This window comes from Plecotus auritus (assembly GCF_963455305.1).
Source record: "Plecotus auritus genome assembly, chromosome: 4".
Taxonomy (NCBI): Eukaryota; Metazoa; Chordata; class Mammalia; order Chiroptera; family Vespertilionidae; genus Plecotus; species Plecotus auritus.
This window is the reverse complement of record NC_137775.1, coordinates 49,769,222-49,841,310: the sequence shown is the minus strand read 5'-3', so window position 1 is coordinate 49,841,310 and position 72,089 is coordinate 49,769,222. Positions and strand designations below refer to the sequence as shown.

Below are 72,089 nucleotides of genomic sequence, written 5' to 3'. Positions count from 1 at the left end.
AAGGTCATTAAAAATATTTAAGCTTATGTACCTGGAGTTCAGGGTTCATACGCATATTGTTTATCATTTTATTTCTGTGCTTCATATTTCCTCTTTGCCACATCTCTATCTGCCATCCCATAAGATAAAACAAACATCCTAGAATTCTCTGCGTCTGGGTTACTCTTAACTCAGCAAATCATAAAGTTTCTGCACTTTGGTTACTTGATATGTAAAATTAGGATGTTGTGACAAATAACCAGTATTCTCTTTAAATGTAATAACTAAATGTTGTCACTGTAGTTTTAGTGTAGGCCTTCTTGTGGAAGACATGTCCTGAATACCTTCCCATATGTTCCTTCCACAAACCCCATTACAGTAACTGCATATTTAAAAAAGAGGAGGCTGAAGAGTTAAGACAGAGTAAAGAGCCCTAACTATAGGCAGAATAAGTAGCTTCGAACCCCCTGAAAGTTGATTGCATAGCCCACCTGTCCTCTGATCCCACTGGGCTCACAGAGACTCCAGCAGCCTGGCACACACTGTCCAGGCAGAGAATTTGACCTTTCCCAAAGGAAAGAATTCTCTATCACCATCTGGTTTGGGGTTGATTATTAGCAGTGACATAATTACTTTACAGAATAAGACAAATAGTTGATTAGAAAGCAGGTGACTCAGATGTCCAAAATGTGTAGAAATGACCAGAGAGGATGTTTAAAAGGTCGAATATAGTTGTCAGTTACAAAAATTAAAAACAGATATTTACTCAGGGTCCATCATATGTGAGTTTCTAGGCTATATTTGAGAATGTTGGGGAAATAAACTAAAAACCACATCTTCCAGCCCAGAAATGTCTCCACAAAGTAAACAAAGAAAACACTATCCAGAAAATAAATCTTTACATCAGAGTGTAGTTTTGCAACTTGAGGCAAGGTGCCTGCTGAAGTGTGGCTCCCACCCTCTCACAGAGACTGAGGAGGAGCCATCTCCCGCGATGTTACATTTTATGGAGGAATGGCTCTTGGAGCTTGACAGTCATTCTTGGGTAACAGCTGAAGAAAAGCCTGTCTAGTCTTCAAAGGACATATATTCATTTCAAAGAGAGGAACAAGTTTAAATGTCCTAGTTTATTGTGCAATTACAATTTTCTAAGGTAAATGTTCTAAGAAAAAAATAGGAAGGAGAAGTTTCTTTCCCTATTTTCAATAGAATTATGCTTATTGTTTTTAATTTTATTTGTCCTTAAAAGAGCAGTTCTCAAACTCCAACTGCTTCCAGAGTCTTCTTATTGTCACATAAATCTAAATTTTGTTCTCAAAGTCACATGTCTTCAGCCCTTCCCGTTCAAATATGTGCACTGTCATTGCCTTGGGGCCTTTATGCTGCCTGGCAAAACCCAGCAGTTGGCAGCTGCCAATGGGAAGGAGGATAACATTCTCATTTACTCAGAGACTGGGCAAAAGATTGGTTGTTGGAATGCCTCACATGCAGTTGGAGCCATGGAGTACTACTCTAAGTGTTGGGGAAATATAATTAAAATGTCTTCCCAACTCACAATACCTCTCCACAAAAAAAGAAAAGAATGTTATTACTGAAGCTTTAACTTGCATGTCACGCTCATCACAGGCAATCCACGAAAGGGATTGCAGAGATGGAAAACAACCTCAGTATTTTATATAGCTAAATGGATGCCACCCGTGACCTTCATGTTTTCAAGATAAAATTGCCAACTTTCCTCTGTCTTTATGACTGGAGGTAGAGTTTGCAATTTAGAATCAGGTGACAGCTGAAGTTAGGCTCATAACCTCCCAGGAGACTGGGAGATAGGATGTAAACTTCCTTGATAATTACATTTCATGGAGATGGCTTTCAGGTCCTTGAAGGAACATCCCTAACCTGTGAGATTGGAAGGAGGCTTATTTAGTGTTGTACCTTCCACAAGAAGGTGAAGCAACTGGGGAGGGAGGAGGCTGTGTTGTACATCTAGGGATGCTGGGCCTGAGATTCCACAAAGAACCCCATGCCCACGTTTGCCAAAGAAGTCGAGTACTCTCATGCCTTTGAAGGATTTGGAGAGCTTGGAAAATGAGCGTATCAAACGTGACCAGTGAAGACTGGAGAGTGTTGTGCTCCTTTCTAAACGTTTGGTATAATTTTAACATTCTTACTATCATTGAATGACTGTAGATAAAAGGGGAGAAACTGTTCATTCATGACTCAGATTAAATTTCTTGTGCACCAAGAATGGAAAGAAACTCAAAGCAGAGTTATTTTTCTTTTTTTTAAATAATGAAATGTAATAGTCCCACACAATCTGTGGTACTATTCAGACCTGCCACATTTACTTACGGCCTATTGTATACCTGTCACTGTCCCATGTAAACAAGACCGTGGCAATTGCTATTGTCATGAAAATTACAATGTATTAGGAAAATCACACAAGAAAGCAGATGATCACCCTGGTCTGGGAAAATAGAGAACAAAGACCCAATTAATGCCATTTGTGCCAGGTAACCCAAGGGCAGATAAAGTCTGGGGGACAAATAACAAAAACCCCAAAAGCATTCACATGGTATCACTTGAAGGGGGAATGTTAGACAAGATAGATAGCTGCTAGGGCAGGAGGAGGGAAAGGGAGGAAAAAGGGAAGTTTATCTCACCCACTGAACAAAGAAGTTAGCAGTCTTGGGACTTGCCAAGATAAAATCACCAGATGTTCTCATAAATTTTGGGAAAAGCCACAACAAAGTAAAAGCGGAACCTTGAAATCTATAGGGGGAAAAGTATAACACCCTTGAAACCCCACCAGGTGGGGAGCTCAGACTAGCTGAGTTGCCTGTTTGTGCTTTATGCCAAGTGTATCCTTAATAAATTTGCTTGCTTTGCTTCAACACTTCTTTCTGTCACTCATCTGAACTCTTTCATGCCAGTGTGACAAGAGCCGAGGAGGAGAGAACCCCTTCTAACTGGGGTGGATCTCTGGTAACAGATGCAATAGACATTTCCAGCAGAAGAAACTCCGTGGAAGGAGAATAATATATTTTTCCACTTAGAAGAATGATAAATTCAACTAAAATGTATTTAGTTTATTGGCTAGAAGTTATGTAAAGTAAGTATTCTTTCATTCCAGGTCACTGTAAATAGATGCTAAGTGGCAGATAATGGTAAATTGGAAGTTATTTAGTGGAGCTTTTAAAGTTAAATATTAGTATGTGCTGACATTACACATTACATGGAAATTAATCCTTAAGTTGGAAATTTAGGTATAATTGCAACTAATCATTTTAATTCTGTAATTGCCTAATCTAAATAGGCTGCCTGCTATATCAGGGTTGTCAGTAACTTTGTAATTAGATATATATGTTGAGGAACAAAATAATTCAACACCAGGTTATCCACCAACAGAACTCTTAAGCAATGAAATCAGAAGGAATTTAAGTCCATGCAAATATACTAAAATAGCCCTAGCTGGTTTGGCTCAGTGGATAAAATGGAGGCCTGCAGACTGAAGGGTCCTGGGTTTGATACCAGTCAAGGGCACATGCCTGGGTTGTGGCTCGATCCCCAGTGTGAGGCAAGCAGGAGGCAGCCAATCAATAGTATATATATATACATTCAGTTTATCATATGTCATTTATACCCAATAAGGCAAGTAAAAGAAATGATTTGGCCCTAACCGGTTTGGCTCAGTGGATAGAGCATCGGCCTGCGGACTCAAGGGTCCCAGGTTCTATTCTGGTCAGGGGCATGTACCTTGGTTGTGGGCACATCCCCAGTGGGGAGTGTGCAAGAGGCAGCTGATTGATATTTCTAACTCTCTCTCCCTCTCTTTTCCTCTCTGTAAAAAAATCAATAAAATATATTTTTTTAAAAATGATTTGTTTTTACATTTCTTAGACTATTAGAGAAGTCAAATATATTTTAAGTGCTCACTGGCCATTAAGCAACATCAGCCTACAAAAGGAGTCATATTTCTTAGAGGCTAATAAGTGGTCTGTCTAAATGCAAATTGTATACTTTGAGAGTCATTCATTAAATTTAACAAATATTTACTGAGGGCCTGGGCACTGGGATACAGCAGTAAACAAACTAAAGTTCTTGCTCACATGGAGGGCATATTCTGGTGGGATTCTAGCTTAACTGTGCTATTATATTGTACTAGAGGCCCGGTGCACGAAATTCGTGCACGGAGGGGTGGGGGGGGGGGTTGTCCTTCAGCCCAGCCTGCACCCTCTCCAATCTGGGATCCCTCTCACAATCCAGGACTGCTGGCTCCCAACTGCTCACCTGCCTGCCTTCCTGATTGCCCCTAACCACTTCTGCCTGCCAGCCTGATCACCCCCTAACCACTCCCCTGCCAGCCTGATTGATGCCTAACTGCTCCCCTGCCAGCCTGATTGACCCCAACTGCCCTCCCCTGCAGGCCTGGTCGCCCCCAACTTCCCTCCTCTGCCAGCCTGGTCACTCCTAACTGCCCTCCCCTGCAGGCTTGATCACCCCCAACTGCCCTCCCCTGCTGGCCTGATCCCTCCCTACTGCCCTCCCCTGCTGGCCATCTTGTGTCCACATGGGGACAGCCATCTTTGACCACATGGGGGCAGCCATCTTGTGTGTTGGAGTGACGGTCAATTTGCATATTACTCTTTTATTAGATAGGATCCTAGCTAAACACTCCTCTCCCTTCCACCTGGCAATAGCTGTTGATCCGTATTTTCACTGGAGGCACCAAGAACTGGGTGGTTTAGCTGCATGCACACTAGACCTCCATGGACCAATTTAGGTTTTGTCTTGATTCTGGATATCTCTCAAGTTTGTGATTAACTTTCCTTAGTTTGGATCAAAGGGCAAAACTGATATTAGTTTGTATAATAAGGCTTTTCCTCCACAGAAAATTATTGTGTGTTTTTTTCTTCCCTTTGAAAAATAGAAGCCCAGACTATACTAGTATTTTTTTTTAAATATATTTTATTGATTTTTTACAGAGAGGAAGGGAGAGAGATAGAGAGTTAGAAACATCAATGAGAGAGAAATATCGATCAGCTGCCTCCTGCACACCTCCTACTGGGGATGTGCCCACAACCAAGGTACGTGCCCTCTACTGGAATCGAACCTGGAACCTTTCAGTCCGCAGGCTGACGCTCTATCCACTGAGCCAAACCGGTTTCGGCTATACTAGTATTCAGGGTTGATAATACATTTTGGTTCAAAATGTATCATGAATCAGAGATAATTTTTAAACTATTCAAAATGTCCTGGCAAAGAAATGTTTTGGTTTTTACTATTGCTAAACTTATCTTGAAGTTAGATTGACATAGTGGAGCCAAACATCATTGCACCCTCATTCTTCCAACTGGATGTGGAGGAAGAACTAAATCAATAAAGAGTAATCACTCATTCCTCATATATTGTCATATAAATGCTCAGGGGGACAGTTGCTCAGTGGAGTGCTGTGCAGGACGGCAGAATTTTGAAACTCAATTTCTGACTGCCCCAAGAATAAGCGAATTAACTAAAAATGGGGCCCAAGAAAGCAAGTGGTGGCCTGCAGGAGCCATTGGCACCTTGCCCACCTCCGGCACTGTTCATCCAGGGAAAGAAAGTCCAGATCAAAAAGTCTTCAGCATGAGGAGCCAGCAAGCGGAGGTCTTTTTTTCTCTCTTCTGGGGTCTGAAGTTCAAAGAGCATAATTATTGAAACATATACTTGGATAAGTGGAATAGGCTATCTGCACATTGAACTAGCTCTGGGCCATTCTGCAATATCTCAAAAATATGAACACCCCTCCCATTTAACTCACAAGTGTATTGTAAAAATTTAATGAAATAATTTAGTTTGAAATGTCTAGCAGAATATGTTACATAATACAAATTCTCATTAAATGTTTTAAGAAAATATCAGTTACGTTTATTTAATATACTAAATGGGAATGCTGGGCATACATAGCATGGGTGACATATGTAGACAATGCTTGACCATCACTCAAATGCCACCTGTCAAAGGGATGAAAGGGGGAAAGTAATACAAAGATCCCTAATCCACACTCTGAATATCTGATTTCTCAATTATAAAGATTAGCTAAACTTGGAAAAAAAAAACAAGATGATTGAGTGGGAAGAATTGCCTTTTACACAGGTAAAAAATATCACTTCTTGATGAAATAACCACAAACTCATTTCCTGTATATTAATTAATTACCCACCACAATTCTTTAACTCTAGTGTAACTATTTCTCAGAGAATAAATACAAGAACAAATTACAGTGATTATATCCATAATGCAATCACAGTAGTCATTATGCTCAATTTATTTGGGAATATGAAAAGCAATTTTGAAAGAAAACATTTCAAATTCACTTCTGAAAATGAATCAAATGTTTTAGAAGGCATCAATTGAGCAAGGGAGATCAAATGGCTCCAACACAATAGTTTTATTTTTTTTAAATATGTTTTTATTTATTTCAGAGAGGAAGGGGTGGGGGAACATCAATGATGAGAGAGAATCACTGATCACTGCCTCCTGCGTGCCCCTTACTGGGGACTGAGCCTGTAACCCGGGCTTGTGGCCAGACCACATGCACTGGCCAGGAATCGAACCATGATTCATAGGTTGATGCTCAACCACTGAGCCACACCCAACCAGGCACAACAGTGTTCTTTAAAACGATTTTTACCCATCCAAGGATTTGTTTCTTATTGTTTCATTTAATCCTATCCATGATCTCAATAGCTACTTTTGCTGTTCACCTGGTTTATTGCCACAGCAATAAGATACACTCCTCTCATTTTTACATCATACAATTACTTTTCTTTAGAGAGAGAAAGGGGGAGAGAGAAATTTGATATGAAAGAGAAACATCAGTTGGTTGCCTCCACATGCCTCAAGTGGGGATTAAACCAGCAACCTGGGTATGTGCCCTGACTGGGAATCGAATCCTTCAATCACTCTTCAATTACAAGTCACAGATCATCTATCTATATATATAAAACCCTAATATGCAAATAGACCGAACAGCAGACCAACCGAACAACAAGTCGTTATTACATGTGCTGACCACCAGGGGGCACGTGCAGAACATGTGGGCGTCGGCAGCAGGCGGTAGAGCATGGAACATGGTGGGCATCGGCCACAGCGGGATGGTGGAGCAGGTGAGTGGGGGCACCAGACCAGGGCGGGGCACTGGTCGCTGTCATTGGGGCGAGCCTCTGGTGGTTACTGAAAATCCTTTGCTCCTGTGCGCCAAGGTCCTGCCCGGCGCTTGCACCTGCTGCCGGCGCCAGCCCCACACACACCCGCTGCCAGTGCCAGAGCTGCCACTTGCACCCGCTACCGGCACCCAGCGCCAGTCCTGATCTCTCGGCGCTGTCAGTAGGTGCAAGTGGCGGCTGCCAGCCCCGATCACCCCTGCAGGCTTCTTCACCTCCCCCTGCTCCTGAGGGGCAATCAGGGCAGCAGCCACCACTCGCACCCACTGACGGTACCAGCCCCACTCGCACCCGCTGCTGGCGCCAGCCCCTTTCACTCAACACTGTCAGCGGGTGCGAGCGGGGCCAGAACCCTCAGCATGTGGGAGCAGTGTGGTGGAAGTGGGACTCCGGCAGACAGGGGACTGGGGGCCGTGGTGGGAGGGGCCAGGCAGGGGCGTGGAGGATGGGCCGAGACCTGCCCCTGTGCCCACCACAGCCTCGTGGCCCACAGTTCCTTTCAAGGTGCATGAGTTTGTGCACTGGGCCCCTAGTCTTATATAATAAAAGCCTAATATGCAAATTGACCGAAAGGCAGAACAACTGGTCACTATGACATGCACTGACCACCAGGGGGCAGACACTCAATGCAGGAGCTGGCGAGCACAGCGGCAATGGCGGGAGCCTCTCCTGTCTCCAATGCAGGCGGGCAGTAAGGAGCGAGGGGTTCCAGACTGCAGGCCAGGCTGAGGGTCCCCCCCGCCACAGTGTTCGAACCTCGTGCACTGGGCCTCTAGTACCAATATAAATTGCTGTACGGGACAATGCTCCAACCAACTGAGCAATACCAGCCAGGGCTACATCATACATTTTTAATTTATCCAGGGAAGTCACCTGTAATGATTTAACTATGATAAAATCTGCTTTATTTGAGGGCATTTTGGAGAGAAGATTTAGTAAAAAAAAAAAAAGCAAATACACTAAAATGAAAATTGCCAGTGAATGAGCAAACTTTAAAATAGTGTTTAGATGAAGTGTAAAAATGTAACAAAGCAGTGTACTGTGTTTGGATATGTTATGAGTTCACAATTCTTCTCAGGAACCCTCAGTATCCCTCTCTTCGTGTTTAGCTCACTGTATGCTCAGGCAGCTGCTCTATAACTGTAAAGGGGCATATACACTTAAGTTAACTTCCAGGTTTCCTGAGGAAGCTTATTCACATAGAATATCAACCTTTGGTGTAGATCAAGGATTGTTGCAGATATTCCTTCAATAATTTCAATGCTAATAGTTTACAAAAATTGCATTGCTCTGTTATACACATTCTTATGTACAATGACTTTTACTTGGAAGTATTAAATATGTGGATATTACAAAGCTCCAAAGTCATAACCATCACTCTTATTCACATGGCTTCTGGGAAATTTTCAACAGACTTCTAGAAAGAGTTTGAATAAGTTAAGGATTTCACACAGTTGTTGGTTTTCTAGGCTGTGGATTCTCAGCTCCAGCCAAATCCCCAGCCTGTTCATTTCTGAAAATGTCCCTTGCTCACCCAAGCTTTCCAAACACGCTGTTCATAGCTGCAGGTGTCCCTCTGGCTTACAGGTTAATTTACTGCAGGGTGTTCTGTCTTGGTTCTCTTTGGTGTTATTTAGCTGATAAATACTGCCTGGAAATATTGTGACTACCTGTGTCATGCCCTTATTATATTGTCAGATTAGGTTCATATCATCCTCTCTCTCTCTCCTCTCTCTCTCTCTCTCTCTCTCTCTCTCTCTCTCTCTCTCTCTCTCTCTCTCTCTCTCTCCTCTCTCTCTCCCTCTCTCTCTGAAATCAGGTTTTGTTGTTGTCAAGTATGAATTGTTCCTTGGGGAAAAGTCCTGATTGTGTGCCACCTTGAGGATAAGTGTGACAGGTAATTTTAGATTTCCCTCAGTTTAAAAACACTGTTTTCTCTTCTTCCATATCTTCAAAGGGAGGTGGGGAGACTTCATTATAAAGTCATTTACTACTCACTTCCAACTATAGCGTATCTACTAACAAGACATTAAACTCTCAACCAGCAAGAATTAATGTTTAATAGAGCTATTAAAAAATAAAATGTTACTGATGAAAAATAAATTAATATGGCAAAGAGTTAAATTTTCATATCAAAGGAAGAACACAAGTCATTATTTGCTGGTTTATGGTTAAAATTTTAAATCTTTTGGGTTTTCATCGAGTTTCTTGATCCCTCATAAGACCATTACTTCATTATTTGCTGCTGAAAAGTCTCCCTCGAGCTGTTCCCCAGGTGTGGTTTCTTGCAAAGGGCACAGAGAAAGAATGTCCAGTTATTATAGTAAGGAAAAAAAAAGGACTGCCTGCTTTTAAAAACAGGAAAAAAAATCAAATTTCAAAAATAGTAAACTGAACACCGTAATGCTTGTGAAGTTTACATATCCTTCACATTATCTAAGTCACTCCATCAACCACTGTTTTCTTCTAATGCTTCAAATTTGGAGACATAATTCAAGTAGTACAGACAAAGAGGAAATAGTTAAAGGCTCAGTTAAGGTTAAAAACAAGAATTGGAATAAAACTCCATGAGAAACATTAAGCAGAACAAAGATGCAATCATGGTGTTCAGTTATTAAGAAAAATGAGTTATGTCTATGTAGACTGGCCCGTAAAAACAGCTGTGATCTATTAAGAGAATAAATATATTGCACAATAATGTCTACAGAATAACCCTGTTTTTGTAAAATGAATAAATAAGCAAACAAAACTAAACACCATAGAAGGTTATGAGCTTCTATAAGCACAGAGGAAAATGCATCAGTTACACGTAGCCAGCTGCTAAGATTGGCCACCTCAGGAAGGTGTCATTAGAAAGAAGTCTCCTACGGTATTTATATTTGGGACTGGGACCCTGTGCCTCCCACAAAGCCTCCCTACTAAGACTTGAGAGGAAAAGAGGTAAGGTTCAGAGAGCACTATTTGCTGTGGCCTTCTCTAAGGTCCTGCAAAGAAAAAGATTCCCTTAGGTTAAAATCGGCCCAACTGAAAGCAGAAAGGGATGACAATTATGAATGTGCTCATGGAAACCATTTCTGCCTGTGGCCTGCAAGCTGAGGTGGCTAAAAATACAATGAAATGAAACCAGGAGTTTGAAAATGGAATGTTTTGCTGTCAGTTAAGGTTCATGCCAGGACAGGCAGGGAGGAGACAAAATTGGAATATATTCCCACTCAACTATCTGCTGCTATGCACGCTAGGAGCGGCTGACAAAGGGAGCGACTAACCCAATTGCAAAGAAGAAACTGGGATGCAGGCTAGGAGCAAGAGGCACATTTCTGATGACTCCTACCACAGCTATTGTTTACCTTTACCCCCGGCAGAGACCAAAACGGAAGCCATTCAGTTTAGAGTCAAGTACATGAGCTAATGTTTGAGACTAAGGCAAGGCCAGCAGCTAAGAGACTGAAATCCTCATGCCCAATTTCACAAGTCAAAAACTACATCTTGATATGATGTATAACTTTGGGTTATTATCCCATGGAACCCAAGGAATGAAAATGAGGGTGGGGATGGAAAGCCTCATAAACTGTTAAGGGAGTTTCTTTTTTGAGCTAAATTAACTCCCAGGATCCTGAAATTTTACTAACCACAAGCAGACTACTCCAAGACAATGCTATTCAATAGCTTATTCTCCCCGATACGCATCTGAGTTGTCACCACAGAATGCAGTGAACAAGAGAGAACCTCTTAAAAAACAGAATAAGGATCAAACTGTTTATACATCATTCTTATGCAGTAGGTTTTGGTTGGTGCTCTGCAGCTTTTTAAAAAATATGTATTTTTTATTGATTTCCGAGAGTAAGGGAGAGGGAGAGAGAAATAGAAACATCAATGATGAGAGAGAATCATTGATCAGCTGCCTCCTTCATGCCCCCTACTGGGGATCGAGCCTGCAACCCGGGCATGTACCCTTGACCAGAATCAAACCTGGGACCCTCAGTCCACAGGCTGACACCCTATCCAGCTAGGCTGGGGCTCTGTAGCTTTAATAAACCAAAAGGGCTTATTACACACACACATATGGAATACATGTACAGTAGTTTAGGGGCAAGGGATCCGAGTCATAAGTAACTTCGGGCGTTGAACTTCATCATGGGTTTGTCCCATCCGTTCAGATAGTCTCTTCTGACCACTCCAGTCCTGAGGCCCAGGAAGCCCCTGAGGAGAGCTGCAGATGAAGGCCCAGGTGAGCCACGGGAATCTGGGGGAAATTTTTTGAGCAGGTGAAATGTTTTCCCAAGAAAGCTCATAGCCAAGATTCTAGGCCCTAGAATCTAGGGGCATAATTTGAATCCTAATCAAACAGATGCAACAGAAATTTATAGGCAAGCATCAGATGCTGAGGGTAAAGTGAACTCATAAATGGAAGAATTAAGAAATGAAGTCAGAAGGTAGGAGAATCTCACTCGTGAGTCATCACAAATGCTAAAGACATGAAACACATGAAGATGTTTAAGATCCATTTTTATATGGAATGTCTGTATGTCCTTTGGTTGACCTCCAGCATCAGTCATCCCATGTCTTCCATCCAGACGTCCATGGGTTGTGAGCCTTCTCCCAGGGTCCAATCACCAGTGGTAACCAGTGGTAATTACTTACAGTTGAACAAATCTGGGGCAGCTTGGCAGCTGGGCCTATGCACCAGGACCCAGAGAACAGGAATTTCTATAACTACCATCCTATTGGTTTGCACCTAGCCATCTCAGCCCCATGAGCATGAAAAGTCGGCTGGTTTACTGGAATAAATAAAAGGGGGGAGAGAGAGAAAGGAACCAAAGGGAGAGGAGAGAAAAAACCAGCAGTTGCACTTACTAGAGCAGGCAGCACACTTTCCATCATTGGTAAATGGGCACATTCTGAGAACAGCACCCTATTAGGGGATTAGTCTCAATCCTGCCCTCTGGTGGAAAGGGATTAGTCTGAATAGCATCCTCTAGTGGACATTCTGAGAACAGCACCATAGTAGGGGATTATGCTCATTGACAATGCCCACCAGAGGGAGTTTTAGAGCCTAATCCATTATTAGGGTGCTGTTCTACAAATGCCCACAAGACAGCGTTACTGAGCATAATACCCTCTAGTGGACATTAGGAAAACATCACCCTAGAAAGGGATTAGTCTCAATAGCACCCACTGGTTGGAAGTTAGAGAACAGCACCCTCATTAGGGACTAGGCTCATCGGTGCCCTCATGTGGGCATTTAGAGAACAGCACCCTAGTAAGAAATTTTGCGAGTCTGAAAAAAAATTCCATGTCTCACAGCTCTCTTAAGCTGTACTCCTGTTTTTTCATTGCTTTTACTTTTTGGTTCTTTGATTGAGTGATTTTCTTTTCAACCCTGTCTTCCAATTCATTGATCCAATCCTCAGCTTCCCCTAATATGCTGTGTATTCCTTCCAATGTGCTCTTTATTAGTGCTATGTCAGCTTTTATTTCTTTTTCATAGTTACTATAACTTTTCTCATGCTGTTGAGCATCTTTACCATCATTATTATGAACTCTATATCAGGTAAATGTCTTATCTCCATGTCATTTAACTCTTCTTCTGGACAATTCTCTTGTTCTTTCACTTGGGGGTTGTTTTTCTCTCCCCATTTTGGCTGCCTTTTTGGATTTGTGAATATGTATTAGGTAGATCTGCTACACCTCTCAGTCTCTAGTGCAGGAGAGTGTCAAATGCTGTTTCTAACTAATGAGATCAGGCAAAGACTTAAAGCCTCCAGAGACCTGCCTCTGCCTTCAGACTGCTTGGATTAACTCTTGAGTAACCCTCAGCCAATCATCCACAGGTCTGGAGAGAGGTTTTCCAACAGGTTGGGGCAATTGCTTCTGCCCGGAGGCTAATTGTCATTCTCAGTATCTTAATGGGCCTCAGAAACTCCACAAGGTGGGGCAAGGTGTTTTCCAGTAGGGTGGGAAAACTGTCTTCCCCCCAGGCAAAAACCACCTTGATAGCAAAAGTCTTCCCCTGAAAGATGACCTCCCCAGCGTGAGGGAATGACTCAGCACAACTGAGCTCTAACCCCAGAGCCCACAACCCTGGCTTCTGCATACACAGCTCCAGTCCATTCTGCCCTCCCTCTGCCACAGTACAAGGTGAGTTATTGCACACGAAATTTTGTGTGTTGGCCCTTTAAGGGGGTGGGGGGCGCTGCATTTCCAGCCCTCTCTTCCTGACAGACAGCAACCCTGCTGTTTTTCACAGTCAGATGTTATGTGGGCACCTCTCTCAGTTATATTGCTCTCTGCTGGGGTGCCCAGCTGGGCGACTGAAACCCAGAGTTCTCAGTGGGAACCCTCCACAGCTAAGATATCTCTCTGAAACTGCAGCTGCTGTCGTCGGTGGAACCCTGCCAGCCCTTCTGCAATTCTGCCCTTCCTTCCAGTCTCTATGTGGTCTCCATTGTCTGTCCTTGGTTGTCAGTGTTAGCTCCAGCTAGTCTTCAGGGATTATTCAGGATGTCTTTTTTATTTTAGTTGAACTTCCAGTTTGATCTAGGGCAGTAGTCGGCAAGCCGCGGCTCGCGGGTTTGCCGCTCTGTTGACTAATGAGTTTGCCGACCACTGATCTAGGGAGTACGTCTGTGTACCATCCAGTTACATTGTGGCCATTTTAATCTGCCTTCTTTTGGACATTCTGAGAACAGAACCCTAGTAAGGTATTATGCTCAATAGCGCTGTCTTGTGGGCATTCATGGAACACCATCCTAGTAAGTTATTAGGCTCAATAGCACCATCTTGTGGGCATTCAGAGAATAGCAACCTAGAAAGGGATTAGGCTCAATAGCGCACTGTTCTGGACATTTAGAGAGTAGCACCCTTTCAAGGGATTGGGTTCAATAGTGCCCTTTTGTGGGCATTGTCCAAACAGCACCCTAGCAAGAGATTATGCTCAATAGCACCATCTTGTGAGCATTCGTGGAACAGCACCCGAGTAACAGATTAGGCTCAATAGCGCCTTCTTGTGGGCATTCTAAGGACAGCACCCTATTAGGGATTCCTCTCAACAGTGCCCTCTTGTGGAAATTGTGAGAACAGCACCCTAATAAGTGATTAGTCTCAATAGTGCCTTCTAGTGGACATTAGGAGAGCAGCACCCTTGAAAGGGATTAGTCTCAATAGCACCCTCTTGTGGACATTCTGAGAACAGCACCCTAGTAGATTAGTGTCAATAGTGCCCTCATGTGGGCATTGTCAGAACAGCATCCTAGTAAGGGATTAGGCTCAATGGCGCCCTCTTGTGGGTATTTTGAGAACAACACCCTAGCAAGGGATAATGCTTAATAGTGCCATCTTGTGGGCATTCTGAGAACAGCACCCTAGTAAGGGATTGGGCTCAATAGCACCCTCTTCTGGGCATTGTCCGAACAGCACACTCGTAAGGGATCAGCCTTGGGCAAACTACGGCCCGCGGGCCGAATCCGGCTGTTCTATCCGGTTCTCTTGCTCTCCCCTCCGCTCCTTTACTTTGAATTTATATTAGTTTACACAAACACTCCATCCATGCTTTTGTTCCGGCCCTCCGGTCCAGTTTAAGAACCCACTGTGGCCCTCGAGTCAAAAAGTTTGCCCACCCCTGGATTAGACTCAGTAGTGCCAATCCTGCATGGTGCTCCAGGAGGAATCTGAAGGGGAATAATTACAGAAGTACCAGGCTTCCTGGGATACACCTGCGAATGTACCCACTGACCACTTTTATATGGCAGTAACATGCTTCCTCCACTCACATAGCTCATCTCCTCCTTGGCCATTGAAATGATACAGTTAGCTTGCCAGCTGACCTTCTATGTGCAGACAACTCATTCTGTGGTCTAGACAAATAAATTATGTAAGTGCCCAGAAAGCCTTCCTGGTATCAGACACTGGTTCTCACTGTTCCTGAATAAAACCTGTGCTAGCAACCAGAACTCCAAAACACAGCAACACACTGACTGACACCCCAGCAGAGGTGACAAATGGTGGTGGAGGCACTTGTTGCCAGACCGGATGACCTGACAAGGCCTGAAACACTCCCAGAAACTCTGCATGGTGCTCCAGGGGAGTTTGACTGGTTAGAAGAGTGGGATTGTTGATCTATTTGTCTCTTTTCTCTGCCAGGATACCAAGACTGTTACTCATTCTGCTTCCTTATAAATTTCACAGCCTGGGTACAGAGTTCATCAGTGGCAAAGGAAATGGAGGCACTAGTCAGAAACAAAGGGGTCACTACCAGCTCTACTGCAGCAGAAAACAGTTTCCACCAAACTCACTCCTTCATCTGAGACACACAACTAGACCACATTTCTGATCTCTATTGTAGAAAATTCTATCCAGGGGAATATGAGGGAAAAGTGATGAATGCCACTTCCAGGCTTGGACTATAAAAATCTCTGAGATGTCCAGCCATGGTACCTCTTTAATCCAGTCTGCTGGCTGAATATTGGCTGGAATCCACATATTGAACCTAGAGCTTCCATCATCCTGGATTCCTAAACAATTACTTGGGAGCCAACTAGAAACATCTATCAGAATTGCATTGTTATATGTAAGAGAAATTAATGACTCTTGTGTTGAGTCACTCATTTGAGGGGTTTGTTGTCACAAAAGCTAGCACCACTTTAATGAATACACAGATTGATGTTCATGTCACATTTGGGTGGCCAGGGTAATGCTACCCAGAGTTATGGTTGGACCATAGGAGATGATTACCCAGGGTTGCCTGAAGAAGCATGGCTAGAGAATTCTGCTTGTAGTGTGTGAAGGAATAAAAACCAACTGCTAGAAAAGCATCCCGAAAGTGAGGATGAAGGGAGGAAGCTGCTCACAAGAGAGTAAGTAATGGAATGGAGCTAGAAGGCCAGTGAGCGAGTTGGGTGGCAGAGCATGAAGACAATCACAGCACAAGGTGTAGCCAAGATCCATTTTCCTCAGCTGTCAATAGAGGGGTGTGGGAAAGAACAGTGCAAATCTAGATGTTTGCCTGCCTCCTTGATAGCCTGCCGTGCATCTCATTAGCTTCCAGAGCCTCTGCCCACTGGCCTCATTCCTGCAACTCTCACTCCTCAGGGTTTGTTCATTTCCACTTTTCTTTCATTTAACCTTACTCTGCACCTGTCAGACACTGACAGGGTTGTCACACTTCACTTCCATGTTCTCACCATATCCATGCCTAGATTTGACTTTTCTCATAAGCTGATGGTTGCCGTGTTATGTTACTGTGGGAAACTGGCCCTTATCCAGAAGAGGAAAGAACTGTTGTTTTTGCTCTAATGTTATTTCTAGCCCGAGATTTCATAATACTACTGTTTATCAGCCTCTTCTAAGATTAAACTGAAAGCACCCAGATGAGCACTCAGCCTGCAAAAGGGGGCAAATTCCCACAAGGTAGGTCCTGCTTCTAAGAATTCAGGACGTTGTGACAAGAGTCATAAGCATTTAGGATTTCATGATCTCTTGGCCAAGCTAGCATTCCTGGGGAAAAAGGTATATGGCTTTTGGTTAAAGGTCTGAATAGGAACTTTTTCAACCTGAGTCCCCCTCTACTACCAAAATCTTGCCTCCCTTTCTAGTGGTCACCATGTCTGAACATCTTCCTCGGAAGAACCCCAACACAAAGAAAATACCATCATTTGGACTGTTTAGATCTCACGTCTTCTGTTGGTCCTGGCCCCAGGAGTGGTGTCCCTGCCTGGCCTCCAGGATTTCTGCCCTATATTCAGAAGTTCTCTCAGGATACAAGTGCCAATAGTGTTTAATAAGGATCCTTGGTTCATTTCCTGTGCTTCATTTCCAAGCCACAATGAGGGTACTCATGTTTTATCTCCTGTAATAGCATCTGTGCAAGCTATCAGTGCTGGGAAGTGTTCAGCAATGCTGAGCCTAGTCTTATACCAAGATGAAGACGTGGTGAATAACGTAAAGCCCCGGGTGAGGAGGCATAGAAGAGCAGAGGACAAGCTGAGTGCAGGACCGGAGGCAATGGGGTAAATCACAAAGTCCAAGCTAGGTTGAGCGGGACAGTCAGATTCTAAAGGAAAATCCTTCATGAATGGAGAAAAAAATAAGGTGAAGGAAACAAGCAAGGAGAGGTAAGAAGTTGGACAGATGATACTAAAATTTGAAAAAAGCCTGAGTTTCAGTGTCCACTCAGATATAGGCTTGAATTCTTTTATCTCCACTCTGTGAGTCCTGTGGCCTCTTAAAATTCAATTAACCACTTGGAGCCTTGGAGGATTTGTAAAATAGATGATCTACCTCCTAGAGTTATTATAAGAATTAGAGATTATATATTTATATAGGTATAATAGTTGCATCACCTAGCAAGCATCAAATAAAAGATGACGGCCATTAATATGATTATTGGTTGTGAACTTCCTATAGGTAATAACAGTCTTAGCCAGGAACTGATGATTGAAATAATCGTTCATAGCACCTTGCTTCAGCCAACAATGAATCTTTATTTAGTATTTAAAGCTTACTATTCATTCACTGAACAAAGTAAACTCCTTTAATATGTAAAAGTCTGAGCTAGCTGCCAAAAACACGGTACCCCATGCATACACTATAACATTATGTGTTTTTATGTGATTATCCATCTTTATTTTAAACTGCCAGTATTTTAAAGATTTGTTACTAAATATAAGTTTGATTCACTTCTATACAATACTACACTAATTTGGCTGCCTTTTTTGCTCTCCAAAGTTTTCTCTTTTTATTGACTCACCCCTTTGTTCTGGCACCATGTTAATATACCTTTCGGTCTATTTATATGTGTGACATCTGGGATTGGCTTTTTATTTCAAGTTTCTTCCTGGCAAAGACAATGAGCACAGCGAGCATGCTTAATAAATGTTACATAATAATAATTATTAAATGTGCTTTTAAAATCTCAAGCAGCTTTTTATCTTTAGCTTCTACTTTGAGATAATTATATACTTCCCCCAAGCTATTTATAGGCCCCATCAGGAAGCACAGCTGAAAAAAAAATGTGTTCCCAGTCCTGCCAACACCATGGTGAGAGTGATTTAAACTCTGAATTGCTGTTGCAAGTGTTCAAATGACATTCAACATATGGATATCTAATTCCAGTGTCAGAAAAGTTTTCCCATCCAAAATCTCCCCAATGGGAAGAGGTGTTTATTGAATATGCTTCATCCATATCACCATTCTCATTCATCAACAAAACTGAGATTATACAAAATGATTACAAAAACACACCTTTTATTTGCTGTTATCTGTCCATCTGTATCTGAGTCATCTCCTTCCTTTATCCTCTGAAGCCTGAATCCAAGCATATTTAGTCAAGACCACAGATGTAGTCATAGATCAACCTTACAAATAAAAGGAACAGAGGGCCTCCTCCATAACGTGATTTGCACATCATTGGATCAAAACATCTATAATAATAAAAGCGTAATATGCTAATTAGACTGGACAGCTGAACGACCTTCTAGACATCCTTCCAGATGAAGCCGTGGTGGCAGGTTGCAGAGTGGTTAGGGGCAATCAGGCAGGCAAGTGAGTGGTTAGGGGCAAGGCAGGCAGGTGAGCAGTTAGGGGCTATCAGGCAGGCAGGCAAGTGGTTAGGGGTGATCAGGCAGGCAGGCAGAGTGGTTGGGGTGATCAGGCAGGCAGGCAGGTGGTTAGGGGCAATTAGGCAGGCAGACAGAGTGGTTAGGGACAATCAGGCAGGCAGGCAGAGTGGTTGGGGTGATCAGGCAGGCAGGCAGGTGGTTAGGGGCAATTAGGCAGGCAGACAGAGTGGTTAGGGACAATCAGGCAGGCAGGCAGAGTGGTTGGGGTGATCAGGCAGGCAGGCAGGTGGTTAGGGGCAATTAGGCAGGCAGACAGAGTGGTTAGGGGTGACCAGGCAGGCAGGGAGGTGAGCAGTTAGTAGCCAGCGGTCCTGGATTACGAGAGGGATCGGGCCTAAACCGAGAGGGTGCAGGCCGGACTGAGGGGCTCCCCACCCCCATGCACGAATTTCGTACACCAGGCCTCTAGTTATACATAAGTGCCCTACTCTTGGGCGTGCCAGATTTAGCAAATAAAAATTTAGCAGCACTATCTGCTCTCCACACTTGTCCCCCAAACTAGCCTGCCCGCAGTGTCAGAAAATCCTCAGATTACCTTATCCCCTAAATCAAGGATGCAGGATTGTACAGTGGGCAGGCCACTAGACTTGGGGACTAAAGACCTGGGTGCTGGCCTCAGGTCTTGCCAACTTAGAACCCACTTGGTTTAGATGAGTCTATTAGGATTTTTACCACCAAGATTGGCTCAATGGATAGAGTGTCGGCCTGCGGACCGAAGGGTCCCAGGTTCCATCCCAGTCAAGGGCACGTGCCTCCGTTGCAGGCTCTTCCCCGGCCTGGGCCCTGGTCGGGGCTTGTGCAGGAGGCAACCAATAGATGTGTTTCTCTCACATCGATATTTCTCACTGTCTTTCCCTCTCTCTTCCACTGTCTCTAAAAACCAATGGAAACATTTCCTCGGGTGAGGATTAAACAAACAAACAAACAAAGATTCTATCACGGGAAGGTCCATTTCCAGACTTTTGGGAACCACTACATTCTGTGAGCCACGGTGCCGGATGCTGGGGAGATAGTAACAGGCGCAGTGTCCTGCCATCAGGAAGCAAAGTATTAGAGGGGCAGAAACCTGTGAACTCAAGGGAGGAGGGGGTCTGGACAACAAGACCATTGTTGTTGTGGCTTTGTTTTAGGGGGGCTGTCATCACACTCTCATCGGATTACATTGCTGTATTCCCCTTCAGGGTGCATCTGGCTTCACTATATATTTGTTCTCCCGAGAAGCCTTTTGCCCTTGACAGAGATCGAATCAAACCCGGTGCTTGGCAATAATCGCCTTCACACAGGTGAACGTAAGACATCGTGATGTCTCGCAGTCTAAGGTAATCATAGCTTTTGAGGCCATAAAGACCTTTGGGGAAGCCGTACAAGAGAACCCCACCTTTCTTCCTGTCAGAGAGAAGCGTGCCATTTGCAGTTACTTTGCTCATTCGATGAGTCCTGGAAGAGGAGGTGGGAGCAGAAATGCCCCGGCTCTGACAGTTCCCAAGGAGTCCCCAGCATCCATGAGGGAAAAGCTCTTCCAGCGTTCAGTCCGGAAAGGCAAAGGTGACAGCAATACTCACCGAAGCAAGTGAGGGGTGTGCACCCGCTTGGGTCCCCTCAGAGTGTAAGTCCTGACCAAGGAGAACCACCTGCTGGCCACACCCTGGGGAGCAGCAAGTCCTGGCCTCCCCACGTTGATCTGCCATGTTCCTTTGTCTGTGAGCTCGGCTGGTTTCGTGGTTGACCTGGGGTGATAAACTACAAAAATAGATATTATTTCCTTAAAAGTACAAACATTCTATGATTTTCTTTTCTAATAACAATGTACCTCTTAGATTAAGATACTTTCCGGGATCATTTATCTGGTCTCTGTTGACCTGATTACTGGTTTTTCCAAACATTGCCACCTCCCTATCCAGCCCTTCTCTCTCTGACAGGAAAATCTCACTGACTCAACGTGAAGTGAAGAGAGACCTAGAGCGGGGAGCCATCAAGCTGTGTTTGAATCCCAGCTCTACCTCCTAATTGCTGGGAGAATTTGGGCAAATCATTTAATTGCTCCAAAACTGTTTCTTCATCTGCTTATTAGGGTATAATGTATTTGAAAACTTCTAACAGGTACTGCCACAAAACAGATGTCAGTAAGATAAAGTACACCATGAAAACATTTTTTTCATTATTTTCAAAAATATATAATAAACTACAGTAACAGTTTTGGGGTCCAGTTTTGGTTTTGTTTAGTAAAGTGATTCATTGATTAAGAAATTATCATTACTGTACCAATCATGAGTTGATATCTTAAAAATACTGCCATTTTATGTCACACTGCGAGTTCCGGTGACACAGCAAGGAGTGTCAAAGCTGGCCCAGGACCCTATGGCTTCTGACTTCATCACCTCCACCTCTTCTGCCAAGTAGTCTTGGCTACTAGAGCTAAACCCCAGGACTTCAAACAAATTAGTACATAATTAAAACCCACTGTGCACCAAGGTGACGGCCTTCCAAAGGAGCCCTGAGATTTATGCAATTTAGGGTGTCTGGGTGTTGACATGGCCCTAAAATTTCAGCCACAGTCAACAAGTGCCATGAAAGTTCTATGACATTAGAGATGGTATCCAAGGCTCTCAGGGGCCCAGTTAGCTTGACAGTTTCCTGACTGAGCCAAATATAGTTAATGACTTCAAACCAAGAACCAACCCACAGAGGTTTTGCATTAATATCCACAACTTTGTGAATAGGTGCTGCTGTTCTGATTTTTATTATGGAATGTGTGGAGAGTAAAAATCATCCAGTATGATGCTTAGTAAACTCTTCTCATAAGGGACTCAGTTCTGTTACCAGAGAATAATAAAAGCAAGGAAGCCTAAAAAATACGAACTTTGGCATTAGGCCTCGGTTGAATCCAAGCTATGCCTGACAAGTTACTTAGTCTCTTGGGAACATAATTTCCTCAGTTGGAAAAAGGAGAAAATACTTTGAATTAAAATAAAGTAGTATTTTGACTACAGTAAGTGGCCAAAAATAGCACCCATCATTATTATTATGATTTGCATACTTTTATGCTGAGATTAAATAATGTTATACTTTCAAATTCCTTAAAAGAAAGGCATCAGCCTTGACAAGTATCACAAATAAAAGCTCACAGAGAAAGGCAGTTGGTTTACATAATCATCAATTAGTACTCCCTTTTAAGACGTTTCAAAACAGATACAGTGAAAATCAAAAATAAATATTATGCCTGTGATTCCATGAATCTGAACATGTGGTCAGAATGTGTTGCTAATCCTCTTGAACAAGTTAGTCTTGGTCATTGTTTTAACCTCAACACTGAAATTTATGGGACTGATTTTTTTAGACCACCACCACTGCACCACAGGAGAATCCTATCTAATAAAAGAGTAATATGCAAATTAACCATCACTCTGTTACACCCACCAGCCAATCAGGAGCAAGTATGCAAATTAACCCGACCAAGATGGCTGCAGCCACAGAGAGAGCAGGAGGGAGGCTTGGGTTTCCCCGATGATGGAGGAAGCCAAGCTTTCCGCACACCCTGGCCTGCCCAGGCCTCCACTCAATGCTACAAAGTTTCAATTATAGAAGATAAATAAATCCAAACAAAAATGGCGGCAGCCACAGAGCTGGAGAGAGCAGGAGGCTAGGGTTGCCCCTGGCGATGGAGGAAGCCAAGCTTCTGCAGCCCTGGCCTGCCTTGGCCTCTGATTAAGGCTACAAAGTTTCAATTATAGAAGATAAATAAATCCCAACAGAAATGGCTGCCACCACAGAGCGAGCAGAAGGCTTGGCTCTGCTCTAGGCTACAAAGTTTCAATTATAGAAGATAAATAAATCCCAGATACCAGGGCCTCCGCTTGGGTCGCCAGGGGACGTGGCCAGCCTGCAAACCACCACAGGCCCCTTGCCCAGGCCACCCCACACCCCAAGGGAACCCCCACCCTGATCCAGGACACCCTTCAGGGCAAACCAGCTGGCTTCCACCTGTGCACCAGGCCTCTATTCTAGCTAATAAAAGAGTAATATGCAGATTGACCATCACTCCAACACACAAGATGGCTGCCCCCATGTGGACACAAGATGGCCGTGACAAGATGGCCAGCAGGGGAGGGCAGTTGGGATGGACCAGGCCTGCAAGGGAGGGCAGTTAGGGGTGACTAGGCTGGCAGAGGAGGGAAGTTGGGGGTGACCAGGCTTGCAGGGAAGGGCAGTTGGGGGGGACCCAGGCCTGCAGGAGAGGGCAGTTAGGGGTGATGACCAGACCTGCAGGGGAGGGCAGTTAGGGGCAAACAGGCAGGCAGGGGAGTAGTTAGACATCAATCAGGCTGGCAGGGGAGTGGTTAGGGGGTGGTCAGGCTGGCAGGCAGAAGCGGTTAGGGGCAATCAGGAAGGCAGGCAGGCGAGCAGTTGGGAACCAGCAGTCCTGGATTGTGAGAGGGATATCCGACTGCCTGTTTAGACCCGATCTCACCGGGATTGGGATAAATGGGCAGTCGGACATCCCTCGAGGGGTCCCAGATTGGAGAGGGTGCAGGCTGGGCTGAGGGACCCCCCACCCCCCGTGCATGAATTTCATGCACCGGGCCTCTAGTTTTATCATAAATGTGGATATCACCGCAGTGGATAATCTTTTGATGTGTCAATTTGTGTAGGCTACATACCGCCGTTATTCCATCAAACACTAACCTAAGTGTTGCTGTGGAGGTATTTCGTAGATATGATTAGAGTCCATAATCAGTCCACATTAAGAAAGATCATCCTAGATAACCTGGCGGGCCTGACTCAATCAGGTGAAAGGCCTTCAAAGCAGAACTGAGGCTTGAGGAAGAAGAAATCCCACCTCCAATTCCCAGCCTCCCTTCCTGGTGGCCTGCCCTTCAGATTCCCGACTGGCCTAGCGTAGCCAGCCCACAATTACATAGGCCAATTCTTGAAATAAGTCTCTTAATAAATATCTTCTGCTAGTTCTGCTTCTCTGGTTAAACGCTGACTGATATAGCTAGGAAATATTTATTTTCTCTTTTGGCATTGAATCTTACTGCACCTTGACACTTAAGGTATAAATTGCTCCTAAAGGTTCTTTGTATTATGAATGAGTTGAGTGAGGTTCATTATTTTCATGGTAGATGTGAAAATGCTTTTAGTTTAACATGTTCCTCTATTTTGTTATATCTTCCTTACCTTTCCATTTCAAAAGAAACTGTCAAATGTAGATTCAACGACAACCTTCTTTTGTAAATCAACCTTCTTTTGTAACTTAAAAGAAATATATTTAGCTATTGCATGTGAGTAAAAAAATAAAATAAAATAAAACCCCATGTCTTACTGGGAAAAATTAAAACTCCTATATACAAAAGTTATTTCCTATGGATTTAAAAGTGGATTTTAGATAAACCTAAAAGTGGATTTTAGAAGCATAGTTGAAATCATTTTGTCAAAATAGGAGCAACTGCTGTCTTTGATTTGCCAAGTGACAATATAATTTCACATGACTCAGCAGTAAAATTTTCATAACTCTTCCAGACAGAATTTCTTAAAACTGTTTATTACTAATGCTCTCTTGCCAAGTTTCATTTCATCCTTAACTATCCCAAGAACTTCTAAAATTAGAGTACAGTTATGCATACACCAGGTTTGAGGTCAAATATGAAAATAAGAACCCAAAGTAAACAAGATTTGAACCTAAATTCAGATTTTAATTTAACAGAAAGTATTATTCATGACAAGTTTTCTAAGATAGAATGAACTAGTCTTTAAAAAAAACTCCACTTTTAGAAATGTTAAACATTTATTGACTTTCTCATTGGGAGCACTTTTCCTGGTTGTAATAAGAATATGCACAAATAACCATACTTGTTGATTTCTGAATTTTAACAGTCCCAAATTCAAAGTGTTTTTTCCCCCATACAGGTTAGGTACTATTTTAAAATAAATTATTTTTAATTACAAAGTCCTAGTACCAATATATATCTAAGAAATGTATTACCATTTACCAGTAATAACAAACATGTGTTTTGATATTTTTATTATAAAAACTGAGTTTTCAATGAAGGCAGTTTAGAAGGACTGTCATTGAGAAAATAAATTTGAATTAAGCAGTCCTTTAAACTAAAAATCATGGCAGAATATGTCAAGCAAGTGAAAATGTTTCTGTGATACATACATAAATATTTTCATGTAAACAAAAGCAAAACCAAGAAAAAAGTAAATATCTTTGTTAGCAACCAAAGTACATGGATTTGAAAAGGTTATTTTCTCTTCTTCATTCTTCCCTTAAATGAGACAGGCATAAGGAGAGCAGTGGGGATTAGATGACTTTACATTCCCCTCATCCTCTTCAGGAGGTTCCATACAACAGACACCTCTCCGGGAGAAGATATTAGAGGAATTAGGCTCCAGAAAGTCATGACTTTCAAATATTAAGTCACTCTTTCTGCTCTCCTGTGAACGAGATGGTTTATCAGAATTGTGCCAGCTAACAGAAGGTAACTCCATTACTGGTGAGATCCAGCACTAACACACGTGGCAGCAAATTAGGCACAACGATGAGCAGATTTTCCTCTGGATGCGGATTACCCATGCACTAGAAGATAATGGCTTCCAACACAAAACAAGCATTTTTAAACAAAACAGACAATATTGAAATAGGTATATTTTCGACAGAAATGATTACTGAAGTATGCCCCTTGGACCACCTGCATCAGAATCGGGCAGGGTACTCAACAAAATAAAAGTGTGCATCCCTGGGCCCAATGCCAGACACTCTGGGGGCTCTGGGCATCTGTGAATGCCCCCCTGGGAATACTTAGACACATGTTCATATTAAAGCTTGAATATCACTACTCCAAACTATAGGGGATTTCTTTTGACTCCACATATTTCACTATGTCTTTCATGCTTCTTACTTACTAGTCTGAAGGAAAATGAAAACAAAAACATTTCTGATTATGTCAGTCAGTGGTGATAATTAGTAGTGGTATTTATTTTCCCCTCAAGAAAATACAGGGGAATAGGCAACATAGGAGTCTGCACCTAATTTTTTCAAAGGTACTCCACAGTACTTTTTTTTAAAGCTTTCAAATTGTATACATAAAAAAACATCAAAATGATTTGTAAACTGTCATCTGATCAAGATTATCCAGTGTAAAGAGAACTGCTGATCGGTGTTGCTCAAATCTCACAAAGGCCCCTTTCTTCTTTCTTCTTTCTTCTTCCACAAACACCGAGCATCTCAGCAGGCAGTCCAGAGCTCTCACCAGATGATGCAGTGCCTAACAAGCAGCACAAAAGTACCTAAGGACTGCTCATAAAAAAGGACAAAGAAAGCCAAAACTCAGTCTCAACTCCAAACAAAAAGCAGCCTTAAGACCTACCGCCAATATATATTGTAAGATGAATACGGAGCATGCTTACTTTCTTTAGAGAAAGTCTAATTTCAAATATACTTATTAATATCTGCTTGAAATCCAGTTGAAAATGGAAAGCATGATACACTTCAATGTGCTACTAGTATCTACTATAGTGTTTCTATTCTATAAGATCCCTACAGACGCCAACAGTTTTACCTGTGAATAATAGAAGTAGAAACCAAAGAGGTAGGTGACTGTCATCATCAGATGATCCCAAACCAACATGTAAAATAATATGCTCGCATCTACAAAAAAGTTCTTCAACTGGAAAATGAGTTCCAACACTGTTACAATTGCAAGAGCAGGGTTTCCCAGATCTTCTGTGATGTCATCAAACTTTGGAAGTCCTAGCTCCTGATCCTGTGCCACGTGCTCTTCAGTTGGTCAATGTTAAGAAATAGCTAATGGAATAAAATGTAAAGAAGTAATACTGGGGACCAAAGAGTGAAGCCACCATCAACTGGGTTCTTCAAACATCTCCACTCTCACATGGAGGGAAGCGCATTATAGCTGGGCCAGACCTTAGATTCATCTAATCCAACTCTCTGGTTGTACAACTGAAAAAAAACAGAGCTTCACAAAACACTAAAATTCCAAAAAAATGCTGTAAATCAAAAAACGTTCATGGTTTACTTACCTATTTATAAAGCCCATGGCGTAGCCACAGGGCTGCACTTTCAGCCCCTATAGCTTCGTCTGCAGCCCCAGCCCTGTCAGCTATTTTATCAAGTGTATCAGAGGCTCCAGGAAGAAGGGGACCAAAGGGTCTGGATGCACCAAGGGGGTCAGATCATCAACAAGAGAAAAATAATTTGAAACCCCAGACCAGCCCCATTACAACTTGCTCTACGCTTGGACCAGGGCTTATCTTTGCTTCTATGGAGGAGACTCACTTCGGAGCATATTCACCAACCCCAGCTCTGCTAGGGGCAAGCACGGATAACAGTGCTGTCTTAGCATCCCTGGAACATTTAGAGACAGCTGAACCACTGGAAGCCTCCAAACCCACAAAGCCAAGACCTAACACATCTGTGCCTAACTTCTCCATAACTGCCAGTCCTTTTTTTTGTAAACCAAAGTGTCACCTTATTTCCTGATCGTCTTATTTATCTATGATTTTAAAGTTCCACTGTGAAAGGGTGGTTGTGTGATTTCATTTCATGTTTATACTTCCCAGACTTTCTGCATTCGTTTCACATTTCTTTTGGTAATTTAAAAGATGAAGTTATCTTTTAAAAGGTTTTATTGTCTTAAAAAAAGGATATGCAAAGCCCCCTCTTGACTATGAAACATCTGAACCCGAATTTGTGTCTGTGTGGCACAGGGAGACAGCACAGCTTCGGGACTCCCACAGACGTTTTGGGTCCCAGCTCTATGACTAACCTTGGGCAGGATTTTAGTCTCTGAGACTTGCTTTCTTCATCTGTAAAAAAGGAAGAAATAATACCTACCTCACAGGATGCTGTGAGGATAAAGGATACACAGTGCCTGGCACATGGTAGGTGTACAATAGTGGTAGGTCCTTCTCCCTGCTGGACTCAGTGAGAATCCTTGAGTAACAGGAGTCACCACAGTCCACAACAGCCACTCCTCACTGCATCCCATTTAAATTTGCAAGAATGTTCTGTCTTCTTGACTTTTCCCTATTGCTCTAAAGAATTGCTGTTGTGCTTAGAAAAATATCTACATGTCTATGTTCTCTCCTTTACAACTGTACATGCAGCTAAAACATTTTTTAAAACGATCTTTCTAGAAATGATAATGCAATGTCTCCTAAAGCATAACATGTCATGTATAAAAACAATTCTGAAAAACATGACTGAATTAGTTTGTACGTTATTTCCTAAAGTGCACCAAAGTAAATATTAATGACCTTTGAAATGTCACTAACCTCCTTGGGTTATTTCTTAAAATAAAAGTAAATATTTATCTACTGAGATGTATGTGGTTTTTGGCTCCAATACAATGGCAAAAAGCAGCGGTGTTTTCCAGAAGAAAAGGAATAAACTCAACTAGGCACACCTGAGCAGCATACCAAACACCGACAATTCAGTGTGACTGCAGGCTCAATAGAGCACAATCCTGATCCTACTTCCAAAACAAAATCAACCAAAGACACAAAAACCATTTTCCCACCCTAAATAGTGGATTTCTGTGGAATCCTGGAGGTAACATCTGTGATCACTGCCCTATCGTGTATCCTTGGTAACAGAATTATAACTAGTCACCATTCTTTCTTTATACTGCACACACCACACACACACTTACACACAAACCTATAAAAAACGGGGAAGTGTAAGTGGAAAAGCCATGTGAAAGAAAATTCAGAGTCCAGTAAAGAACAACCATCACCCAAAATTTCAGGCAGTTCCCATATTCACACCACCGTCCGATGTTCCCCACACACGTAGACAGCACTGGGGCGTATCCGTCGCCTTGTGTGACGAGGGAGCTGCGGCAAAAACTTGAAGGACTTGGGCATCATGTCCAGGCAGGCCTCGTGGAATTTCTTAATCCTCCAGTAGTAAATCAGTGGGTTCAATGCAGACTTGAGGTAGCAGAGCCAAAGTAGCCAGGTGCTAATCTCAAAAAAGTTGTGCTGATAGTAAAAGTGCTTATTGAACGTGGCCACAAGGCTGTAAGTGGTGAACGGGGCCCAGCAGACGATGAAGACAGCAAAGAGGATCAAGATGGTGGTGAAGGCACGTGTTTTAAAGCCCATGTCGATGCTCATCTGGAAGGGTCTCTGCAGACTCATGAGACCCAGTTTGCTGGCCTGGCTGAGGCATATTCCCTCAGGGTAGCTATGGATCCTCAAGGCATTGTGCCGAAGAGTGTTGAGTATACCCATAAATGAATACAGTATCACCAGGAAGGGTATGAAGAAAGAAATAAGAGAAATCAAAATCACATAAGCCTGGTAACCTGGGTTGGTTGTGTACCCAAACACGCACTGGGGGGCTCGGGAAGGTACTTGCAGGTCAGGGTTGCCTACAGCCAAAGGGAAAGCTATACAAAAGGAAGCTGCCCAAGAAACTGCAATCAGAACCTTAGCCCTGTAGGGGTTTAGCTTGTCCTGCCTCTGGACTATAATAAGGAACCTATCAATGCTAATGATGAGCAGGATGGCTACTCCCTCAATCACAAAGAGCCAGAAAAACATGGCAGATACCCTACAGAAGAATTTCCCAAAAATCCATCTGGTAGTGAGAATAGTTACCAAGGCAAAGGGCATGTTCAGCACTGCAAGCAACATGTCTGCGAACGCCAGGCTGGCCAGGAGGATGTTAATGGCAGATCGCATGGCGGCCTTTTGGTAAACCATGAGGCAAACGACCAGGTTCCCGAGAAAAGACACAAACAGAATAAATATCATTATAGCAGAAAGGATGATTTGCAGAGGCAGGTTTAGGCTCTGATAAGCTGCTGGTGTTGGGGGTACAGCTGTGCTATTCACGGTCAAGGAACGCATCCCCGTGGAAGCCAGGGTGTCAAAATGGTATCTAAGCAGCGGCCCAATGCCAGGATGCTGGACTGGTGGCGGGGCCGTAATATTCAGGTATGTGTTTTCATAGACTACGTACGTCGTGTTGGTTGCCCCACTATGGGACGCAGTCAGCCCTGCGGAGAAGACCATGGCTTCAGCAGGAGGGAAGGCGCTAGCAGCTAAGCGGGTGTTCTTCCAGCATCTCAACACCTAGCAGCCGTTTCAAGTTTCCCAGACAGGCTTGGAAACATGTTCTGGAAAACAGACAGCGTTCCATCTTCCAAAAAAGTCTTCTGCCTGAAAATAAGCCCAAAATACAAAAAGTAAATGAGAAATGAGCTTCATCAATAACATTTGACTTCTTACCTTTCATCATGGAAGATCAGTTTGGCTTTCTTTAACCCTTCAAAAATACATCTCTAGCTCAAGTAGCACTAAGATATTGTTGTTCTGTTGTTTTATTTTTGTCAACCATGATGGAAATTTCATGACACTCATGTATGAAGTGAAAGTGAAAAGAATGAAAATGTATTACCACTTCAAAGTCAAAAGTTAGAACCTTACTTACTTTCTTTTAAATTTCCAGTAGCAAACTTGGCCTTTCCACAGTCACTATTTATACAGGTTTTATTATCTGGTTCTCCTGAGAGTACTAATGTTTTTCTTAATAGCTTTTTGGTACAGATTCATGTTCTATGTTTACATGAGCACAAAACAAGATGGCAAAAAACCTGAACTCAGTTTTCCACTTACCACTTTTTTTAAAATATATTTTATTGATTTTTTACAGAGAGGAAGGGAGAGAGATAGAAAGTTAGAAACATCGATGAGAGAGAAACATCGATCAGCTGCCTCCTGCACACCTCCCACTGGGGATGTGCCCGCAACCAAGGTACATGCCCTTGACCGGAATCGAACCTGAGACCCTTCAGTCCGCAGGCCGGTGCTCTATCCACTGAGCCAAACCGGTTAGGGCTACCTACCGCTTTTCTTATAACACCTTCCAGGTCATTTTCTATGAAAGGTCTCAAACAGTTTCCTGGCTTTCTATTTCTTTGTGTTTTTCCCAGAAATCTCACCATCACCACCTTGGAAAAGTTAATCAAAATGACAAAAAAAATTATATGTAAAAAGTCTTGATCATATTTTCAAGACTTCTTTTCTCTTTTCAAAGCTTTCTTTATATTCTCATATTCTCTCTTCTTTCCCATGACCACTAACTTCCATCCTCTATTTTATGATACAAATACTTCTATCTGAAAAGATCAAAGAAATGAAAACATTTCTTTTCCCTAAAACTTGATAGATGTCAACCAAATAATGAAGATGGAATTTCTAAAGGAGATGCCCATAAGAATGTTCAGCAGTGAGAATCTATTCCAGGAAACTTACATATATTTGGTTATCTTACTCCAACAAGTTTCCAGTCACCTTTCTCTTATCCTTACACCCAATTCCTATAACCCTGAAGTTTTCAATAGGGAACTTTATTAGTCTACCATCTTACTAACCCATTTTTGTGATGTGGATTGTTCCTTCTTTGTTGCAGAGATAACTTTTTTAATTAGGAAGAATTCTCTGGATTTCTGGCTAGATTCCTTTAATAAATACCAAAGATTGGGGGGGGGAATAAATGCACAGAAGCTTAAAATAACACTATAACTTGCTCATTATTTTGACTTAGAATTAGTTATTGATTTTTGGGGTAAATGCCAAATATTCACTTACTCATTTCTTGGGGTATGGAGGGTGGAGGCACCCCATTTGACAGGCCCAAGATCCAGCATTGTAGACAAATCATTTGCTGTCGTACTTGTTTCTCTCTACAGTCCCCTCTGTTGTCAAGGCTGAGCAAGGAGAGTATTTATCTGCTTGTTCAAAATATTAATTTTACTAGTTACTCTCACTTTCACAGCTTAATTTCTTTGTTCCTACAAGATATTATCCATTTTCACATTTTCACTTTGAAATGCAAAATATACCTGGCTGAGATGCCACACTAAGCCAGTGACTCTCAAATTTTATTAACCACAAAGGGTCAATGGTAGTTAGAAAGCTATACACCATAATCACCATATTTTCTTTAGAACTAACTCAATATACAAGAATAAAGACTGTGCTTGCTACATAAATCAGCCTGAATACAAATCTATCTATAAGAAAATATCAACAGACAAATGTGTATCATCAGCCTAAAATAACAGCTATAATTGTGCTTGACCAAGTAAACAAACATCTATCCATCCTGAAATAGTACACACTTCATTTTTTATTTTTTTATTAAAATATAATTGACATACAACATTAATTTCATTTCAGGTATACAAATAATGATTTGATATTTGTATATACTATAAACTGATCACCACAGTAAGACTAGTTAACATCTGTCATCACAGAAAGTTAAAATTGTTTTCATTGTGATGAGAACTTTTAAGATCTACTCTCTCAAATATGCAATGCAATAGTATTAACTATAGTCACCATGCTGTATATTACATCACATGACTTATATATTTTATAACTGGAAGTCTGTACCTTTCAACCTCCTAGACCAGTGGTCGGCAAACTCATTAGTCAACAGAGCCAAATATCAACAGTACAACGATTGAAATTTCTTTTGAGAGCCAAATTTTTTAAACTTAAACTTCTTCTAACGCCACTTCTTCAAAATAGACTCACCCAGGCCATAGAATTTTGTGGAAGAGCCACACTCAAGAGGCCAAAAAGCCGCATGTGGCTCGCGAGCCGTGGTTTGCCGACCACTGTCCTACACCCATTTCAGCCACTCCCTACCCCCCACATTTGGAAACCACCAATCTATTCTCTGTATCTATGAGCTTGTGTGTTTTTGTTTGCTTCATTTTTAGAGTCCACATATAACTGAGATTATATTATACTTGTCTTTCTCTGTCTCACTTATTTCACTTAACATAATGCCCTCATGATCCATCCATGTTGTTGCAAATAGCAAGATTTTATTCTTTTAAATGGCTGAATAATAGTCTATTGTGTGTATTCATATATACATATATTTATACATACATATATATACATACATGTATATACATTTTCTTTATTCATTCATCCATCAATGAACACTTCAGTTGTCTCCATATCTTGGCTGTTGTGAATAATGTTGCAATGAACATGGGAGCAGATATCTTTTTATGTTATACAATTTTCTTTGGATAATTATCCAGAAGTGGAATTGGTGAGTCATATTGCAGTTAATCTTTTTCATTTTTGGAAGCACCTCCATATTGTTTTCCATAGTGGTTATACCAATTTAGATTCCCACCAACATTGCATTAGGGTCTCCTTTTCTCCACATCCTTGACAATACTTAAATCTTGCCTTTTTTATAATAGTCATTCTAACAAGTGTAAGGTGATATCTCATTGCGATTTTGATTTGCATTTCCCTAGTGTACCTATTACCCTTCTTTGGAAAAATGTCTATTCAGATCTTCTGCCCATTTTTAATTGGATTGTTGGGGGGTTGCTATTGAGATGTGTGAGTTCTTTATATATTTTGGATATCAACTCTTTATCAGATATGTGATTTGCAAATATTTTCTCCCATTCAGTACATTGCCTTTTCATTTTGTTGATGGACACACTTTCAAACTCTTAGTTTCCTTTACCAGGTTAAGAAACAAAAAACAAAAACTGTAATGAGGCTAAAGCAAAACCACATTTAAAAGACACTTTTTAGGTTGTTACATATACACACACACACACACACACACATACATATATATACATATATATATACACACACACATACACACACACACACACACACACACACACACATATACACACACTAGAGGCCCGGTGCACGAAATTCATGCACGGAGGGGGTGTTCCCTCAACTCAGCCTGCACCCTCTCCAATTGGGGACCCCTTGCAGGATGTCTAACTGCCGGTTTAGGCCCGACTGGCAGTCAGACATCCCTCTCACAATCTGGGACCACTGGCTCCTAACTGCTCACCTGCCTGCCTGCCTGATTGCCCCTAACTTCCTCTGCCTGCCAGCCTGATCACCCCTAACTGCCCTCTCCTGCAGGCCTGCTGTCGCCCCCAGCTGCTCTCCTCTGCTGGCCAATTTGGTTGTAATTGGTCGGTTCCTATGCCAGCGTCAAAAGCTTCGCCTCCTAGGCAGCCATTGGCTCCCCACAGCACCCACCTTTGGTTCTGATTGGTCAGTTCCTATGCCAGTCACTGTCAAAAGCTCCACCTTTTAGGCAGCCATTGGCTCCCCACAGCACCCAGATTTGGTTCTCATTGGTCAGTTCCTATGCCAGTCAGTGTCAGAAGCTCCACCTCCTAGACAGCCATTGGTTCCTCACAGCACCCACCTTTGGTTCTGATTGGTCAGTTCCTATGCCAGTCAGCATCTCCAGGCCTGTCTCTGGGCCTAATTAAAGAGGCGGGTCTTAACAGCAGCCCCGCAGAGGCCGGGAGAGAAAGAAAAGCCTGGATGCTGGCAAAGATCAGAAAGAAAAAGGGAGCAAAAGAGAGAGGTAAGTACACTGATCAACAGCTTCCACTGAGGCTGCAGATCAGACCCTGACTCACTTTCTGGGTCTCAGCCACCTGGGCAGTCAGTGCTGGGTCGCCAGGCTGCAGCTGGGAAACCCAGCGCTGACTTCCGGATGGTCTGAGTTTGGTCGCAGGCTCGGCCCCTTCCCAAGCCTAAAGCCTCCGCCCCAGGCTTTAGGCTTGGGAAGCGGGCACCCCCCGCCCCTCCGATTGCAGGCTTGGCCCCTTCCCTCTGATGGCCGGCTGGGAGTGACCTGGGTGCCGAGGAGGTTCCCGGGACCCAGGTATGTATGCAAATTAACCGCCATCTTTGTTGGGTTAATTTGCATACTCACTCTGATTGGCTGTGGGTGTAGCGGAGGTATGGTCAATTTACATGTTTCTCTATTATTAGGTAAGATGATCCCATTACTATAAAAATTTCTAACTCATTTGATTCAATTACTCATTCATCAAATATTTATTTAAGAATCTAGTGTGTGCCAAGCACTAGAGAGATAGCAATAAACAAATGGTTCCTGGGTTTCTGGTTAAATGGGGCAGAGTGACCATAGATCCACATCTCAAAATCACACCAAAATGACAGTAGAGGGATTTAAAAAAAAAAATGTACAACCCAAAAGGACAAGAGATGTGAATGAAAGACACATAAATAGATAGGAATTTTTATTTATTTTTAATTTTTTAAATTGATTTCAGAGAGGAAGGAAGAGGGAGAGAGAGATAGAAACATCAATGATGAGAGAGAAGCATTGATCAGCTGCCTCCTGCACGCCCCCTACTGGGGATCAAACCCACAACCTGGAATCGAACCCGGGACCCTTCAGTCCACTGGCCAAACTGGCTAGGGCAATAGATAGGGGTTTTTAAAAGCAAAAAGCAGATGGTGGTGTGGTAACTGACTGGACAGACTAGAACAGAGATCTCCTTATCCTCAATACTTCCAGAGAAATAGGCTTAGAAGAATCGGGCACACCTTCTAGATCCTCAGAGAAGTTTTGGATTGAGAAATGCCAATTAAAATAAGACAGGCATCACAAACAAATTCATATTCTTTGCCCATAACAGGCCCTTATTACATGTCTAGAGATTCTAATTAGAAAATGGAATGATACACAAAGAACACACCAGGATGGAGGCAAGTATATTCCTGTTCTCTTATGAGGTGGGTGGGACCAGAAGTAAAGAGCCACGCAGTTCACTTCAGAAGTAACTCACATTCCAACTTTATTTCATTAAAAACAAAACAAAAGCCCTGGCTGGTTTGGCTCAATGGATAGAGTATCAGCTTGTGGACTGAAGGGTCCCGGGTTCGATTCCAGCCAGGGGCACATGCCTGGGTTGCAGGTTCGATCCCCGGTGGGGGGCACGCAGGAGGCAGCCAATTGATGATTCTCTCGCATCATTGATGTTTCTATCTCCCACTCCCTCTTCCTTCCTCTCTAAAATCAATAAAATATATTTAGAGAAAAAAAAAAAAGCAATCCCTTTCAGGGGGCAATCTGCTTTTAAAATTAAAAAGGATAATCAATAAATAAATTTCTACCACAATAGCAATGTCTACTTTTGGGGAAGTGAATTCTATTATTTTTTTTGTTTTACCTGTAGGTACAGGAATAGAAAGTTTTGAACAAACTAACCAAAAGAGAATATGTAACACTCAAGTGCAGTGGATGGGGTAGGGGAGGATTTATTTAAAGTTATTTTTGTAAAGAGAATATCATTATTGCACTAAAATTTCACTTATTTTCAACGTATATCTAACTTAAACCCTATATGCAATAAAACTAAACAGGAAAATACTGTGTGAACATTTTAAGTATGAACCACAAGCAGTGGTCTGTTCCATTTCTGATATTTTTCTAATTCCAACCAGAATGTTCACCACAAAAAAAAATTATCATGATGGGACATTTAGTTCTTCCATGAACATTTTTAAAAATGAGATTATTAAGCGTGAGGATTTATTATATTCATGTTACTTTTCCTCACAAATGCTATGTAGAAACTAAACTAAATGTCAGCAAGGGCTCTGTTTCAAGGAGAATATTCTACGTGACTTCTGGTGACAATTAGAACTGAAACTCAAGTGGCAAGAAAGGTCAGCATTTAATAGAAAGGAATGTTAATTATAATTAAAAACTAGGAAAATGTATTTTTTAAGTGGCTAATAAGAAGATTAACCTTCTGGAATCTTTATAGAAATACAAAAGAGAAAAAAATTATGAGCCCTATGGGTGGCAGGTTTTATTAATATTCCTTTTGTCTCCTATTTCTATTTTTATTCTCAAGCTCACAATCATTAGGTCATTGTTCTGCTGAGAATCTTTACCTGCCTTGAAACTATTATTGGGGAAAATACTGACCAATTTAATTTCATCAACCTTTTCGAATAGTTCACAGATATATTACTTACCTGTCATGGATGTTTCTCACAATGATATATGTCTGTAAATGCAACATTTAGAGGGAAATATTTATTTATATCTAATAAATAAAAGTCTTATTAGATAATGAACCTGGAATCTTAAAACAAATAAGCCTGCCTAGACCCATAACTGCTATGTTAAAACTTGAATATCTCTGTTATCAACTATAAACTATTTGCATAGGTCAAGGGTGAAAAGCTTTGTTTTTTATGCCTAAAGGTATACATGGGCACTCAGACTGAAATACACATGCTAATTAAAAGCAATTATAATTTAGGCTGATTTTAGAAACACACATAAAATTTTTTAAGGTTTAAAAGCTTTGCTTTTTTCTTCTCATGCCATAAGCAATCTCCTGCCCACTCTGTCAATTACCTGAATGCAAATACCTGATAAACTGTATTAATGGCCCAAAGCTCACTTCTGAGTTCCAGCCTCACATACCCAACGGCTCATTTAACATCTCCACTAGGATATCTCAAACTCTGTGCGTCCCCCCTCTAAGCTACCCCACACCAGTGTTCTCATGCTCAGAGACTAGATTACCACCCATTTGGTTATACAAGCCAGAAACCTAACAGTCAGGTTCACATCTTCCTCCCTCAGCTATGATTTATTCCATCCCCCAAAACTGTACATTTTAATTCTTAAATGTTGTTCCTATAAGGCCATTTCTCTCTAACGCATCTACACCATCCTGTCCAAACTACCAAAACTTGCATAAGGCAGCAATTTTTGCCTGGGTTATTCACAACTGGATTCCCAGCACCTAGGACTGTGCCTGCCATAGCTGATGTTCAGTAAACATTTGTTAAGTGGATAAACTGCCTCCTGCTACTGTCCACCCAATCCTATTCTCTGTTCACTTTGTGAATTCTTACTTTGCCATCACTATAGGAATCTTCCCTGATCCCCTGACCAAGCCAATCCCCACCTCTATTCTACTGTCTCATTTTGACATGTACTTCTCTGAGATAATACTTGACCCACAATCATTTTACAGTATCCATGGCATCCCCTGACTCATGCCTGTGCCCATGCCCACCCCACTCCGCCCCTACTCCATCTGGAGAGCAAACTCCAGGAAGGCACAGATGTGCTATTTCTTTACTCAGCATTATATTCTGAAACCCAGTTAATAGCCTGGCATACAGTATATACTCAAAAGCTACCAAATCACTAACAACAAATTCTGTTATCATACTCATAACCCAATGCCTCCTTTTATTCCTTAGTTATGAAACCCTTAAAATAAGAGTTCATTGAACAGTATTACCTTCATAGTTCTTTACTGAAACATGTAGTGTATCTTGTCTATTTGGGAAGCAAACACAGGGAATAGATGAAACAAGTACCTGGTGGGATATGACCGTCAGGACCGGTTTCTGTCCTCTGCATACTGAGCCACAGAGTCGCTCTAGTCTGAATACCTATGTCCCCTCAAAATTCATTATGTCGAAAACCTAATGGCCTGATGTGATGGCATTAGGAGGTGGGCTCTTCGGAAAATGATTATGTCATGAGAGCAGAGCACTCAAGAATGAAATCAGTGCCCTTTTAAAAGAGGCTCGAGGAAGCTCCCTTGCCCCTTCTGCCATGAGCGAATACAGTGAGAAGTCGGCAACCTGGAAGTGGGCACCCTGATCTGAGACTTTCAGCCTCCAGGGCTGTGAGAAATAAATGTCTGTTGTATACAAGCCAGCACCCCATCTGTGGTACTTTGTCACAGCAGCCCAAACAGACTAAATAAATAAAGAGGCACACAATTAAATAAACCTGTAGTCTAGAAATTCTGTCAGCGGAGGCATCAGGTTCATAGAAACTAGGGCAGTGGTCGGCAAACTCATTAGTCAACAGAGCCAAATATCAACAGTACAACGATTGAAATTTCTTTTGAGAGACAATTTTTTTAAACTTAAACTTCTTCTAACGCCACTTCTTCAAAATAGACTCGCCCAGGCCATGGTATTTTGTGGAAGAGCCACACTCAAGGGGCCAAAGAGCCCCATGTGGCTTGTGAGCCACAGTTTGCTGACCACTGAACTAGGGAAATATGAATCTAATATTAAAACCTGAAGAGTAATAAAAATAAAACAGTGTAACAAAAATCAGAGCACTAAAAAGCTCTTACAGACTATAAAAGGGAAAACTAAACTAGGAAATGAGAACAATGTTGAGAGAAGTTGGAAACATGCTTGGGACCCTGTTGGCATGCCTCTCTATATGTACACTGTTCCACCTGCCACCTGGGCCTCCCTAAATCCCCTGGACCTCATCTGATTGCCCAAATCTGGCCCCACACAACCCACCAAGGTTGCAGCTCCTCCAACCACTTCTTAACTCATGTTACACTGTTGGGCATGAGATCGCCTCTCCACTGGCTGCCCAGAATGGCTCCTCATCCCAGTCAAAGAATGAAGGTCTAACAACACTCCCTGGTGGGAATATCGCCTGGGAGGATGTAGAGGACAGAAAGGATGTCACCTCCTTACATCCCTGACCGACCACCAGGCCTGTGGAGAGTTCTTTAAAGTATGTCTGGAAGACAACTCACCTGATGAAGTTGTGGCCAGCTCAGTAGCACACTACCTTCCTCCCTGCCTCCCCCTTCCTTTATCCCCTCACTCTTGCTGCCCAGAGATTGCACTTCCAGACACAGTCGTTCAGTAGGGTAGCTTTGCCTCAGGCTATGGTTTCTAGAAAACCCCAGCTAAGAAACACCAAAGCACAGAAAAAGAGATACTGATCTAAAAAGGAATTATTACTACTACTTTTCTTCTATACCCTAATTGCAGTTAATGTCTTCACCAACTATTTACTCCAACCCCAACCTTGGGAGTAAAACACCATTTCTTGTTGTCCCTCTACCAGCACCCCCAACCAGTCACTCTAGCCTGCCAATTTCACCTCCTAAGCAGTTCCTATACTGTTTCTCTTTCTCTTACCCCTATGACCATGTCTCTAGTCCAAGGGGGAGCCTCCGAAATGGTTTCTCTTCCTCAGACTTGTCCTTCCCCCGTAAATCCACCCATCAAACTGTAACCAGATGAATTTTTAAAATCACAATCCTAATCATTTTAAACACTAGATTGAGTCCCATCAACTACAATAATGATGACCATTTTTCACCTCAAACCTGAGGGATCCAACATACTCATAACTGATAGTAATTCAGGGGCCAAGGGGTTATGAAAGGATGGTCACCAAAAATATGTGAACACAATTTCTAAAGGAAATTCTACTCTCCTTGGTTATAATATATCCACCTATTTTTTGTTTTATTTTGTTTCCTGACTCTTGCTCCTCCCATCATCAGGTAAAGGCAGCGTCACTGGGCCATGGAGGTAGTCATGTAACTGTCAAGCACTCCATCTCCATGCAGTGACTGTCCTGGGAATGGGCCCCTGACACCTGCTGGTCCCTCTATCCAGAGGGCCTTCCACATTTCTGTCAGGTCCCTTTTATACACCCTGACTTGCTTTAAGATATCACTCTCCAGGAATCCTTCTCAAGGCTGCAAACTGGACTAAGCACCTTCTCTCTGTGCTCCAAGTGTACCCTATGCACACCTCCAGGTTAGCACTGTGTTACAAAGACATCATCTCCCCAGCAGCAAGACACCTGTTAAAAAGTTTTTATTAGGTCTTTAAGGAAGGCCAGGTGGTAAGGAAAGACTAATTTTAAAAAGTAATATGGGATTCCTCTGGATTGAATACATTCTGTAAATATAAGTACCCACAAAGTAAAATGCCCATCTCTGAACCCCTTTAATAAAGTAACAGAACTTTAAGATTAGAGATAACTTTAAGCTTAGAGGAAAGAAGAGATACCAAAAGAAAACACATTTCCTTTCTATCCATCTACTTCTACTTCCCATTTCCCTACATATATTACAAATACTGACTGCTCTTTAAGGATCTTTCAACCTAAATGACCAATATTTAAGAGCCTACTTAACTGAATAAGACATTTTTCAGACACTTTAACTGTTATTTATGAAGACTATAAAAATGGAGAAATGCTTATAAAGTATTTAAAAATGGGATAGAATATTGCAAATAAAGTATAACTGCTTTACACACACACACACACGCTCAAAGGAAATAATCACCCCAATGCTGAAAGCAATGTTAATGGAGGTAGAAATATGGGCTCTTTTCTTTTCTTTCTGCATTTTAATGTGCTTTTAACATTTTGTAATAAAAGTAATTAACTTGAATCCTAAAAATATGTTCAATGTATTTGAAAGGAAGCAAGAAGTCATGCCTCATTAAAATTCTAATATAGTAAAACCTCATTCTATAAGAAATATTCATTATAGTTGAGTGACCCAGGTAACACAGGTGAGTGAATGAACTGCACCAGCTTGCTGAAGACCTGTTTGGGCCTGCACCATTCCCTTTCCTAGCCTCTTTAGTTGTGCTGGATGTCAGTAAGGAAGCAAATCAGACCTGCAGGGCGCAGGGCTAACGCACTCAGCATCATAACTGGTTTGTCACTGTTCATCTTGAGAGCTCCCAAAAGACTACAGAAAGACAGATTCCGAAAGGTGTGCTTTTCTCAATGGGATGCATGTTGTCCCTAGGGGTTACTGAGCTGTATTGTATGTGAAGCCCATACTGGGGAACACATTTCCAGCAGGTTCCAATGCCTATGCTTTTGGCCAAAGCAGAGAAGAGCAGTGGCTATTCGGCCCAGCCTGCACCACCTCAGCAGAGCTATTTCAAAGTTGGCTTTGACTGCTCCTCTCGCTTGGAGTGTCCTCAGCCTCCACCCTCACCTGTGCTGACTTCCTGCAGGGCGGGCTGCTGAAGCTCTCAGGACTTCAAGGCACTGGCTGTCTGCTCCTCTTTCCTCCTTCTTTTCCTGTGTCTTCTATCTCCTACCATTTCACTCATACTCTGAAAGGATACGCCTTCAATATGAAGCCAGTTGCTGTCTTGTTTCTTGTCTTTGAATGCCAAAGGAAAAAGTCACAAATCTGCAATATTATCTAGGAAGCGGTTACTCAAAGTGTGGTCTGTGGACCATCTGCATCACCTGGGAGCTTGTCAGAAATGCAGAATATCCCGCTCCAGAGCTACTCAATCAGAACCTGCATTTAAAAAGATCCTGGCCAATTCCAAGGCACATTAAAGAGGAGCTCTGATTGAGGTGTCTCTGGCTAGGCTGTTTTCGGTTGCCAAACCTCTATAGCTCGGCTTACACAGTTGATGCTGTTCTAACCTGAGGAGAGTGGAGATATTGCCTGCCCTTCACCTTACCAGTAAATCAGAAGCACACTCAATACTCACTCCCAGTCTAGCAGTGATGATGGAGCCATAAGCCAATCAGAGAAAGACAGTATCACATTATCTCACTTATATGGGGAATCTAATGAACAAAATAAACTGATGGACAAAAACAATCAGAGACACTGAAGCATGCAACAGACTGTGGAATCTCAGAGGGAAGGAGGGGGAGTGGGAAGAGATTAACTGATGAACTTCTCTGCATATATGCATAGCCTATGGACAGACTATAATGCGGAGAAGGCCTGGGGAGGGGAAGGCAGTGGGTTAATGGGGGGGAGGGGGAGAAGAAGGACATCTGTAATACTTTCAACAATAAAGATAAATTAAAGAAAAAGAAACTCTGAACTTTACTTGGCATATTTGTTGTTAGTAGTGATATTAATATTTGGTAAAACCATTTTGTATGCATCATGAGATAAAGCTTGTATACATTTATATACCCGCCCCATACAGTTCTGTGCACTAAAGGGTCAGAAGCCATACTCCAGATAGAATGGGCAGCCAGGTCTTGGTTTCCAAACACCATGAAAAGAAACCAAAGCTCCTCAGAAAAATGGCTGGCTCCAGGTCTGGGATAGGAAAAGCATGAGATGAGGTTGAAGTACCTTATTATATTATACCAGAAAGTAAAGAGGTGCTCAAGGACTAATGGGAACTTGACAATCTCATTTTTCTCTCTAGAAGCTTTCAGGAACCTTAAATTGAATGTTCTTAAATTTCACAAGAATTGGTCTGAATTTAAAGTTGCCTTCATCCATTTGGCTGGGCTCTCAGAACTCGTCAGTCTGAAGATTATTTCCCAGGGCAGAAGAGGAGCTTCTTTACGTATTTGATATTTACTCTGTTGTATCTTCTGGAATTCTAAGTATTTAAATATCAGAACAACTTGACTGAGCCTGTCTCTTTGCCCTTCTTTCAAGTTTTCTGTCTCCCTTTTGCCCTGAGTTCTAGGAAATTCCCTTATAGTCATCTTTCAAATTTTGCATTGAATTATTTTAATTTTGGCACTTCCTCAAAAAATTAAAAACGGAACTTCCATTTGACCCAGTAATCTCACTTCTAGGAATATATCCCAAGAAAACAGAAACACCAATCAGAAAGGATATATGCACCCCTATGTTCATAGCAGCACAATTCACCATAGCTAAGATTTGGAAACAGCCTAGGTGCCCATCAGCAGTGAGTGGATTAGAAAACTGTGGTACATCTACACAATAGAACACTATGCTGGGGTAAAAAAGAAGGAATTCTTACCATTTGCAACAGCATGGATGGACCTGGAGAGCATTATACCAAGTGAAATAAGCCAGTCGGAGAAAGATAAATATCACATGATCTCACTCATTTGTGAGTGAGATATGTTAATGAACAACATAAACTGATGAACAAAAATAGAACTAGAGTTACAGAAGCATCGAACAGACTGTCCAACCTATGAGGGAAGGGATCAACCAAAGGACTTGTATGCATGCATATGTGCAAAACCAATGGACAGAGGGGGGGCGGTGGCTAGGGAGAGGTCAATGGGGGAAAAAGGAGATATATGTAATACTTTAAACAATAAAGAATTTAAATTAAAAAAATAAAATAAAAATTAATAAAAAGCAGTCACTTGAATTTGTGCCAGCTCCAGAGTTGCCAGTTTTTATCTCACTAAACTTCTCTGTGCCTGTTTCTCCTCCTCCCTGTGAGCCATCATTCATCATGCAGCAATGCTGCCTCTAGTCCCATTCCATTCCAATCCTATTACCTTTATTAATAACAACTATAGGCCCGGTGCACAAAATTCGTGCACTCAGTGGGGGGGGGGGGGGTCAGCCCGACCTGTGCCCTCTCGCAGTCTGGGAGCCCTTGGGGGATGTATGACTGACGCCAAGGCGGGAGAAGCTCCCGCCACCGCCGCTGTGCTCACCAGCCATGAGCCCGGCTGAGCAGAGCTCCCCCTATGGGAGCACACTGACCACCAGGGGGGCAGGTCCTGCATTGAGCGTCTGCCCCCTGGTGGTCAGTGCGCATCATAGCAACGGGTCATTCCACCATTCGGTCAATTTGCATATTAGTCTTTTATTATATAGGATAACCAACTAATGCTGGTGTTGAGTGTTTACTTTTATATATCAAATGCTAACCTAGTGCTTACAAATTAGCCAGACACTATTCTTGTACTTTACAAATATTAACATTTGTAACAACTTTAGAAGGTGGGCATCATAACCATCCCCACTTGTAGATGAGGAAGAAACTAGGTAACTTGCCCGAGGTCACACAGTGAATGTATAGCAGAGCTAGGAGTTGCACCCAGGTAACCTGGCTCTATCCTGTGAATCATCGCGTTAGGAAGGAAAAAAAGTCTTCTTCCATAATGAGAGAAAAAAATTTAAGATGTGCAATTATATTTACCATTTCTTAAACGCCCACCATGAATCTGACCTTCACATACTTATTGCTAGTCCTGGCAAGCAGCCCCAAAGACAAAAGTTATTTTCCCCATTTTGAAGACAAGTAAACTGAGGCTCAGATTGTGACCTGCCTCCAATCACACAGCTGGTGGGGGAGCTGGAGGTGGAACCCAGAACAGCCGACTGCAAAGTCCCTGTTCTTCCCAAAATGTTGTCCTGCTGTAATCATCACCTGAGGAGAGAGAAGGGAACTTTCACTCCATTTAACAATGCAATCTACCACGTGAAAAATGCTGTCCCTAGAAATGGCCTCATCCCTGGTCCAGTACATTGAGGACTTTATTTTTAGATTAGCCTTCCCCAAAGGTTTCCATTTTTTCTTCAGAACACCATTCCCTGAGGGTTAGAGGCAGCATGAGAGCAGACATTATTTTTTATGCTGAGTTGATGAAATGACCTAAAAAAGGTAGAGGAGTGACTAAAACAAGCACATTTGTGGGAGTTAAATTATACGTCCCACAATTAAAAGAGCCAGAGAATGCCTAACATGCCAAGGAAAATTCCACTATCCCGCATCCTCAGACACTATTTTCATATTTCAGTTCACTAAAAATTAAACTGTCTGGATAATTTCTAGAAATCCAAACAGTTGGTTAGAGTTGGATAAACTATGTGAATGGAAAATGCTTTCAATTTTTTAAATTTTCATGTGCATGCTTTAGACCTCTGACATCAGTCTAAAACTGCCTTACACTTAAAATTCTTCAAAGCGAACTGATGAGACTGTTATTCAGCATTTGTATGATATTTCTAGGAATGACATTAACTTCATGTGAAGAAGGTAAGACATTCAATTCCCTTTTACATTTGTGGAGATTTATCAAACCGATACTTATCCCCCACAGATGTGGTATATCACCAAGGAAAATTTGATCTTACATATTAGTGATTTGGATAGATGTAAGAAAAAAGATAATGACTCAAAAATGGGATGATGCCTCATAGACTTGGGACCATGCTCCTAAATGAAATGATGTAAGTTAATAACTAAGGAAATTGTTCACAGTGGTTAATCACCGAACATAGCATGACACAATAAATAATTTTCATGAGCATATTGCTCCCACCTCTGCATTATTTTTAATGCATCTGCTTTATGTTAATATGGTCTATACCATGCAGCAGGTACCAAGAAAGAATACAAAAGGAAAGGAGATACAACCCTTGCCTTTTCAAACATTATAAACATTAATAGAAAAGCTATGTTAAGTTCATTAAGGTAACAATCCTTTATCTTCAGATGAATCAGTTCTTTATTATTATTACAGGCAATGTTACACCGTCCTTAAAAATCAATTTAAAATAATGAAGAATTGTAAGTAAGTCATAAAGAAAAGATACCAACCATCGTTTGAAATAGTATTCAGTCTCACTAGAATAAAAATTAAAAGAAAATTACAATGTTACTTTTTACCTTGCAAATTTTCAATGGTTTTTAAAAAAAGTGAAAGTGATCCTGGCAAACTAGTACTCCATCAATAGAAATGCAACCTCACACAGTAACTCAATGAGCTTTATCCACAGCCTTAGAAAACATTTCTAGAGAATTCCTCCCTAGGCAAAAACAAACAAACAAACAAACCGAAAAACCCCACAAGCTTGTGGCAGAGCAATACTCCCACCAAGAACAACCCAAACAGCTGGACACTTCTTTAAAAAATTGATTTGAAGGCATCTAAGAGCTACCAAGCAAGGAGAACCTCAGGGGCCGTGATCTCAGGGAGGAGGAAGTGTGGAGAAGTGAGGCAGCTCTGCATTCCATGATACTTTTCCCCAGGACGTAGGAGCCAATTTGAAAATGCCAGCTCGGAAGTTTTCTCAAGGCAGCTGAGAAGCTGAAAGCCTGAAAAGTGGCAGCTGAAAGGCCTTCAAGCAGCTGAGAAGCTTAAAGTTGCGTTAAGAAAGGCCGCTGGGTGGCTGGGAAGCTGCGCAAAGCAGTCTATCAGTCTCAAGGGGCTGGAGGATAGTGTCCGGGGTTCCTGGGTGGGTAGGGGAAAGGACTTCTGAAGGACTTCACTCTTGGAATAGGCATGAACAGAAAATTGAAGAGCCCTCATAACAACCAAACACCAGCCTCTAATTAGCTCAAGTTTGAGTTTCCTAATCTTAATTAAGTTTCTAAATCAAGTTTATTTTTGAGAGACAAATAAAACATTGAAAGTATTAGCTATGTAAAGGCGAGATGAATAAGTTGACCAAAAGGCATCATTATGAGAATGAAAAGGCAAGCCAAATGACAGACACAGTTGCAATCGCATAATTGACAACCGACTCATACCCTGAACAGATACAGATATAGATATAGATATTTTAATGCCGATAAATGAATAAGAAAAACACAAAGTCAGTGAAAGATGAGCAAAGAAATTTGTAGTTATGCCTGCTCTGTAACCCAGCAAAGCCACTCCTGAATATACACTGAACAAAAATGCTCACATTGGTGCACCACAAGTCAAGTACGAGTACTTTCCTAGCAGCGCCATAAAAAATGGCCAAATACTAGAAAAGCAAAAATGCCCATCAATAGTAGAATTGATAAATAAATGTGATATATTCCCATAATGAAATAATATAAACAGCCATGACAATGAACGAACTACAGCAAGACACTACGTGGGTGAATCTCACAAATATAATATTGCATAAAATATACAGACACAAAAATGTGCATATAATATTCCACTTATATAAAATTCAAATCACAGGAAAAATTAACCTATGGTATTAGTAATTATTGGATACCTTTGGGGAAGAGTAGGAGTAATGACTAGGAAGGGGCTTCTGGGGGGTTTGGGGGCTCCTGACATGCTGGTGATAATCTTTTGATCTCTGCAGTAGTTATACACAATATTCATCTTTTCAAATGTCCCTGGACTTTGCCCTTATTTGTACATCTTCCTCTCTGATGTAATACTTCAAAAGAATTAAAAATAAGTATAGTACAGATTTGTAGAATGTTTACTTCTCAGGATCTATCCTTAAAAATATTTTATATTATCTTTTTAAAAGTTCAAATAATTAAAATACTATATATAAAATCTTCCAGACCTTGAGTGAGGCAAAGAATTCACAGATATCACACTGAAAGAACAGTCCATAGAAGAAAAAACTGACAAAGTGAACCTCATCAACATTCTAAGTATTTGTGCTTCAGATGACCTAATTAAGAACATTAAAAATCTAAGCAACAGGCTGAAAATATTTGCCAAACACATATTAAATAAAAGACCTGTATCCAGAAATTGCAAAGAACACTTATAACTTCACTAGAGGCCCGAGTCCCTCAGCATGGCCTGCAGGGATCAGGACGAAACTGGCAGTCCAACATCCCCCAAGGGGTCCCAGATTGCGAGAGGGCGCAGGCCAGGCTGAGGGACCTCATTGGTGCACAAACCTGTGCACTGGGCCTCTAGTATATAGATAATATTCAAACCCAATCATAAAATGGGAGAAAATATATGAATAGGCATTTCAACAAATATATACAAATGTCTAATAAGCACATTAAAAGATGTTCAAAATCCTTCATTAAGGAAATGTATATTAAAACCACAATGAAATATTTCACACCAACTAGCAGCTATAATAATTAAGACAGACAATAACAAATGTTGGTGAGGATATGGAAAAATAGGAACCTTCATAAATTGCTAGTGGGAATGTAAAATGGTGGGACCACTTTGGAAAACAGTTAGGCAATTTCTCAAATAGTTAAACATAAATCTCCCATAAAACTCAACAATTCCACTCATGGGTATTGACCCAAGAGAAATGAAAATGTATGTCCACAAAATGTATGCACACGAATGTTCACAGCAGCATTATTATTAATAGCACAAAGCTTGAAACAATCTAAATGTCCATCAACTGGCAAATGGATATACAAAACTAAAGGCCCGGTGCACAACATCCGTACACTTGGTGGGGGGAGTCCCTTAGCCCGGCCTGTGCCCCTTCACAATCCGGGAGCCCTCCGGGGATGTCCAACTGATGGCTACCGCTCCCCATGGGGAGCGGGCTTAAGCTGCAGTCAGACATCCTTAGTGCTGCCGCAGGCAGGCCGCTGCGCTCGCCAGCCGTCAGCCCGGCTTGTGGCTGAGCAGCGCTCCCCCTGTGGGAGCACAATGACCACCAGGGGACAGCTCCTGTGTTGAGCATCTGCCCCCTGGTCGTCAGTGCGCATCATAGTGACCGGGTGTTCCGCCATTCGGTCAATTTGCATTAATTACCCTTTTATTATATAGGATGTTTATATCTCTTCAATGGAATATTGTCCAGCAAGAAAAAGAAATAAAGGCCAGATACAAGCGACATCATGAATGAATCTCAAATATATTATGGTTAGCAAAAGAAACCCATCACAAGAAACCACATATAATTCCACTCATATGAAATGTTCAGAAAAGGCAATTGTCTAGAGACAAAGTAGATTAGTGGCTGCCTGGGACTAGGGATAGAGGGGGGCTTAGCTATAAACATGCATAAGGGATCTTATGGAGGAAAGAAAATGTTAAATGATTATGGTAATGATTGCACCACTTAGTAAAATTACTGAACTGTACACTTGAAATGGCTAAGTTTTATACTATGTTAAATATCTATATATAAAAGGCTAAGTGACCATCTGACCGTCTGGTATGATGCACACTGACCACCCGGGGGCAGATGCTCAACACAGGAGCTGCCGAGCCGTGGTGACTTGGCAGCAGTGGTTCTCAGGTGACACACCCCAGAATCAGAGAGGAGGGAGCCCAATTCCAGGGTGCATTACCCGAGAACCACCCTCTCACAATCCGGAACCCTTCAGGGAATGTCGGAGAGCCAGTTTCGGCCCAATCCCCGCAGGCCAGGCTGAGGAACCCCACCTGCCAGAGGTACCCCACTCACTCCGCAGACACCCTTTGAGCCACGGCGCCACCCCAGGTGCAGCCAGCCAGGAAGGGACCGTGGGAGGTTGGCTCCAGGGCATGTCTGGCCTGTCTCACCCAATCCCGCCCCACTGGCCACCTTCTAATTAGTTTCCTTTCGATGTGCACAAATCCGTGTACTGGAGCACTAGTATCTCAATAAAGCTTTTGAAAATTTCATGTACATGAAAGCAAAAATATGGAATCTAAAAGTTCACATTAAGGAGATAGAATTAATTATGTGACTTATATAATAGAATGTTGTGTAGCCATTAGAGCTATTTCTGAAGAGTAATATCACAAGAAAACATTACACAAGCATGTTGAGTGAAGATAACAGACTACAAAGCTGTATGAGCATACAGTATGCTCTTGCTATGTTTTTTAAAATTTTTAAAGGGATTGGAAGGAAACACATCAAAATATTCAAAGATGTTTCTGACCAGTAGGATTATCATTGATACATTTTTTCTTTTCTATATTTTCCAAATATTATAAATTGAGTTTTCTTGTATTTAAGAAAATACTCTTCTTAAAGAACATTTTCATATATTATAAATATGTATTGTTTCTTTTCAATGATCATAAGACATATTCACTTAAAAAAAACAACCTCTACTCCTTAGAAAAGATGTTAAGGAAGCAAAATAAGCATTTTCCTACCTATCTCATCATGCCTATTGTCCACGGGAAGAAAATAATACAATACTTAAAAATGTGGAAACTGATAACAGGAGGATTTACTCAAATGTACCTTATCCTTCAGGCAAGTTATTACTATGCAAGAAATGTACTCTCCTTGGCAAAGGGCATAACAGACTTATGAGTAGAGCATATCCCCAAAAGCACAAAATTTAAATATGGTAATTTATCTAGTCATTATCTTTAAAAGTACCCTATATTTCCTCCAATTATTTACCTACTAATATAAAAAATAACAGTACAGTACCTACCTTTTCATATTAATCTCTAGATTACCTTTCTGGTTCCCACAAACATCCCCTGAGAATCAATGTAATTTTTTTAAAAATAAAAAAACTACTTTTTTTTTGCTATTCAGCAAGAGGGTTTTTTAAATTTTTTTAAACCAGCTTTAGAGTCATCTAAATTTCTGCAAACAGCACAGCTTGCCACTCCACTTTTTAAACATCTTCCCTTTAGCAACTCCATAACCCATCTGATCCCATATGCCTACCTCCAAGAGGATTAGAAATGTAATTTTTTAATTAATAGTCATAAAGTTAGCACAATGGAAGTTTCCAAGGCCTTAAAAGTAAGTTTATCTAATAAAATCTAAAGATTTTTACCATCATAATGGTATTGCTTCTAAAAATGCTGATACCCTTTCTCCGTTGCCTCTTACCAGAAATGATTTTGGCATGTCCTTTGGAGGAAATAAGAAGTCAGGGCGCCCTAGCCAGTTTGGCGCAGTGGATAGAGCGTTGGCCTGTGGACTGAAGGGTCCCAAGTTCGATTCCGGTCAAGGGCACATGTCCCAGGTTGTGGGCTCAATTCCCAGTAGAGGGCATGCAGTAGGCAGCTGATCAATGATTCTATCATTGATGTTTCTCTCTCTCTCTCTCTCTCTCTCTCTCTCCTTTCCTCTCTGAAATCAATAAAAATACATATTTTTAAAAAGTCACTCAGGGCCACAATACACTTCCCACGGAGCACTTCCATGCTCTTCTCCAGATGCCCACTGTGTCCACATTAGCAGTGGTCAGGGCACCTGGTTGCCATTTTCAAACTGTATGTCATTGGGCAGGTTACTTAATCTCTCAGTTCCTCGTCAGAAAAATAGAGGTGGTCACAGTGTGCCTTCGTTCATGAAGGTGTTGTAAGGGTTAAATGAGACAGCAAATATAAAGTCCTGACTCACAGTTGGCGCTCAGTAAACGTGAGCCAGTAGTTCTATGCAGCCAGAAAAGTAAACCATGTCCTCCACCACACTAGCACTTCCGTGACACTGAGGATGCTACCCTGTCACCCTTGCACATGACTGTTTTCCATAACTCCTCCAAGTTAAATTTAAACCTGTTCCTCACTTCAAGATTCCACACTGTGATGTTGACATACCTTTGTTTCTCTTCCTCTGATTTTGTCCACTCTAGCTTCTGCCCCCTTTATTTCAGAAAAGTGGCTTTCAATCATCTATCTTCAGAACAAAAGAGATGTGGCTTCTTTACTCTTTGATTCAAATGTGGTGGAAGTCTACATATGACCTCCTAGACCTTCTAGAAACAGTCCGCTGCATCGATGCTCAGTTATTCCTCTGTCCCCAGTGCAATGGTACTACAGCTTACTTGTTTTTCATAATAACACCTTTTGTTCCTGACTGTGCCTGCCCTGAGAGCTCCAGCCCCGTTGATTCAACAAAAATAGCTAGGATATCAACATGGGCCAGGCACTGTGCTAGTTGTTGGAGTCTTATGACATGCTATCTGTCTACTAAGAACAAATGGAGGATACATATGCTTACACCATGGTGTCCTCCTCCTTCCTACACATCTGGAAATGTCACTGCCTGAGGTGATTCAAGCATCATCTCTTGGCAAAAGACAGTGCGTAAGACTCCCTACCCCACAACCTTACTACCTCACCTCTCCGGCATTAACAGGACACATCCTCTTGTATGATATAATAGAAATTTCACAGGATGTGAAATCGGAAGACCTTCATAGATTACCAGAGACCTCAAATAACCTGGATATAAAATAGCCAACCACATACATATCATTTTTTTAAAAAAAGATGCTAAGCCCTGGCGGGGTAGCTCCATTGGTTGGAGCATCGTCCTGATACACCAAGGTTGCAGGTTCAATCCCACACACAAGAAGCAACCAATGAATGCATAAACAAGTGGAACAACAAATTGATGTTTCTCTCTCTCTCTCTCTCTCTCTCTCTCTCTCTCTCTCAAATCAATAAAAGTAAATAATAATAAAGATGCTAAAATCCTTGGCCCCGTTCCATGTAAATGTAACTCGTTACATAGCAAATTCCAATAAACATAAGAGATATATGGAATTACAGTAGTCCCCTCTTATCCGTAGTTTTGCTTTCTACAGTTTCAGTTATCCACAATCAATTGTGCCCTAAAAACATTAAATGGAATATTCCAGAAATAAACAATTCAAGATTCTGCACTGTAATTTTAAATTGCACACTGATCCGTGTAATGTGATGAAATCGCACACCCTCCTGCTCCATCTTTACCAGGACATAAATCATCCCTTTGTCAAGCATATCCTCGCTGTATTTGCTACCTGCCTATTAGTCACTTAGTAGTCATCTCAGTTGTCAAATCATTTGTTGTGGTCTCTCGGTGTTCATGTTCAAATAACCCTTATTTACTTGAAAATAGCCACAAAGCACAAGAGTAGTGATGCTGGCAATGCCAAAAAGAAGCCATAAAGTGTTTCCTTTAAGTGAAAAAGTGAGTTAGTACAGTAAGATATTTTGAGAGGGAAGAGAGGAAACCACATTCATTGTAGGGAAGCACAGGACTTGATTGGAATATCTATAAGGAGGATTCTCAGAAAGGTCGGGGGCCTCTGAGGGGCTCTGAGGCAGCCCCTACCTTGACTTTTCCAAACAAGTCCGATCCCCTGGGTATTTTGCTAGAATCTTTATGTTTAGACTTCAAAACATCCTTGCTTAAAGGACGCATGTTTTCTCAAGGATGCTTACCCTGCTGATAGTATCTAATAGTTGATTTTAGTTCAAGCTGTTATTACAATAAAAGCCAAAGGAGGCAGGCGAACAGGGCTACTTGGTGGCGATAGCCAAGGAGTCCCTTAGCCTCTCTTTCACAGAAACATGTGTCAGAGTAATCATTCATCCGTCGTTCAGGGTCTGCTGGTCAGCCCTGGCAATTCATATAACTTTTCTTATAGTATATTGTTATCATTGTTCTGTTATTATAAGTCACTGTTGTTAATATCTTACTGTGCCTAATTTATTAAACTTTATCACAGGTATGAATGTTTAGAAAAATACGTAGTTCATATATGGTTCAGAACTACCTGTAGTTTCAGGCATCCATTGGGGGTCTTGGAACATATCCCCTGCAGGTAAGGAGGAACTACTGTACCAAGTGTTCTCATGAGTGAAAAGCTAAAAAATAATGTAAGAGAAGCAGCAAAGAATTAAAGATCTTTCTGCTCTCACTATACCATTTCAAAATGGGGTTGCTGAACAGCAGCGTTGACTCATCCTCAGAAATAATGGCAAATCAGCTTTGACCTTGATTCACTGCTATGGTCAAAATAATTCTGGTTAACTTGGAAAGATTCTGAAAAAAATCTAAAGGTCATATTTAAAATACTTAAGAGTCCAAAAATTTATGAATAAGACTTTATTTTTAGTATTCAAAATGGCCACCAGATAAGGCAGAGAAAAGGTCAACAGTCATCATGTGCCAAGGGATGGCACTTGCATATTTTGCTGTGATCCTCAGTCTTCAAGCAGACTATCAATGGGTATTATCTAAATCTTTGACATAAACTTTTAAACTTGACTTATACACTCAGTTCTATTTCTTTCTTTCCTTCCCTTAATAGTTATTAAGCACCTGCTCTAAGCCAGCTTCTGACTGAGCAAGGCATACAATGAAGAACAAAACAGATATATCTCCTGATCTTATGTAACTCACAACTCCACTAGAGATACTCATTGCGATGGTTAACTTCACATGTTGACGTGACTGGAATACAGGGCACTTGGATTAAGCATTATTTCTGGGTGTGTCTGTGAGGGTGTTTTGGATGAGATTGGCATTTGAATTAGAAGACCGAGTAAAGCAGACTGCCCCCGCCAATGGGGATGGGCATCATCCAATCTGTTGAAGGCCTGAATAAAACAAAAAGATGGAGGAAAGGAGAATTCGCACTTTGAGCTGGAACAAACCCAGCTACCCTCGACCTGTACTTAAACCACCGGCCCTCTAGTTCTCAGAAATACACCATAGGCTTTCCTGGGTCTCCAGCTTGCAGATGGCAAGTCATGGGACTTTTCAGCCTCCATAAACATGTGAGCTAATTCCTTATAAAAACTCATATATATAGTATATATCTCCTATCAGCTTTATTTCTCTGAAAAACCCCAACTCATACCAAACGTACATAAACATACCTAGGAACATGAAATAACCATTGGTATACACCAGGTTGTGTGTGCTGTGAAGAAAAACTCAGGATGCTCCAAGAATAGAAAACAAAGGCAACACAATTCCTCACATATATGTGTCCATATTTTCTTGCAACATTCTCTAAGTCTCATGTTTGATGACTGAATATGATCCGCGCAAATGAATCTTAAAGTACTAGGCTAAAAGCTAATATATTTTGGTTTTGAAGTTACAGTTTATTTTGTATTGTTTTATTTTTTTTGGTGGGGAAGAGGTAGTAGTAGTAAATTATAGGGAGTAAGAGATAAAATAAAGTCATAATGACAAGAAGCGGGAATCTTTCATTGCAAAAATAAGTAAAATTTTACAAAATGTATGTGGTCTCTTTTTTTAATATATTTTTTACAGAGAGGAAGGGAGAGGGATAGAGAGTTAGAAACATCATTGAGAGAGAAACAGATCAGCTGCCTCCAGCACACCCTCTACTGGGGATGTGCCTGCAACCAAAGTACATGCCCTTGACCGGAATCGAACCTGGGACCCTTCAGTCCGCAGGCCGACGACGCTCTAGCCACTGAGCCAAACCAGTTAGGGCAAAATGTATGTGGTCTTGAAGAAATTCTTCTAAAATGAAATTGTTGACAAATAATTTTAAATTCAAAAAAATGTTCTTAAAAACTCACTAGCTGAAGGACTCTCTACTAAATCCTGCCATAGAGAAGAGTGCATACATAAAAATGATTGTCTCCTATAAGCCAACCTTATTTCCATTTGTATTATTTCTAAATTTTAATTTTTAATCAAGTTTGCAGTGCATCCAACAATGGGGAAGACTCATTCTAGTAAAAAAGTTACACAATTGTCGTTCAAAGTACGACATAGATCACCTCCCAATAGTCACCCTGCCTCCCCACACAAAAAATCATGCTTAGCAAAGAAATGTTGTTTTTTGTTTCAGTTTGTTTGTTTTTTAGCAAAGAACTGTTTTAAAGGAAATCTGCAATATTCACTTTGAACCTTTAGAAATGGAGAAAAAAATCAAGAAGAAAAATGGCTATATTGTAAATACCAAAAAAACAATTTCTCATCATGCATCACAAAATCACAAGGAGAAAGGATTTGAAGTGAGGTTGTACTGTTTGTTCATAATTGGGTTCCCCATTGATAGTGTCCCAATGATGCTGCCATTCAGTAAGGTACCGGCTGCTAGTCCTTTGGGCCTCTGCTCAGAGATCAAAGCATCAGTAAAAGCTTTGCAAGTTCACAAAGTGCTGATGCAACTGACATATAGCTGGTAAGACCAAGTACCCATAGAGAATTCACTGCCCCAATGTCAACTATACACACAATAGTCAGAATTGCAAATACTGGATTTCCTATTACACAAAAAAGGGGGAAAAGAAGAGCACTAAATACGGATATATAAACATCATTGCTTATACTTATGGGGAATTTTTCCAGTTTTATTATACTTTATATATGACCACTTCTCACTTGATTTCTCTTGAAGATACAATCTATGAGAAAGTGATACCAGAAAATGCTGTGTACATGCACATGTATGTGTGTGTATGTACTCAATATATATTCAATAATGGCAAGAATCATTGCATTAGAATGGCCCAAACATAGTTTGCCTAATGGTTGATGAAACAAATGTGAAAATTCTTCTTATATGCAGAATATTTATTATGTTGGAATTGAGTAGAATAAGCAGAATTTAACTTAGATTCTGGAAGAGACACTATTTAGTAAACTGATCACTATAAGTCTCAAGTTTATATTAGATAAAGAGAAAATTCCCTTTCTGTAAGCACACAAACTAAATGGATGCTTTATGTAATCTGGCTTTTCCTGAGTGTTCCGTCTATTCACTAAAAATAATAATTACCAGAAGGGTCTTTTCCTGGAACTTTATTCCACCCTAGAACCTAGATATGAACAAAGTCCTTACCAGAATGAGATTCTAGTATGTGAGCTGCAGAGATCATTTTTATTCTGGTGCCCCTCTATGCAAGATGTAGAAAAATAGTTAGTACAAAAAGAGAGACTTTAAAACTCAGAATGCAAAAGAAATACTATTTCCTAAAAAGAGCACAGAAAATAGTAAAGGCTTAATTTTATAACATGAATAATTATCACCTGATAAATAAAATAATTATCCAGAAGTATCAAGTTAGTCTTTTTTTAATTTGGATTCATTTTACCACTGTATCTAAGTTTTTATAGCTAATCTACAGTAACTAAGTACTGAGAGCTGTAAATGCTTAAGTTCTTAAATGCTTTCTACTTCAACTGATCGTCACAACTTAGCCTATCTCGTATTCAAAATCATGTAGGGTTAAAGGAAAGAAGTTGAATATGTCACAATGACAAAAGAAAACAACTAAAAGATTCTTAAGATGTTTACCAATATGTAACCATCTGAAAAAAGCACAGAATTCCTCCTCAAAAATGAACTTACCCAGAAGAGCCCTGCAGTTTGCCATCTTTTAACTCACTTTTGAGAGTATAAGTCAGGGCAATGAAGCCCATGGGTGGTTTTTCACTTTCCCTACTACGATGTTAAAGGCAAAGCCCAGAAATCTGAAGAAAGAAAAACAGATGTAACTGAATGTTTAAAATAAGATGCCTGCACTAACTCCCTAAAGAACAAAACATAAGCCAAATACTAAATTAGTGTAAACAAGACGATGCTTAGGGCTTAGGAAGAGCAAGTGCTGATACCAATACCCAAACAGAGATTTCAAATGTATCAACAGAGGAAATTGGTAAATTATAAAATTAGAATTAAAAGGGGAACAGAAAAGCATTTGCCATCATATCTTGACACATACGTGTCTGCTTTTTCTCTTCAAATGCAAAAACCCTAGAGTGGTTAGCTAAGGTATGCATATTAACCTAAATAAGAAAAGTATCTTATTTTTGTAATCTCAGAAACAAAGTAGTTTCTTTAGTATAGTTAAATGTAAATCATTTGAGTTAGGATGACAGAATTATAGTATTTGTCAGAAGAACCCAACAGCAACCAGGACATTAAAGGGCCACATTTGCTATTAAAGGTGAACAAGAAATAAATTCCTCTGTGCCAAAAAGGAAAAGAATTTCCCTCCCAAAATGTATAACCATAAAGTAGCTCTGAGATTAAAAAAAACAAGCAAAAAAAAAAAATGTCAAGCATAAATTTGATTTAAAATGTGCCCAGGTCAGTAGAGCACCCAAACTAGTAGCAGAAGCAAAATATTTTTCCCCTCTTAAGAAATTTGCCTTCATCCAGACGTGAAAAAATTACCATAAAGTTCTGAGGGAAGTGACCAGCTTATAATAAAAAAAAAAAAAATCACAAAACCTCAAAATTATCAAAGCAATATTTTTTCTAAATGTTAAGAGTCCAGGAGTTGGCAGCAAAGGGCAGAAACAGAATATTTTTAAATCTTAGATATGACTATACGGGAAACAATGTTTATTCATTCAACCATACAGCAATTATGTAGGCATCAGTGTCAGTATATGTGGGCAGAAGGTCAAATGGCAGCACAGTAAGGAGACTGAAAGTGAAAAGGGGAGAACATCCTCAGGGCTTACTATCACCGGCTGTACCTGTTTAGGTGGAAGTAGCATTTACAGCTATGACTGGGCATGAATGAATAGGTGCTGAGGCAGAACTTTACAGCTGAGTCCTTGTAAATATTTAGGGCTACTTCAGTTGGATGAAGCCCTAGTCAATCATGTCTGGGTTTAAATCCTATCTAACTCGAATCTTTCATATTATACTGACCCACAAAACTACAGAAGACTATGATTAAGAATGTAAATTTTATAGTAAGCATAATGAACTGCCTCGAAGTCAATGCAAAACATCAATGCCTTTTATCACTACTCATAAATTCTACTTCTAGAGGAGAGGGGGAAAAAAGGAAAATCTGTCTGATGTTATGTTGGCATATTCCCAATAAATTATGATATATCCATAAAATAAAATACCACTCAGTATCAAAATGTTACAGAAGATCATTTTATGATATAGTTAAATGTAAATATGTTATATTAAAATTAGAGGCCTGGTGCACGAAATTTGTGCATGGGGGGGTGTCCCTCAGCCCAGCCTGCACCCTCTCCAATCTGGGACCACTAGAGAAATGTCCGACTTCACTCTCACAATCCAGGACTGCTGGCTCCCAACTGCTCGCCTGACTGCCTTCCTGATTGACCCTAACCTCTTCTGCCCGCCAGCCTGATTGATGTCTAACTGTTCCTCTGCCAGCCTGTTTGCCCCCAACTTCCCTCCTCTGCCAGACTGGTCACCCCTAACTGCCCTCCCCTGCAGGCTTGATCACCCCTAACTGCCCTCCCTTGCAGGCTTGGTCCCTCCCAACTTCCCTCCCCTGCTGGCCTGATCACCCACAACTGCCCTCCCTTGCAGGCCTGGTCCCTCCCAACTGCCCTCCCCTGCTGGCCATCTTGTCACGGCCACCTTGTGTCCACATGGGGGCAGGATCTTTGACCACATGGGGGCAGCCATCTTGTGTGTTGGAGTGATGGTCAATCTGCATATTACTCTTTATTAGATAGGATAGAGGCCTGGTGCATGGGTGGGGGCCAGCTGGTTTGCCCTGAAGGGTGTCCCAGATCAAGGTGGGGGTTCCCTTGGGGCATGGGGCAGTCTGAGCGAGGGGCCTGTGGTGGTTTACAGGCCGGCCGTGCCCCCCGGCGACTCAAGCAGAGGCCCTGTATCTGGGATTTATTTATCTTCTACAACTGAAACTTTGTAGCCTGAAGCGGAGCCAAGCCTTCTGCTCGCTCCATGGCAGCAGCCATTTCTGTTGGGATTTATGTATCTTCTATAATTGAAACTTTGTAGCCTTAAGCGGAGGCCAAAGGAGGCCATGGCTGCAGAAGCTTGGCTTCCTCCATCGCCAGGGGAAACCCTAGCCTCCTGCTCTCTCCAGCTTCATGGCTGCCACCATTTTTGTTGGGATTAATTTATCTTCTATAATTGAAACTTTGTAGCATTGAGTGGAGGCCTGGGCCGGCCAGGGTGTGCTGAAAGCTTGGCTTCCTCCATCGCCAGGGAAACCCAAGCCTCCCTCCTGCTCTCTCCATGGCCACAGCCATCTTTGTTGGGTTAATCTGCATACTCGCTCCTGATTGGCTGGTAGGCGTGGCTTGTGGGCGTGGTTTGTGGATGTGGCAGGGTGATGGTTAATTTGCATATTACTCTTTTATTAGATAGGATGTTTATATGAAATGTGGTTCATCTTTTTATGAAAATTAGAAATATATAGAATAAAGTGTCATTTTTAGAAATTAAAATATTATAGTATTTCTCTATATGTATCTAAAAATATACACCAAAATGTTAACAATAATTATCTCTGGGTATAATTCTCCTTTTGTTCCTCTTTGTTGTTTTGGTTTCGTTTTTTTGCTTGTCTAAATTTTCTATAATAAACGTGTTACTTCCATAATAAGAACAAATATTTAATATAGCAAAAAAATAAAGATTTGAAACCTTACAATAGCAATTATACATGAAATATGGCTACAAAAATGACAAGTCCCCAACATCATTATACCTTTAAGTAGGAGCAAATTTACCCAAAGCCTACCATGGAAAATAAGGGAAACAAATCCAAAACTCATAGTATCTTAAAGAACTCGAAAATTCAAGAGAAGGGAGAATATTTAAAGAAGAAAAAGGTGGGAATGAGCTGAAAGAATTAAAGAACAGACTTTCTGCTAGTGCTGGGTAATGTGAAACTTTAAAAGGCATCATGGACTGGGAAACCCTTATTCAGACTCAAACATCAAGCATCTTTTAAATGCCTAAAAATGTTCTTTCTCTATTACCCATACATTTATTTTTGTTTAAAAAAAAATAGGAAGAGGTGACAGCACCTCCCTTCGGAAGATAACAGCTAGAATAAAGAATCAATTCTTTTTTGTAACACCTCCCCAAGGCAAATCCTTACAAGTTTTCACATTTAAAAAATTGCCTACAATATTTTTCAAATGTTCTAGTGATAGAGATAAATTTGGCTAAGCCAACTGAGAGAAAAATAGTTATCTAAGGCGTTTTGCTCAAAACCTCAAAAGGTATATAAACCTTACATAATGACACATAATGGTTTCAACTGAAAATTATCTAAGAATCGACTAACATGTATGCCAGGTGATTGATAGAGCATCTGGCTGAGGATGTTTTTTAATCTAAATTGGGCCTGGGAAACACTGAAAATAGCAGTGTATTATTCATTTCAATAGGTAATCACTAGATTATCCTCCTATAAATAAACATACACTCTTGCCCAAACCTGAAAACTATGATAAAATCCAACTTTCCAACTCTTAACTACATTTTTAATTAACATGAGTGACCTTTCCCAGGATATTAAGCTAGAGTTTCATGCTTGAGTTTTCTGAATCTTCTATCATATAGACAGAAATGGAAACAAATTAGTTTTACCAATCTTGTCCATACTTACTGGCACAGAAACTAAACAGCGCTTTATCCTATGTGTCAAACTCTAAGACAGAAACAGCTTGCTGTCTGTCAGCTTCAGAAACCATTTTTTACAAGCATGGCACGCTGCCTCAAGCCAACTAAACACTAAACCATGTTGGGCTGCCCACACTGCAAATTATCTGGAATGTTCTCCATGTTCTGTGGTTGCAAAAGTACCTATTTCGTGGATTATCCAGTTCAAATTAGGGACACATCTGACCTTAAACAGAAAATTCCCAGGAAACTTGAAACTATAATTGACCAAGATCCCATCAGTTCTGCAAGTCTGTGATCTCAGGCTCAGAGCAAAGCATTTCACATGTTATTTTTTGAGAGCCCAAGAGACACAACATAAACTCTGGGAAATATGTTACTGTTTCAAGTAAACAACTAAGAAATCATCCTAAATGTATACATGTCATAGCTTAAAAAAAAAATTGCTACATGTATCAAGTAACTGGCATTTGTAGCAAATATACACACATTTCTGCTAAATACTTAGCAAATGAAAGCAAAAATCAATCTAAAAATTATTTCATTTCATTTCTAATTTTCATACATATGCTGAAATATAGCAGCTTCAGCTGTGGGATGTGGTAAGAAATATCTCAAAACCTGAACTGTAGTGACTGGAGCCTGTATTATAGGTTTGTTTTTCTCATCCACTGAGAAAGTTTATTGTAGAAATTGTACATATATTATAGGGATTATGCAATTAATGTTTTTTATTAGATTTAAACCTCTTTCAGGACAGAGAAAACATCTGACATTGAACATCTTTATATGTTTAGTCTTTAACAGAGTGTCAGGTACATAGTAAGTACTCAAAAAAATGTTCTAGCTGTCTATTGCTACACAATAAACCTCTCCTAACTCAGTGGAATACAACAAGTTATTTATTATTATTAACAACTCATAATTCTGAGGGTTGAATAGTCACTAGATGGTTCCTACTCAGTAAGAGGTGGCTGAGTCATCTTACACACTTCAGATGTTTCACACATTCAGATGTCTTGCAGTTGATGCTGGTTGTTAGTTCAGTCTCGGTGGGAAAACCTACAGGTGTCCTCTCCATGTGGGATGAGCTTCCTCAGAGCATGGTAATGGGTTTCAATAGCTAAATTCAGAAGAGAGAGCCAGGAAAAAAGCTATTTCTTATTTTCTAACCTTACCATGTAAATTACATAGCATCCCTTCTATCACATTCTATTCCTTAGAAGTAAATCACTAAGTTCAGCCCCTAGAAAAAACAAGATAATTAGTCTCCACTTCTTTATGGGACAATAGCAAAGAAATTGTGGACATTTAAAATTACAATAAATATCTGATATACGAATTCTGTTATGCCTCCCTTATCTTCAATCTTCCAATCTCTATTCTCATTGCTCTATCACTTACAAACATGCTCAATTTTCCCACAACTTCAAATTTCTTACCTAACACCCTCCAGGCAAAAACTCCTCTCTTGACCCTGTATTCCCATGTAACATTAAATTTCTCCTTCTATGCTCATCCAAACTTCTTAAAATTTTAATATAGGTATTATTTTTCCAAGTATTAATGGGTACCATTTCAAATCAACTAATTAGGACATCATTTCGCAAATTGGAATATCAAAAAGTTTCTAAGGTTTGCATGTCTTTGAGGTCTAAGCCCAGACCAATAGGGAATGACCTGAAGATCATTTTTGAAGTGTTAAAAGAAGAAAACTACATTGACAAGCAAAATTTTACCTAGCATTGTTGGCACATGGCTCCCTGGTCCAAGCTTTGTGCAAGAACAAGAACATATTAGAAAACATAATATTTTTAACTGATATTGATGAAAATGCGGAAGAGAGAACAAGCTCTATTTTTAGCTTCTTATCTTTTAGACCTGCTGTTCTCTGTTATATATTTTTATTATTATACTAGTAGCCTGATGTACAAAATTCATGCATGGGAGGCGGGAGGTGTCCCTCAGCCCAGCCTGTACCCTCTCCAATCTGGGACCCCTCGGAGGACATCCGACTGCCGGTTTAGGCCCTATACTAACAAAAGGGTAATATGCTAATTAGACCAGGATCTAATTAGCATATTAGGGATCGGGCCTAAACCGGCAGTTGGACATCCCTCTCACAATCTGGGACCACTGGCTCCTAACGGCTCACCTGCCTGCCTGCCTGATCGCCCCTAACCACTCTACCTGCCAGCCTGCTCCTCCCCAACTGCCCCCCCCCGCCGGCCTTCTCACCCTCACTGCCCCCCATTGCCAGCCTGATCACCCCCAACTGCCCCCCATTGCCGGCCTGATCACCCCCAACTGCCCCCCATTGCCGGCCTGATCGCCCCCAACTGCCCCCCATTGCCGGCCTGATCACCCCCAACTGCCCCCCACTGCCGGCCTGATCGCCCCCAACTGCCCCCCCCCCGCCAGCCTTCTCACCCCCACTGCCCCCCATTGCCAGCCTGATCACCCCCAACTGCCCCCCATTGCCGACCTGATCACCCCCAACTGCCCCCCATTGCCGGCCTGATCGCCCCCAACTGCCCTCCCCCCCGCCGGCCTGATTGCCCCTAACTGCCCCCCCTCCCCCGCTGGCCTGCTTGCCCCTAACTGCACCCCCCGCTGGCCTGCTTGCCCCCAACTGCTCCCCTCTGCTGGCCTGCTCACCCCCAACTGCCCCCCCTGCTGGCCTGATCACACCCAACTGCCCTCCCCTTCTGGCCTGATTGCCCCTAACTGCCTCTGCCTCGGCCCCGCCACCATGGCTTTGTCCGGAAGGACGTCCGGAAGGTCTCCTGGTCTAATTAGCATATTACCCTTTTATTAGTATAGACTAGAGGCCTAATCAGGAAATTCATGCAAGGGGCTCGCAGCTGCGGTGGCTGCCTCAGCCCTCGCAGCCTCAGCCCTCACAGCCCTGGCTTCGTCCGGAAGGTTGTCCAGAAGGTCGTTCGGCTGTCCGGTCTAATTAGCATATTACACTTTTATTATTATAGATGTTGTTATATATTTTATATACATTATCCACAATATATTATTTCTCTATTATATATGTTAGACAGATATAGATAGGGATTGTGATATATATATACATTTAGTTTCAAAAAGAATCATTCGCAAAGCAATCATCTCAAATCAAACCACATACAAAATCTCAAGGCACTCATATCAATCAATAAATTCTGGGAACTAAATCACATCTATCTTAGAAACCCAAATTCTTATTAAACACAATACTTACTTGCCTGGAGTCCAGCAAACTTAGAGTAAAATAATAACTACAGCTGGGGTTTTACGTATGTGACTTTTCTGAAGCAAATTTTTTTTAATAAGAATGTTCAGTTTGCTGAAATTTTTCAGAAAATGCTTGAGATTGTGAGTTATTTTCATAAAGTTTCAGTTCTGGTATATTTGACAGCAGAGGGTCAAAACTGCACTCCAAAATGAAAATCTATATCCCAAATAAAATGCTATAATATTAATGGTTATTCTGGAATAACTATCTTCCAAAACTTCTCCACTGCAAACAAGATGTTACCCACAATATTCCCTGTTTATTTTGGTAGTATGCATTCAAACACAAAATTATATGTAAAGCATAAATACTCATCTTGATTAAGTACTTGATTAAATAGTTCATGATACTCTTTTCTTTAAACAAGTCCCCAATTCTATTCTTATTTTTCAAAATAATCTGGATGATGTAATCAATTGTCACTAAAATTTGGGCTATACAACAAACACTTCGCAAAATGCAGGTACTTTTCATCAGAACCTTTGATTTGTACCCAACATCAGACATACACAATGTAAGTGAAGAAGACAGACCAGGAATAGACATTTGTGAGGAAGTGGGCTCCAGTCACCCACAGGACACACAAATTAAAAAAAAACAACAAAAAAAAAACAACTTACCCATTTGCATAATAAATGCACTTATATATTAGATTTCACCAACTAATTACATGTATTATATACCTCATCGAAGGGTAAAACTGTCAGAAGCAATGTCAGATTATACAAGAAACATCAGGTTTTATGTGATTCGTAGAAATAGTACTCCTAAAATTAGTTGGAGCCTTTTAATCTAAGACAATGAAAATCAACAAGTAAAGAGAAAATCTCTTTCAAAAAGATATGGTTAAAAACTCATCTTACCTCACTGATTAAAAAACAAAAACTGCATCATCTTCTACAGGGCTACCTGTATTTCTAAGTGTAGAGACCAAGTGTAACTACTCAATCAGGGACTAAACGATCACTTTGAAAATGTGGGTCAGCCCTGGGGGGTCATTTCATAAAGATATACTGTTGGGTGTTTTCTTTCTTTCTTTTTAAGCACCCTGAGCCTAAGGATATTTTTCCTTTAAATATATATGTATATTCCAAAAGCAAAAGGGGCGGAGGAGGGAGAACGAGAAAATCAGGGCGACGCAGAAAACCGACCAAGACAGAAAAGACACACAGCGCCCAAGCTTACCCACAGGCAAGAAGAGGCAACCTCTCGGAATTGCTGGAGCTCGCAGGAGCCTCCCCGCTCGGCAAACGAGGGCACTTTCACCCCCAGAGAGCGATGCGACCACCGCGTAAAAGTTCACGGGGGTTCCATCCCCTCCTTCACTCCCGGCGCTCAGCCTCCGGGGGGCGAGCCCTGCGGGGGCAATCGGGCTCTGGGAGCCTCCCTGCACCCCCTCCCCCCCTTTCCTGGAAGGCCTGGCTGCTCGGGCGGCAGGGGACAGGGCCGGGGGCGTCGGGAGGCCGGGCCGGGGGCGCCCGGGGAAACCGAGTCCCGGCCGGGCCCCGCCGTGCAGCGCTGGCGGCTGCAATCAAGTCCAGCCGCAAATATCTCCCCGAAAACCCAGCCTCTTCCGCACAACTTCGGTCTAACCAGCCTCCTTCAGCGCCACACACTCCGCCCGACCGCACACCCTCCCCAGCGCGGTGGAGCCAAGGCTCCCGCCCGCCGCTACTGTCCCGGGTCCGAGGACCCGAGCCTCACCTCGTACAAAGGGCTGCGCGCGGGCGCCCACAGCGCGCGGGGAGCGCGGCGCCATCCAGCGCCTCCCGGAACTTTCCTGACATGGCACTTCTCTCCCCCGCCGCAGAGAACCACGCTCCAGGCAGGGGAGGAGGAGGAGGAGGAAGAGGAGGTAGGGGCTGGCAGGCGGCGGTGGCCAGAGCCGGAGCCAAAAGTGGGGAGCGTCGGCTGGGAGCCGCCGCCTCGCGATCTGCCGGGGTTCCCGCCCCCGGGGTAACCAAAGCTCGCTCTTAAAGGCGCCCGCGCGTTTTAGCCGGAGGTGAGGGGGTGGAGAGAAAAGGGCGGGGGAGGCAAGTTAAGAGCGTGGGGAGCAGACGCAGAAATTCCGGAGACCAGCTTCGGGGCCTCTGCGTTTGCCCTTTCCCAGCCGCTTCCCCAGCTCCCCGCCAGGTCTGGTGGCCCCTTAGCCAGGACAAAGGTAGGGTAAGTGCTCGGACCCGGCACGGGGGCCACCCTTGCCCATGGCTTGAGCTCCCCAACTAAGGTCCTTGAAACCTCGCCCATTCTCCTAACTGTTCTCTCCTCTTTAGGGTCTCTTCTTCTACATCCCTCCCTCGCCCCTACCCCCCCCCACACACACACACACTTACACCTACCCTGCGACGCTGCCCAGGCCCGCGCCCCAAAGCCAGTAGAACTGCGTTTCCTTTCTTGTTTCCTGCTTATTGGTCCCCTATTTCCAGTACAGTGGTGAGGGTCTCCCCAGGAGCACAGGAGACTGAATGACTAAAGACCAGCTGGAGTCCCTAGATTGGCCCCTGAAGGTGTCACTGGTGTGTGGCATGGAAGACTTGCCAAATGCCTGCTTTACCTTGTGCCCTGTTCTTTTCCAATGGCCAATGGCCAGGTGGCCTCCATCTGGATTTCTTGAACCACTGACTTACATCAACAAAGTTTGGAAGCAGAGATCTATAAACTGAACTCAGGAAGACCCTCCAGAAACCATACCATCTTAAGATGTAAATGACACAGGGAAATGCTGCTTACAAGTGAGGAGTGATATTGTTTTTCCAGCTATCATCAACATGTGTGATGACTGCTGAGACTACAGTGGGGTATGCCCACTGTGGGGATGCTAGGAGACACAGCATGAACAGTGAGCATTGGCCCAGGAATAGACCACAATCAAGTGGGTGTTAGCAGCAGAGAGCCTGCTTGTCTACCTCATGGCTCCCACTCTTGCTTCTCAGTACTGTAGGGCCTCAGCATAGTGTTGTGCCATTTGTATCCTGCAGTGTCCTCTGGGGAGGAAGAGGTAGGCAGACAATTGAGTTGGAGATCCAGCCTGGGCTCAAAGGCATGGGCCCAGACACTTGCATCAGTACCCTGAGACTGGACATCAGATCTTCCTCTCCTGCCACCTGCACTTGTGAATAAGCACATGTGGACTTGTGGAGGGAGAGGGCAGGGAGACAACATGCAAAAGGTTGTAGTGATTTCTGTTATAAGATGGAGAGATAATAAGCCTTGGGCCCTAAAAAACCAGGAGGTGTGGTCCTGCCTGGACCAAATGTTAAGAAGAGGGAGAAGGTTAGCAGTGAGCGAGACTGAAGATACACTGGTTCTATGATAATCTTTATAGTCAGGATAGTTGGCTATTATAGGCACCCAACTCAAACTGACAAGAAAGCCTACAGTGCAGGAGATTGGAATATATTGGCTCATCCTAATATATAAAAACCCAGGGTCCATAACATCCAAAACAACCATAGGCTCGACCGACCGGAAGTCAGTGCTGGGTTGCCATGGCGACCCAGTACTGACTGCCCACTGCTGCGGGGGCTGGGACCCAACACTGACTGCTGAGGGGGCTGCGGATTAGGCCCAAAGAGAGGCCTGGAGAGAAAAGCAGGGTCTGATCCATAGCCTCCGTGGCAGCTGTTGATCAGCCCTTGCCTCTCTCTTTCTCTCGGGGCCTGTCCAGCAGCCGCACCTCTCTTTCTCTCAGGCCTCTGCTGGGGCTGCTGATCAGCCCCGCCTCTCTTATCAGGCCTGTTGATAGGCCCAGAGACACTGACTGGCATAGAAACCGACCAATCAGAACCAAATCTGGGTGAAGTGTGAGGAGCCAATGGCTGCCTAGGAGGCAGAGCTTTTGTCGCTGACTGGCATAGAAACTGACCAATCAGAACCAAATCTGGGTGAAGTGTGAGGAGCCAATGGCTGCCTAGGAGGCAGAGCTTTTGACGCTGACTGGCATAGAAACTGACCAATAAGAACCTAATCTGGGTGAACTGCGAAGGCAGACATAAGGTGGGGGCTGAGGAGGGGTTTTAAGGGCAACAGCTGTTTGGTGTAAGGTGTAAGAAAGTGGTTCAATTTTTTAATGACTGGTTTGGCAGTATTGTGTATATGGCTGGCTATCAGTCCAGTATAGGGATTATGTATTTTTGTCTGCTAAGAGCATCTCCTCCTGATGAAAAAGGCTTCCCCCCCACCCCGCAATTAAGCAATCCTATCCTATATAATCTACCTATACTACTAAAAGGGTAATATGCTAATTAGACCGGGTCGATTAACCATCTTCCAGATGTCCGACTTCCTTCTGGACAAAGCCATGGTGGTGGTGGCCAAGGCAGAGGCCGTTAGGGAAGATCAGGCCAGCAGGGGAGGGCTGTTGGGGGCGAGATCAGGCCGGCAAGAGAGGGCAGTTAGGGGTGATTAGGCAGGCAGAGGCAGTTGGGGGCGAGATCAGGCCGGCAGGGGAGAGCAGTTGGAGGTGAGATCTGGCCAACAGGGGAGGGCAGTTAGGGGCAATCAGGCAGGCAGGGAAAGAGGATAGGGGTGATCAGGCAGGCAGGCAGAGGGGTAGGGACAACCAGGCAGGCAGGCAGAGGCAGTTAGGGGCGATCAAGCGGTTAGGAGCCAGCAGTCCCAGATTGCGAGAGGGATGTCCGACGGCCGGTTTAGGCCTGATCCCACAGGTATCAGGCCTAAATTGGCGGTTGGACATCCCCCAAGGGATCCCCGATTGGAGAGGGTGCAGGCTGGGCTGAGGGCCCCCTCCCCATGCACAAATTTCATGCACTGGGCCACTAGTCTATATATATAAAAGCCTAAGTGACCAGAAGACCAAACAACTGGTCAACCAGTTGCAATGACGCACACTGACCACCAGGGGACAGACGTTCAACGCACAGGATTGGGCTCCCTCCTGTCTGGATCAGGCCTGCAGAGACTGGGCTGAAACTGGCTATCCGACATCCCCCGAGGGGTCCCAGATTGCGAGAGGGCGCAGGCCAGGCCGAGGGACCCCACCGGTGCACGAATCCGTGCACCGGGCCTCTAGTCTATATATATAAAAGCCCAGCCACTGGAATGGTGGAACAACAAGAATGACCAGAATGACAGGTAGCTAGGACATGCACTGCAGCAGCCAACCAGCCTAATCTGGCCCGATTGCTCCCCCCCATCAGCCCGCCCCCGATGGGCCCCTAACACCCCAATTGGGGGCAGGGCTGGCCAGCCAATCACCCACGGCCTGACCCCCTTGCTGGCCTGGCCCAATGGGCCCCCATCACGGCAGGCGGGCGGACCCCACCCATGCACGAATTCATGCACTGGGCCTGTAGTTTGCTTATAAATTCCAGGAGCTGAGGAGGGGTATTGAGGAGGGGGAATTTAAAAATATTTTTTTCTTTCCTATATAGGATTCAGTGTTAGGATTCAGTTTCTCTCCATATCTGGCTGTGCTTTCATTGCACTGTTTTTTTTTTTTTTCTCTAATCTGTACCCTACAGATCCAGGCTCACCTCCTCCTACAACTTCCTTAGCAATTGATCCCAAGGAATGGGTCTCATTGGACTCACTTGCATTCTGTGCCCATCTATAACCATGGTTATAACCATTATAACGGTGGGCTGGAACACACACAGCCAGGTTGGGGTCATTTACCTATGACTGAAAATGTCAGAGGACACATCTTTAGTGCCTACTCTCCCCCCAGTACATACCCAAACCACAGGGACTGAGTGGCAGAGAGGAGGTTCTCGGAGGGAAAATTAGTGTTGTTAACAAAGAGGAAATGAATGTTGAGGAAGTAAAGACCATAGATGACCTATGCCCACAGCCCTCCACTCCCCAAACACACACATGCATACCACCACCAAAGGGACTGACTGCTCAATGGTTCCTCTGTGGTAGCTTTAGAATAAGAAGAATGATGATGGTCATGGGATTTCAAGTAATTGAACCAACCAACGCATCCTTTGGTTTCAGAAGCCACTGGGAAGGTCCTCAGTAATGTTTAACAAACCACTTGTAAACAAACAGTATCTAAAATGTAATTGTATTCAAAAATATTTTTTTTCCTAAATCATGATACATCTGCCTTCACATGCCCCCAACCCCACACTCATTGGTAAGCGTTGTGTTATTATGTAATCAATTCGACTTAATAAGAGTCCATGGAAATTTCTTATTGCGTAAATATTCATTCAACTTGAGTACAAATGCAGCCTGTGAATAATCACAGTTCATATCCAAGTGACATAGGGCCCAGCTTCATTTTCTCCAGTAAGTTGTTCTTAATCTTTTCAGAGATAGCACCAAGTTTATATTTTGTGTATTAAAAATGCCAAACCATATGAGCCTTTTTCTTCCCACACAAGAACTTTTCTGACAGTTGTTCATAAAAACGTTTTATATATTGTTTTTATTCTATCTTTTATGGAAGAATTTCTTAGATATTTAAGAAAAATAAACTTAAAAACCTGGAAGATGCCCAGCCGCCATGGCTCAGTGGTTGAGCGTTGACCTATGAACCAAGAGGTCACGGTTCAATTCTCAGTCAGAGCACATGCCTAGGTTGTGGGCTTGATCCCTAGTGTGGGGCATACAGGAAGCAGCCAATCAATGATTCTCTCTCATCAGTGATCTTTCTATCTCTCTCTCTCCTCCCTTCCTCTTTGAAATCAATAAAAATATATGTTTAAAAAAAAAAAAAACATGGAAGAGACTTTAGAATTAATCTGGAATAGTCCCTTTCATTTTAGGGATGAAGAAAGGAAGCTCAATAGCGGGGGATGAAGACCAGAGATGACCTATGCCCACAGCCCCCCACTCCCTAAACACACACGTGCACAGTCAAGTATGTAGTGACAGAAGGAGACTAGACTTTTAGTGGTGAGCACACGAAAGAATAGAAAGATGTTGTATTATAACGCTGGACACCTGAAACTTATGTAATGTTATCAACCAATGTTATCCCAATAAATTTAATTGAAATTAAAAAATAGTAAAAGTTCAGAAATTAACTTGTCTAGGGTCACAAAGCTGTTTTTAGCATGTGTGATGTGCTAGACATTTTGAAAAGTAAAGAAGCAAAAGCATACAACTTGTCACTGTCCTCAAAGAGGTTAAGTTTAATCAAGGACACATAACTGTATAAGATATAAGACAATTACAGAGTATCACAATATGTAATTTAGTATTTTAAAAAGTGTGATGAGCTCTCTGTGTTAACTATACACATTGAAATAAGAGACACTATGGACAGAGGTAGCCTGGGAAATGCTTTTTAGCCAGGAACCAACTTGATGACCTTTGAAAAGTGAGGGGGAAACAGAGGGTGGGGCTTTCCAGATGAGAAGACAAACAAAATGAGAAGTCATTGATGCGGAAAAGATCTTGCCTAGTATTTGGAATAGATAAGGAATCTATACTGTCATGGTTCAAAAGAGTGCTTCCAACTGCAAGTCATGAATTCATTTCAGTGGGTTTTTTATCAGTATTTTTTAATTAACTAAAACAAAATATCAGACTGCATCATATGTAATAAGATTAAGTATTATTTGTTAAACTAGGTTTTCATTATTTTATGTGCTTTAAGTTATGATGTAAATTACATGTCCTACTTTGGGTCATTTTCAAAAATAAATTTCGAAAGCACTAGTTTTGAAACCATACAGACTGGGTGTGAAATGCTGCTTTGTAGCAAGACATTGAGCACATACCATCTCTCCAAGCATCAATTTGCTTATGTGGAAGAAATTTCCTGCACAGTAAGACCTATAACTGGTACAGATTGGAGATTTTTAGTCCTGATTGTATATAAGAATGATCTGAGGAGCTTTTTCAAAATACCAATGCCTGGGTCCCACCCTCAGA

The 72,089-nt window shown here is 42.0% G+C and overlaps 1 protein-coding gene across 1 annotated transcript; it reads right to left on the bottom strand.

Annotated features, from left to right (window-relative positions):
* Positions 1-24,477: 24,477 nt before the first annotated feature.
* GPR63 (G protein-coupled receptor 63) lies at positions 24,478-66,173 on the bottom strand. The gene is made up of 2 exons (XM_080665586.1): positions 65,943-66,173; positions 24,478-29,986 (listed from the first exon to the last, which is right to left on the bottom strand). The coding sequence occupies exon 2, from the start codon at positions 29,837-29,839 to the stop codon at positions 28,580-28,582; it is 1,260 nt and encodes a 419-aa protein (XP_080521712.1). The 5' UTR covers positions 29,840-29,986; positions 65,943-66,173; the 3' UTR covers positions 24,478-28,579.
* Positions 66,174-72,089: the final 5,916 nt, after the last annotated feature.

Excerpts from the sequence above, each read along its gene's own strand:
- GPR63 (XM_080665586.1), bottom strand. The coding sequence starts at position 29,839 with ATGGTCTTCTCCGCAGGGCTGACTGCGTCCCATAGTGGGGCAACCAAC.